Raw genomic sequence first — 72,089 nt, forward strand, 5'->3', positions numbered from 1 at the left:
TAATACATCCTCTGCAGAACATAGTACACATAATATATAACACACCAGTGTCTCACCAGTCAAGCCCCTAAGGCATAACACAAAAACAAACATCTTTGCCATAGGCAACTGAATTTTAAGACACACAGATGTCCCTCTCAACAGGCTGGATAAGGAAAAGGTCACGGCTGGCTGTCTTGTCAGGTGCCAGGATCCACCACATCACACATGCACTCAGGTTTCTCAACAACAGGCACTGTTATAACTCTGTCATAGTCCATGTTGGTGTGAATGAGTGTGAATGACTTGAGGTGTACCTCACTGGACTATATGAAGAGAGATATGACTGAGGTCTCGGATTATGTGTCATAGGCAGGTATGTCCTTAGCCTTAAGCAGTATTTTACCATTGCCTAGGATGATACCGCAATACAAACAAAAATTATTGACTTCAACAGTCGGCTTAGTTTCTGGTGTCATTCAAAGGGGATCCAGTATCTATCAGCCTGGGATGACATGGTCGACATACCTTGAAGCTTTGCCAGAGATGGTCTTCATCTGCCATCCCTGGGATTTCAGTTGCTGGCTAAGGCTCTTGCCATCCCATAGTGCTTTTTTAGGCAATGTCACAAAAAAAAATTCCCCAATTTAAAATTACCCTCTAAAAACAACCTCAAGGTTATGCTGTTAAACGCTAGGAATCTAAACCAGAAACTGCACTCACTAGAAACAGTTCTCCAGTTCTCACCCTGGAAGATGCTGACTTTTATCCAGTCACTGAGACCTGGTTTAAGGCCACGGAAAGCACCCTAGCTATACCAGGTTACATTTCCTTCCACAAGTTCAGACCACATACTGAAGGTGTGAGAACTAAAGGAGGTGGTTTATCAATATTCATTAAAGATAAACACCACTCTTGATTGGTTCCCTTGAATTACTTCAGGTGCAATTGACTGTAAGTAAGACCCCTCTTCAGGTCATTGCCAGCTATAGGACCCCCTCCATGAATCAGGACATCCATTCAGCCTACTTGGATCTACTTGAGTCAATCAGGATACAACCAAACACAAAGAAGAAAACAGCTTGCACTTGCAGCGTAACCAGCAGCAGCAAAACAGTGGAAAATAAAATAGAAACAGCCTCAGTTACTCACAGAAGGATGAAGAAAAAAATAACAAAATGTATTATGTGAGCGCTTTCACGGTATTCACTGCTTCATCAGACATACATTCCCTTAAAAAACAGAAGCATTTAAAACCATACCAATTAATGACATCACAAATCAATTAGCAAATTAAAAGCACATAGTCAAGCACTTAAAATTGTTAAAACACCATCTTAAAATTAACAGTTTAGTGTTTCATCATACTTTAATGCTTCAGAGAGGTTTTAGGGAGACTTTGGCATTCAGTCCCGGAGGTCTGTCTGCCTGAATTTTAATTATCCAATTTTGCTCTGCCACTTCAGTTTTGTTTTTAAAGTCTCCTCCCCTTGTACCTTCAACTAGCACTTCTAACACAAAGAAACTAAGCTGTGATTCATTCCTTCTTTTAGAACATGTTGTGCCAGGGCACTAGTTTCTTTTGTGTTCCGTACATCCCTGTAGTGCTCAAGCATCCAGTCTTTCAGGGTACGATTGTTTTTACCATTGTAGTATGCATAAGATATCTTACAGAAACTGAAATAAACCACATTTTTATCCTACAATCAGCGTAAAAAGTAAAGTCAATGTTAAAGTGCAATGTAGGGTGTTGATAAAATTCACCAGTATACACATATTTACATGCACTACAATTTCTGCATTTATGTGTACCAATTCTTTCTGAAGGAATTCCTTGGTTCTTATTTAGATTATAGCAAAGTTGCCTTCTAAGGGATGTGTTGTTCTTAAACGAAAAGCACGGTGTTTCACCTATCACATTTTCAAATTCATCTACAGTTCTTAAGTCTCACATTTTCAAATTCATCTACAGTTCTTAGAATGTTCCAATTAGCTTTCACAATATCACATATACTGTTAATATCACTGGAGTATGTCAGGGTGACCCTAAAATCACCAGGATTCACTCTATTTGGTTTAGAGTTTATTTCAAGTGGATTCTCTTCTCCATAATATGGCCTGCATCTATTCTGCCTTTCTCTCCAGGCTTCTGTGATGTAGCTGTCTTTCTCTGCAGCTTTGTAGCCCCTACTAAGGAATTCGGCTTTAAGATTTGATAGTGCCCTTACCAGATCAACATCATCATTGAAAAGCCTCATTGTTCTGAAGACCTGCCCTTCAAGACATTTTTCTTTGCATGTCGAGGCTGCATGCTACTATTATGTAGGATGTTGTTTCTCCTAACCGGCTTTCTATAGAGGCCTGTATGTATTGTATGTAGTTCCCTCTATTAATCTTAACATCCAAGAAATCAATGTCACTATAGGAATATTTATGTGTAAATTTTAAGAAACTAGTAGTGGTATGCAGATATGCAATAAAGTAATTCAAATGTTCGATAGTGCCATCCCACAACAAAAAGACATCATCTACAAAGCATGTATACCATTTCAGATCCTCAGTAAATGCATTGTTAGATAAAACATAGTCAATTTCCCATTGAAATAAGCAAAGGTTGATATAGCAGTTCGCAAATTGTGTGCCCATAGCTACACCAACCCTCTGCAGATAGAATTCATTATTAAATGTAAAAACATTTTTATTAAGTATTAATTCTAACAGTGTACAGATAAGAAAAACCTTCCTATCATTCCAATTCTTACTGTCCAGAAACTTCCTGATACTAGATATTCCCCATTCATTTGGAATAACGTTAAATAAAGATTCTATGTCCATGGTCACAGACCAATAATCAGTATGTAAGTTACATGTTTGTATATACAAATTCTGTAGAAATGCCTTAGTGTCCTTCAATTTAGTGACACATTGATCTAGAAAGGGATGTAGATTATTTTCCACATAAATAGATAGAGGTTCAGTCACCCAGCTATAGGACGCATGGGTGGTGTATTCAGATATTTATGTACTTTGGACAGTCCATATATTAAATGATATTGACACATACTTCAATGTATCTGGTTCCACTGTGAAAGGGATTATTGAGATGGACTCTTTTTTTTGATATTTGATCTACTGATTACCAATTTTATTAATGAACCTTTATTTGAATACTTTAAAGTAGAATATCCATTAATTCCAAACCTGTCTAAGCATAACCTAAACCATCACAATGAACAAAACATGCTGGAGGGATAAGTTCCTGACCCAGAGACTCCTGACCTGAAACCTGAAACAGACTGCCCATACATATCAAGCAGACGCCTTGGACCCCTTCAAAAAGAACCTTGATGATTGCTAAGACTTCAATGTTTTTGTACTTCATGGTTAGAAGTTCGAACATATGGTGTTTGAACTTCAGCCATTTCAGTGAACTGATATAGACCCAAAGAAACTAGTGCCTTGGCACAACATGTTCTAAAAGAAGGAATGAATCATAGCTTTAGTTTCTTTGTGTTAGAAGTGTTAGCTGAAGGTATAAGGGGAGGAGACTTTAAAAACAAAACTGAAGTGGCAGAGCAAAATTGGATAATCAAACTTCAGGCCGACAGACCTCCGGGACTGAATGCCAATGTCTCCTTAAAACCTCTTTTGAAAGAGAGACCTTTGAAGCATTAAAGTATGATGAAACACTAAACTGTTATTTTTAAGATAGTGTTTTAACAATTTTAAGTGCTTGACAATGTGCTTTTAATTTGCTAATTGACTTGTGATGTCATTAATTGGTATGGTTTTAAATGCTTCTGTTTTTTAAGGGAATGTATGTCTGATGAAGCAGTGAATACCGTGAAAGCACTCACATAATACATTTTGTTATTTTTTCTTCATTCTGCTGTGAGTAACTGAAGCTGTTTCTATTTTATTTTATACAACCAAATACCTTGGTTTGGGGTAACTTTAATTACCTGTCAATAGATTGGGTAAATTATACTTATTGGGTAAATTATAATTATTCTAACTCACTTGACCAAAGGTTCCTGGACTTCATTAACTGCAATGCCTTGGATCAGTTGGCTGACACACCTACAAGGGGCTCAAACATCCTGGATCTGGGGCTTACCAACATGGGAGACCAGTGCACCACTCCCAGTGCATGACTTTCCCTGGTGAAATCTTACCACAAATCAATCTTGCTAGAAGTAACAAGACACCCCCTTAGCAAAAACTAGATTAAAAAACTTCTAAAGGCCAATTACAACCTCTTACATGACGGCATAAATAGCTTCATAGCCCCTCTGCCCACTGATAGAACAGACACCCATGCTGAGTTAAACACCAATGCTTTATACAAGCACCCGTACAATTGTATTGAGTCTGCCATATCTGATAGAACCAAAGGAAGCTCTTCAAGGAAAAACAAACCTGTCTGGTGGACAACTGATGTTAATAGGCTATACAATAGGAGAAAGAAATTACTGTCTAAGAGCAGGAAGGAATGGTCTCAAAACTGAAAACACGCCTTCCAAAACATAAACAAGCAAATAAGACTCCTAGTGAAGTCCGCCAAAGCTAACTATGAATCCAAGTTAGCTTCTGTAACTAAGGATAACTACAAGGTAATTAATGGTACTAATATATATATATATATATATATATATATATATATATATATATATATATATATATATATATATATATATATATATATATATATATATATATATATATATATTTATATATATATATAATCTGTGGATATAACAAACCTGCTGGCTGATAGGTTTAGTGAAAACTTTACTCCCCTGCCCCTGCCACATATACCCCAAAGCATCCCAAACACCTGTCCCCACTTAGTATTTCCAAAGAGAAGGTCTTAAATGCCCTCTCCAAGGCCAAAAACACAGGCTCTATGGGACCAGACAACATCCCGGGCTGTGTTCTACATGTGTTAAAACAGAAATTAACATCACCATTGAACATGTTTTTCATTCACAGCCTAAGCACTGGCTTCTTCCCAGTGGAATGGAAAACAGCTACCATCATCCCTTTGCACAAAGGGGGTGCAACCATGGATCCCAGGAACTATAGACCCATTAGTCTAACCAGCTTTATCTGAAAGGTCATGGAATGAATCATCATGGACCTTATTAACAAAGATATAGGAAATCTACAAATGCTTGATGCCACCCAGCTTGGCTTTGTCAAGGCAAGATCATGTGTGTTAAACTTGGTGCACTTCTTTGAGATAGTCATCAAAGCCCTAGACAAGGGCAAATCCATGCATATGGCCTACCTAGACTTAGCCAAGGTGTTTGATACAGTCCCCCACTCAGGCATCATTGATAAAGTCACCCAGCTGGGTATCAACAAACATATTGTCAGGTGGGTTGCAAACTGGCTCACTGATACAACTCTTACAGTCAAAATAGGGGACTCGACCTCCTCCAGCAGACCCGTAACCAGTGGTGTTCCCAGGGATCGGTTTTGGGACCCTGACTGTTTGGAATCTACTTCCCTGAAGTACATGCTGAAACTATAGAACTGTAGCTGACAAAGTTTGCTGATGATTGTAAACTGGGCATGATCATTGAATCCCCTAGCAACATCAACATCCTGCAAGAAGGTCTTAGACTAATGACAGGTGCCAAAATCCTGGTCTTAAACTTAATGCAAAAAAATGCATTATCATCCCTTTCAGCAAGGGTTATGTTCCTGCAAACTACCACATCAATAGCAATATCCTAAGTGTAGAGTAGGTGCTGATTTTAGTGTCTGCTTGAACCAGGTTGAACTTGGGTAGGCTTGTAAGGGCCCTGGGGCCATTAGCCTAGTAACCTCATATGATCCTATGATCCTATGGAACTTGTATAGTCATACAGTGTATCTGGACCTGGCCAAGAACTTTTGATACTATTCCCAAATCAAGCATTATTGAAAGGCTTGTAAATCTAAACATAATTTAATATGCTGTATGGTGGTTGTCTGAGAATATTCATGTTTTAAAGTTGCAGGTGCCACAGCTGAAAGCAAGACAATACCAGTGGTGTATCACAGGATCAGTTTGCCCATCTAATCTGGGATATATTTCTTAGACCTTCAAGTCAACACATCTGACCTATGGCTAGATACATTTACAGATGACTGTTATTTATTGCTTCACTGACTGACAGTTGCTCCAACATGGATTAAATCATTTTAACAGTTAGTGCATGGACAATGGTCTCAAACTGCATCTGAAAAAAAAACGTATAGCTCATTTTGGTAAAGAAAACATTTTAGTATCATACCATATAGGTGACATACCCCTCCAACCAGACACTGTTGTATGAAATGTGGGCACTATTGTTGATAATTCCTTAATCTTTTGACACACAGCAACTTGTAAACAGGCCAACTGCACTGAAGGGAACAGTTTTTGTTAAAAAGCTGCATATGTCTTTTGTTCTGGCATTGAAACCACTTAACAAGTTAGTTCTGTTGTCTGACATCAAAAAATTATGTCATTCAGGATGTCAAAAAATTATGCCTTGTTGTGACCAGAAATTATGACAATTATGCTTATTTCCACAGATGTTATTAGGTTTTCACAAATGGAAATAATTGACAAACAAGTGTGAAACAAAACAAAATGGATAAGTGTCTGTATACATGTCCACAGTGTACTATAAACAGAGTTTAAAAAGATACACATCAAAACTAGTGTGCATTCATGGCTCATACTAGGGCATGGGATGGTGTAAATAATTTACAAATACTATATATAATGCAGTATTTCTCATTCTGACAATAAAAATGCACAGTGCTTCTCTATGACTGACATGACATATACTGCAAGTGAAAATGGGAAAAATAAGATGAAAGAGCTCTCCAACATAAAGCACAAAACAGAATATTTATCAGCAAGTCACCTTAGTAAGATAACACAGTTCAGTCCCAGCTCACCTCAATTTCAATACCAAGTCATTCAGATAAATAAAAAAAAATAGATAAGTTGAGGTATTTGCAAGTCCTTCCTGGAACACTTTATTTCTGCAAGTCATTTTGCTTAACAAGAAAATTCAAGATTTCTTAACAGATACCGCATGCATTTTAGACAAGACCGCATGTATGGAAATGAGAGTCTTTCAGTAAAAGATTACTACTGTGTCTTGTCACAAAGGATTCACTTGGTAAACCGCTGTACACATTACCTTGTCAGCATTTGAAATATACTGTACTTTTCTTTCCTTTGTTGCTTTCTTTCATCTTTACACACACACACACACACACACACACACACACACACACACACACACACACACACACACACACAAAGACACAAAGATACAAAAACATTTTAGGTATAAAGTACGTTTGACAATAATGCAAGGCACACATTGTCAAATGCAAGTTAACCAAGAGTTCATTCACATATGTAAGTCTATGTTGCTATACAATATTTTTGTATTATAATACTTGATGCAACAATGTTACCAAAGGGTAAAGTACCACTGAAATTTAATTAGAACTTTCTCACATAGTTGGCAGACATGGCATTAAGTTACAATGACAGACTTCAGTTTTTGCGTGCTGTATGTTTAGAATATTATGTTTTACTACTTAATTGCTGTTAGCAGACATCTAATATGAATGGGCAGAAAGGAACCCATTGATAATTTATTGATTGTTTATGTTGTCACTTTTTTTACACTGTCTTAGATTTAATATGCAATGGAAATGAAAGCTGCTATGTCAGGGCTAGCCAGTCGAAGGTGTAAAGAATGGTCGTAGGTGATTCAGTTGTGTTGACTAATATCACCAAAATATACAAAAATTTGCCAGTGATAAGTGAGTTAAGGATATGGCTTACTCTGACTTACCCCAGGCACCCTGCTAACTGTGGGGGGGGGGTATGTGCCCCTATTGGCTAGTGAGTGCCCACCATAAAGCCAGCAACTATGGCTCAATAAGCTACTAACCACCTGGTGTCCAGTTGCTTAGTTTGGGTTACCTAGGATAGCTCTGCTCAGTGAAAGCTGGACATAAAACCAATCATCCTGCCAAGTATGAACTAAGAATTGTTACGCTCATTGTAGGTTCACTAACTAGCTACATCTTGATACTGGATGACATGATGGTAGGAAGGAGGTCAAACATCCTATGTATTTAGGAGACAAGATGGAAGGGCAGTGCAGCAAAGCCACTTGACTTGGAGAACCAGAGTCTACTATTCAGGAGGAGTACAGCCTAGAAATGGTGTGGAAATTGTGGTGAGGGAGAGGCTTCATATAACAGTGAGAGATGTCACCAGAATTAGTGACAGACCATGGCAATCACACTCCAGTGTAATAATAGGGCACTATTCATAATCTCAGCCTATGCCCCACAAAAGGGTTGAAATCTTGAGGAAAAGAGTGCATGCAGAGAGCAGTTCCAGGACATACTAGATAAAGGATGACAACAGGAACTGATGTTAATAATGGATGACCTGAATGCACACATCAGTAAGATCAGTACAGGATATGAGAACTGCATGGGTCCACATGGGTTGGGGCAACAGGAAAAAAGAAAGAGAGACCATTCTAGACTTCTGCCTGGCAAATGGCTTGATCCTGGCCAACACGTGGTTCAGAAAGAGAGACAGTCACAAGATCACACACAAGAGTGACTAACATGCAACTCAGGCATACTCCCTTTTAATAAGGAAATTATGCTGAGGTAGAATAAGTGATTGCAAAGTCATCTGCAGTGAAACAGTTGGCCCACAGCATAAGCCATTAGTTGCCATAATCAGCTACAAGCAATTGTCAGAGAAGGCTCTACGGTCAACAGAGACCATGCTGAGGACCTGGAAATTGACTGGTGAGAAAGTACAAGACTTCAATGAATTACTCAGGGCTCTAGCACCTTACAAGAGGAAATAGATGGAGTTGAAGAAGAATGGCATCATCTCAGACCAGCATGTGTGAGGACCATAGAACAGATATGCTTCCAAGCCAGGTATGGAAATAAAGTACATAAGAAAAGTTGCAGAAGTCCAAGAAGTCATCAAAAGAAGGAAGGTGTGCAGAAAAAGTGGAACAGAGAAAAGACAGACCAGGTTAGGCTAACAAAGAGGCCAAGAAAGTAGTTGGAAAAGATAGAAAAATGCATCAGAAGTACTTTACCAGCTTCTGGAAAATGCTTCAGTAGAAGGCATAAAGAAACTTTATCAGGTTGCAAGGCAATGACATAAAGATAAAGATAATACTCTGGCACCTTTCATAAGTGATGCCAGCAACAGTCTGCTCACCATGCACAGGACATGAATGGCAGATAAAATGAGTACTCCCAGCCACTTCTGAATGAAGAAAAAAACAAAGAAGCTGTATTGCCCCAGGCACAGCCTACAATGAAAGAAGAGGAGAAGCCCACCACAGAATAAGTCAGAACAGCACTAAGGAAAATAAAGTCTAGGAAAGCAACAGGCTCAGATGAGGACACAGCAGATATGATAAAGATGGTGGGTGAGATAGGGAGAAGTGATTCCTGAGGGTACTCATAACAGTATTGAGAGAAAGGCATATCCCAGCTGACTGGAGATTAAGCATACTAGTGCCATTATTCAAGAACAAAGGAGGCATTTACAACTGTGGGCAGTACAGAGGTGCCAAGTTCCTGTCATATTGCATGAAAGTTCAAGACAGGATGATTGATAAATGAATATGCAAAGTAGTAGAAAGTAAGATGGCAGTTGAAGAGTTTGAATTAAGATCTGGAAACAGGGCAAATGAACCAATGTTTACAGTGAGTCAGATAGTTTAGATGTAGCTAGAGATGAGGAAAGATTCCAACTGAGCATTCCTAGACTTGGAGAAAGCATACAACAAGGTACAAAGAAAGCTAATTTGGGCAGCACTGTGGTGGTTTATAGTCCCAGAAACATTGGTGAAATTAGTGCAGGTTATGTACAAGGACCCAATGACTCAAGTACAAATGGTGTTTTGTCTCACAGAGGAGTTCCCAGTGGGAGTGGGTGCGTATCAGGGTTCAGCTCGGAGCTTACTGCTGTTCATACTGGTGATGGACTACACTATCAAATTGGTCAGAGGGGGGACGTCAACAAAACTGCTGTATGCAGATGATCTGACATTACAGACAGACTCTGAGCAACAACTGCAGCAAATGATAGGGGAATGGAATGCGGAACTGAAGGAACTTGAGATGAAACTGAGTACAGATAAGACAGTTGTAGTGGCAGGATATAGGGGAAATCAGAAGAAGGTGATAACTGAGATAGAAAGGAAACAGTGGAACATTATTATTTATTTTATTATTTTACATTTGTTAACTGGGGTGTCTGACTGAGCCAAAAAGGCCCTTTTTCAGCAGAGGCCCAGGGAGAAAAGCTCCACAAAGAAAAATTACAGCTACATTTAGATAGACATGATCAGTATACACACAAATTACAAAAGACATGTTTTTACAGTGGCATGCGGCACATCAACAGTTACAGTGGAGAGAACAAACAAAAACATATTAATTTAAAAATAAAGGTAATTAATAGATTTGTAGTGTACAGATGAAATTTGTAACATAGGTAGAATACATACATAGTACACAGGTACAGTGCATACATTGTAGATTAGCCAGTGTTTGTGAGTAAGAAAGAAAACTATTATCAAGTACTCTAGTATGTATACCTTATCCACTTTCACTAGCCTGGGGAGCAATCATGGCACTGCCAACTTTGCTTGAGATGTTGCCTAATGAGGTCTTTAAAGGAGGCTTTGGATTATGTGTTTTGAATGCTAGTGGGGGCAGAGTTCCATTTTATAGCCACTGGACTACTATATAGCATATCTCCAAAGCTATTGTAGCTGTCTGTGACTTCTAGTATTAGTTTGCTTGATGATCTAAGAGGCCTTTTGGCTGAGTGATGTTGTACTAGGTTTTTGAGGGCAGGACAGTTATTGGGGAGGTAATAGATAGAATGACAGAGGCAGAGCTGATTGTAAGTTAGGAGGTTGGGCAGTTCAAGCCAGTGGAGCTGTCTCAAAGCAGTACAGTGATGAGTTTTCTATGAGCAATTTGCAGCAAAGTGGGCAATTCTGTTATAGCAGGCTTCCATTTTGCTTAGTTCAGTTTTGTTGAGATTAGTCAGAATGGGAGATGCATAGAGTAGGGTGGATAGAAGTTGGGAGTGAGCAATTGCTGATCTTGTGTTCTTGGTAAGAAATGGTTTGATACGGTAGAGTGATCCCACTTTGGCATGTACTATTTTAATAGTTAAGTTGAGATGACTATGACATTTTAGGTGGGAGTCTATGGTTATTCCCATTAGCTTAGCCTGTGCCACTGGAGTGATTGGAGTAGCAGTTGTGGAGTGGATAGTGAATTGACTGTTATCAGTGTTTTTGTTATAACTGGTTATAATCATAAGCTGAGTTTTCTTTGGATTGAGGATAAGTTGGGCTTTGGTAAGGTAGTTTTCAACATCAGAGAATGCTAGTTGAGTTGTTTGCAGAAGGGTGGGAATCTTTTGTGCAGCACAGATTAAGGTAGTGTCATCTGCATACTGAATGATAGATGCATGCTGTGTGGAGGTATGGAGGTAATTTGTGAAGACTGTGAATAGTAGTGGTCCTAAGATAGAACTCTGTGGGACTCCTATAGTTATGAGCAGCTGAGGAGAGAGAAAATTTTCCCATTTCACAGCTTGGTACCTGTCAGTTAAGTAACTTTGGAACCAGGTAAGAGTGGAATTTGATAGGCGATATTGGTTTAGTTTGTTTAGCAGGATTTGGTGTGAGACTGTGTCAAATGCTTTGGACATATCCAAAAAAAGAGTTGACACCTGTAGGCCTTCATTTATTAGATGGTTTACTGTGTCTGTGAAGCAGAGGAGGGCTGTAGTGGTACTATGGGCAGGTCTGAAACCATGCTGAGTAGGTGACAGGATGTTGCTGTCTAGGAGATAGTTTAGCATCTGGGTATGGATGCATTTTTCTAGGATTTTGGCCAGGGGGGAGAGTAAAGCAATGGGTCTGTGGTTATTAAGTTCAGTGGAGATCCTGCCTTTATGTATGGGTGTAACATAGGAAATTTTCCAGAGTTTGGGCACATAGTTTTCAACAATTGATCTGTTTATGAGAGTGGAGACTGGGATAGCAACAGCATCTGCTGTGAGTTTCAAGAAATAGCTGGGGAGTAGGTTGGCTGCTGTTGATGAGGTTTTTAGTTTGGAGAGCATGCGTTTGATTGAAGTGGTGGTAACTGTTTTGAGGGTAAAGCTTGTATTAGTGTTATTTGTGTTTGGGGGGATAGTGAGGAAGGAACTGTCCTGTGATACTAAGGATAGAATTGACTTCACAAAGTGAGAGTTGAATTGTGTTTCAATGGGAACTTTAGTGTCAGGGGTGGTTGGTTTGGGGGTAGCCTTTAGGGTGGATTTTAGTAAATGGTTTACATTTTTCCAAAATTTATGGGGGTTGTGTTGGTATTTAGTTTGTAATGTTGTGTAGTAGGATTTTTTGTCCAGCCTAATGCATTTTTTTGCACGGTTGCACAGTTCTTGGTACTTAGTTAGGCTTTGTGTTTCTTTGTTTTTTTTTAATAGTAAAGCCAGACAGTGTCTCTGGACTTGAGGATTTGTTTGGTTTCTTTACTGAGCCAGGGGTTTGTAGAGGTTCTAACCTTGATTTTGCGCAATGGAGTGACAGTGTCTAGGTGTTGTAGAAATGTTTTGTTGAAATATGCTACAGCTTGGTCAAGTGACAGGAATTTTATGGGGGTCCAGTCACAGTTACAGAGTAAAGTGTTGAGGACTTCAGGAGAGAATGTTTTTGTGTTTCTAGTGGATATATAGTTAGTGGTTTTGCATATGCTTGTCCTACTATGTATAAAGTATATCATGTTGTAGTCACCTAAGGTGTCTGGGAGACTGCCTGTGTGAGGATACAATGTGGGGTTGTTAGTTAGGACCCAGTCAAGGATGGGTTCCCTTTTAGATTTTTTATTACATCTAGTTGGAATTTGGACTAGCTGCTGGTAGCCATGGAGATTTATTAGATTACTTGGTGGTTCGGGTATACAGGTGAACCAATCTTGGTTGAACTCCCCCAGAATAAGGGTTTCTTGTGAGTATGTGGAAGAACACCAGGATAAGCAGTCTTCAAGGCTAGCAGGTGTATTATCAGGTGGAATATAGATCACGTTTGTGGTGATGACCTTTTTAGGGTGAAGTTGAAGTTGTGAGATAAGTATGTCCCAATTATTGGGGGAGGGGTAGGAGTTTAGTAATTGACAGACAGTTAAGTTGGACTTGTACAGTAAAGTAGTTTCACCCCCTTTATGAAGTGGTCTGTTTTGCCTAATTATATTGTAGCCAGTAGGGAGAACTTCTGAGTTAGCTATGTTTTTATTTAGCCAGGTTTCTGTTAAAGCAACTATGTCTGGGGAGTAGTGTGCCATTATGGCCTGGAATCAGGTATTTTATTGTTGATACTTCTAATATTAATATTTAGCATTAAAAGATGGTTGGTTTTGCTGCTGTTGTTGATTTGCCCAGGGATGAAGAAAGTGGGGTCTTATGTTCTGACATTTGTGTTAGAGCAGTTTGTGTTGGATAGGATGGATTTGGGCATGGGTTGGATATCCCCACTTATGGTGAGCCTGATGTTAAAATTGTGATACAAATTTTGGAGCTTGGTGAGGAGTGTGAGAAAGTATTGTGTTTTTTGGAGTAGGAATGAGAGCATATGTGTTTAGTTATGAATTGGTCCATTATGTAGTTCTTGAACAATTGTGGGCAGATATTATTATAATGTGTGGTGTCTGTATATGAGAGTGCATAATGTAGTGTTGTGCTACTAAGTTTAGGGATATTGCTAGAGTGATAACTTGAGATGTTGTAAAGAATTATGAGAAGACACACTATACTTAGTTGTGTGATAGTCATGGTTATAAAGTTTAAGTTGGTTCTAGGTGGGGAGTCAGAATAGGAATTTTAGGGTTGCACTATATGTGGATGGGGAGGTAGTATGGGTGATGTAAAAAATGCCTAGTGGGAATGAGAGTGATTGGGAGTATTTTGTGTGGAGCAAGTTGGTGTGGTATAATGTGATTTGACTTGAGGAGTTGTGATTGGTGGAGGTGATGTGAGGGTGAGCTGTGGGTGTCACTGTGATTACTATAGATGTAGAGGTAGTGGGGGCGGGAGGGAATAGGGGGCAGGGCAGGGGAGCGGAGAGAGCCCATGCATTAGTGAGGGCGAACAGAGCGGGGCAGAGCCCACCAAGACAAGAGAAAAAAGTAAGTATTACTTTACAAATCTGAACACTTTAAACAAATTTCTGAGGTCTAATGGCTTACCAGCAAGCATAATGTAATTGCTGAAGAGCACTTGTGTCCTGGTGGGAGACTAGAAATTTAAAGATGGCTCCATGCTCAGCAGGAGTCTAATATAGACTTAGTATTGGGGGAGGGTGATAGTACAAGGGGTGTAAACCAGGTGGAATGCAAAAAAACAGAGAGGCAATCAATGGAAATCAGCTAAGGCCTCAGAAGGGGTAAGTAATAATTCAAACTACCTATAAAGTGAAGGAGAGTGTCAGGGGCAGTGCATGGCAGAAGAGTGCCAAAGAAGCTGAAAAGTAACAGATTTACAGCTTCAAGTATCTGGCAATGGTGGTTGAGGAGAAGGAAGTCTGAATGAGGAGGTCAAAGCTAGAGTTAGAGGGGCTGTTGCCAATTGGCACAGAGTGTCAGGGGCAGTGCATGACAGAAGAGTGCCAAAGAAGCTGAAAATAAGGTGTACAAAACAGTGGTGTGACCAGTACTGCAATATTGCACAGAAGTCTGGGCAGTAAAGGTGGAGCAGCTGAGGAAAACATAAATGATGGAGATAAGTGCATGAGGCAAGTGGTAGGATCCACACTGTGGGACAGAAGAAGAAATGAGGACATCAGAGCAGAAGCCAAAACTAGCTCCCATTGCAGAGAAAGTCAAAAAGAACAGACTGCAGCATTTAAACACTTGTGTAGTATAGCAAAAGAGAATCTGATGAAGAAGATTTAGGACAGACAGGAAGAAGGCAAGAAGAAACAAGGGAATACAGCAAAGTGGTGGATGGCTTGTGTGAGTGAAGATCTGAAGCAATCAACTATGACAGTCAAAGAAGGTTGTAGAGTGTCACTAAATCAAAAGAGATGGCAATAGTTGATATGACAACCTGACCCCAATTACAAAATGGGAAAATGTGGGTCAGTCATGATGATGATGATGATGAAAGCTGCCACATCTGGATGTTGACTTCCACAGTCCTCTAAAACAGGAATAACAATATATAGTACAGATTCATTGACTGTATAATACAGTCAGTAAATATATGCATTTATATAAGTGTTGGGGGCTATAGGTTACACACACATAGAAATAAAAGCTTCACATGGGGCTCAGGAAAGTAGGTACCTCAACAGAAAAGGATACCACCCTATAAATTGTCAGGTTGTCTACAATGCCCAAGGGCATCTAGTGAGGGATATTGGTTATTGCACTGGAATCCTTTCTCATAGCACCCATGAAAAACCCACATAACCTCACTGAGCAAGGATACAAGGCCCACACTCAGACTAGTAATATCATAAAACATTTGTCTGGATTGTTCAAATCAAGGTTCCAGCATCCAGATGCATCAGGAGGTGCACTGCATTACAGCCCAGGCACCTCTGCCCAAAAAACTCACAATCTGTGCCATGTTGCACAATGTAATTCTCATAAAACAGCTTCATTAAGCACAGCATAGGGCAGGACAATAGTTTCTAGGACAACAGGCAGGGCCAGTAGTCACAGCAGCAGATACAGAGGGGGATTCTGAGAGAAAGACACCAGCTGCAGATGGTGCTGACAGATGGAAGCTTGCACAATATGCCCTAGCTCTGGCCAAGAGAGAAAGGATAGCACACACACTTATTATCTACTCTAGGTCAAAGTCTAAGTTCCCATGCACATACAAATATGAAAACTATTGCCTGTCAAACTCTACAGCCTTTACTTAACCGTTTAGTGTCTGCATTCTGATAACATCAGACAGGAATGACCCCAAGGACACAATTTGTACCTATAGTAATGACAACATAACTATGGAACCTGTAAGGAAAAAATAAAATTGTTACATAACCGAGTGCTGTCATTTGCAATACACAGCTATGCATTGTGTATTGCTGTCATTTGCAATACACAATGCATAGCTGTGTATTGCAAATGACAGCAATACACAATGCATAGCTGTGTATTGCTGTCATTTGCAATACACAGCCATGCATTCTACTCAATACTATGCATCAAGAATTTCACTTGACCATTGTCTATAACACATGGAGGAGGTCAATTTTACCATCATTTGCACAAGCATAGCAAAAATCAAGAATGAAATGCCTACTGCTTCGACAGTTTTATTGACAATACTGTCTGAAATACAATGAGGTTAAACAGTTATACAAACAATCATACACAAATGATTACAAACAAGAAATCAAACAAAATATTCTGCAATACATATTGATAAATACAAACTTGTGAGTAAACAAGCAGTACCTATCCACTCTGTGCATCAGACATATATGCAACCCTAAGTCACAAAGACATGTGCAAAAGGCAAGGCTCAGTCATCATCATTTGCATAGGCTATTTGGGAGGGGTGGTGGGAGGACAGGGCTGACACCAAAGTAGTGAGTGTGTGGGAGTAAGAAACACATGCATTTATTAAAGTTTACAGTGGTTAGGGACAGTAACAAGAGATGTATAGTCCTCAACAGTACTATTTATATAGCTTCCATGTGTGTGTATGTGTGTGTCTGTGTGAGGTGGTATGGGCAAGTCTTTGTTTTTTCAATGTATATGTGTGTATGCAAGAACACAATAAAGTACTGTGCTAGTACTACATCCTAGCATCTCAGACAGTTGTGAGCCATGCACGGGAGAGTAGTCAGTTCAATGTCATTGCCCCTAACCATGAGAACCTTCTCTGCCTGGAGTTGAACTGCTAGTTCCACTACACTGGCTGGAAGTCAGGGTGCTACATGAATGTGAGTGATGTCTGCTAGACAGGTTATCCTCATGACTATGCCCAGTTTCATGACCACATGGCCCACCACATATGGGCATGGACACAACAATCACTGATGGTGCAGTGGAAGTAGTGTATCTATGAGAGTGGGATTTGGTGCAGCCATATCTGCTAACAACAGAAGATATTGCATGACAAGAAAGCAGTTTAGAAAGTAGATAAATCTCCAAAAGTGTGTATTTAGCAGTATTGAGTTCTCTGGACCCACTCAATCTCCCAACTATGATACGAGTTTATTATATACACAAATACCTTTATATAGTGCAGATTCAACCCTCTGAGCACTATGAGTTTGCAAACGAGGTGTTAAATCTTTAGCATTCCTGAATACCACAATCTGCACCAAGTGTATGGAGTGTAAGTATGGTGTAAGGAGCTACATGGTTGCATATGCATGGCCTGGCACTGCAAAAACAAGCATTGAGAAGTGTTACCTGCTTATGGCATGCAGGTGTCTATGATTAGGCTAACTGAAGGGACAATTTGTGTCTCACAGTCTGCCCTCTTAGATGTACACTTACCAAGGGTGTGTCAGTGGGAAGAGACTTACCAAAATGTCTGAAAGTACATTGACTGGTTTAGAGAGCTACATTCCTAACATTAAAATGTTGTTTTAATGACTGCAGTTACTGTTGTTTACAGAGAAATGTTGTGCATATTCAAGGAAGTACATTAAGCATTAATATAGATACCATATGTAATTAAAGTGAGATATAATTGCTGTTAGGAAAGCATAGATAAGGAAATGAGGCACTATAAAGAAAGAGAGGAATACACATGTAGTGTGTTTGCAGTTTTTGTTTAATATTGTATGAGTACATGGGTATTCTGTTACCAATATTCCAATCATTTAGACATTTACTGGTAAATGAGAAAGGGCAATTTTCATAACTTGTTTCTATTACACTTTCAATGTGACTTGATACAATGTAATATTTTAGGTTTTCATTTTAAGACTTTTACCCCTTTTTAATGTATGCCATTGCCTGTGGCAAATATGAGAAATTAACTAAAATGATTTTCTTAATATCGTGGTTTGATGGCTCAAATCCATAGATGTTTCTGTTGCAAGATAAAGTTAATGAAACATCAGAAATGTACATTTAAAGAACTACTTTCAAGGTGTTTTTTCTTGATCATTTGCACACCATCTGTTACTGAGATAAGTTGATTGGCAGCAGTCAGTAGCAGTGAATGGCAGTTCACTTCCCAAGGTAAAAAACTGACAAATTTAATTTGGAATGTGATCAATAGTGCAACTGAGACTGGCATCAGTGCTCTTTCCACAGCACAATACTAGACAGTACTGAGTGAAGAAATTTAAGCTGTCACATACAGTAAAAATGCATTGAGCTTACAAGAACAGTTAAGTGATGTAGGATTTGAAACCTGTTTACAGATCATTTTACTGAGGGATGTCTTAATAAATATTGAGCCTCATTTTGATGTATGAATGTGTTAAGGTGAGAAACTCCATTAATGTCTGTATTGAGTAAACCAAACAGACAGCTATGTTATTTGAAATAATCTCACTATTAATTGTGTATGCTGTGTGAGAAATAAAGGCATTTCTGCTGTTCCCCATCCCCTTTTCCTTTCCCATGGCATTACCTAAAGCCCTGATATTATGACATATAAATGGTAACACTGATGTGGCGCGGAGACATCAGAAAGCTGAATGTGTCAATGTAATGTGTTAGTAGCTCTGCTCAGTGTGAGGTATTCACTTTCATTTATTTCATGCTCCTTTAAAATGTTTTCCAGAATAATTTTTGTAATTTTTTAGTTAATGTTGTCTTCTGCATTTGCATGCTGCTTGGCAGCATGCAATCAACTTTCACTGTTAGAAAAATTTTATATTGGCTTTTCTTCAGTAGTGCAAATAAGCTTGGTGCCGGTGTACATATGTCAGCACCCTAGATAATTATGATTGCAGAGAATGCGCAGGACATATCTCCCGCTTTGTGACATAAGGTATAAATGAAGTTAATCGATAGAGATAAGACAGATGATAGATTGTTTCAATCCTGTTTAGTTCATATTTCAATTATTCTCAATATTTTAATATTTAATTTGTAATCTGCATGCACATGCTGCTTGGCAGAGTGCAAGCAGGGTTCACTACCAAAGGGAATAAAGTGAAAAAAATTTGTGTAGGCTGCTTATGTAGCAATAGCATGCCTGGCAATGGTACACAGATGTCTGAATTCTGTATAGTACTTAGTGAATAAATTCCATGTCTCAGATAACTATCCCTGTGGCAAATGTGTAAACAAAACGAATTGAGAGAAATAAAATTTGTGATGTGCAGTTTGAATACAGATTATTAACTTTACAGATCACCATGATCAACCCCCTTTTTCCCATTTTCTACATGGGTCAGAATATCATGTTAACTGTCACCATCTCTCTCAACTCAATGGCACACTCCTGCCCTTTTTGACACTCATGCCTAAGTGTCACAGATCTTCTCTCATGCAATCTATCACCTCTTTGCTGGATATCCTAATTTCCTCTTAACTTCTTCCTGTCTGTTGCAAATCTTCTTCACCAGATCATCTTCTGCTTTTTTGCATGTGTCCATACCACCGTAAACTGTTCTCAATTATCTATTCTGCAACCGAAGCTTCTTTGATGTCTGCTCTTCTGTCCTCATTTCTTCATCTGTCCTACAGATTGATTCCTACCATCCTTGTTAAGCACTTTTACCTTCCTCATCTGCTTTGCCTTTACTCCCAGGTTTCTGTACCATACAGTAGTACTGGTCCACCACTGTCTTGTACACCTTACTTTTAAACTTCTTTGGCATTCTTCTGTCATCACTACAGCTGAGACTCTGTACCAGTTTGCTGCAGTCCCTCTGACTCTAGCTTTGACCTCTTCATTCAGACTTCCCTTCTAATCAACAACCCTTCCTAGGTACTTGAAGCTATTAATCTGTTCCACTATCCTCCTTTCTGTTTCAATTCATAGGATCATAGAATCATAGGAAGTTACTAGGCTACTGGTCCTGAGGCCCTTATAAGCCTTGCCAAGAGTTTAGCCCATGAATAGACAAATCAGCACCCAAGGCCCCTGTCCAGCAGAGACATGAGTGGAATCCCAGGGATGTATTTTCTATTTGCCGTCCAGTTATCCAGGTTGTACTTAAAAGGAGTAAAGAGGTACTCTGCTTGACATGGAGAGGGAGTCTATTACACAAATGGCAGAGTCTCTAGGACACAAATCTGTCCTGTCAACAAGTCATATTGATGTAACAGACCAGGCTGAGGCTGTGTGTGGAGCTTGACTTGTGGATATGCAGTAGTCCCATCAAGATAGGGTCCAAGATCACCTTGTATGCCAGACAGAGGTTAACTCTGAGGAGTCAGTACGAAAGAGTAGAGGGATATGACTTTTAGCCTATCTGTGTATGGTAGCTTTTTGAGGCCCTGGATTTTCCTGGTGAGGAACCTCTGTGATCTATCCACCTGCTGCATGTGCTTTTTGAGGTAGATGCCAAATGGGGCATTGTATTCAATAATGGGCCTTATAAGGGAAGAATACATGGATGTTATGACCTCCTTCTCCCTGGATAGGATACCCTTACTTATGAGGTAGGCCATGTAGAAAGCTTTCTGCACAATGGAAGCAATATGGTGGTCAAAAGTCAGGTTGCTATCAATCTGGGTGCCCAAATCCCTCACTACTGACCACATGCTTAGGACGTTATTAATATGATAATTTGTGGGGACATCACTCTCCCCAAAGGGGTTGATGATGCATTTTTTTGTATTCAGCTTGAGACCATGTTTCTGGTACCACTCATTTGCTTGGGAGAGACCATCTTGGAGGATGTCCATGTCACTAGGGGAATTTATAACAGTACCCAGCTTGCAGTCATCTGCAAATTGGTCAACCATAGCCCACTGGTTTTGGCCTGCACCTCAGAAAAGTATATCCCAAATAACAGAGGCCCTAAGACTGAACCCTGGGGTACACCACTTGATATAGGTCTACTGCTAGAGGTGGCTTCCCCTAATTTGACTATGTGGGTTTATCAGTCAGCCAGTTAGCTACCAATATGGTAACATATGGATTGATGCATAGTTGAGAGAGTTTATCTATTATGCCTGAGTGGGGGAATAGTGTCAAAGGCTTTGGTAGGTGGTGTGCACTGTCTTCCACTCATTCATGACTTTGGTGACTGTCTCAAAAAAGTCGATCAAATTTAACAGACATGATTCCCCCCCTTGATGAAGCCAAACTGTGTGAAATTCAGTGTTTGGAGGTTGCCAATGTCCTTATTAATGAGGTCCATGATAATCCATTCCATGGCATTGCAGATAAGGCTAGTTTGGCAGATGGGTCTATAATTTTCTGGGATGGTGGACACTCCACCATTTTGTAAAGGGATGACAGTGGCTGTTCTCCACTCAGTTGGGACAAAACCAGTACGTAGGCTTTGGTTGAACAGAGCACCCAATGGTGCTGCAAGTTCTTGCCTGCGTTCATGTAGGATGCAGCCTGGGATGTTATTGGATGCCATGGAGGCTGTATTTTTTGCCTTTGAGAGAGCAGTCATGACCTGATCCCTAGATATAAGGGGAATGGGGCAGGTACTGGAAATGTCCTGATTTACTGATGGGGGGACAGAGGGGTGACATTTTCATCTGTCAGCCAGAAAGTTTGCTACATCTACTGCATTGGTATATGTGGTGTGCTTGACCACTCATTCTGAAGAGATCTAGGCCATACCTTTGGGATTAAGGACATATGTGAAGAAGGCCTTATGATTGTACTCTAGTAGATGTGGCCAATTTGGACTCTAAGTTTGCTTTGGAGGATTTAACTAGTGCTCTTATTTGCTTGTTTAAGCTAAGGAGAGATTGCTTCCAGTTGGGCACCTGCTCCTTCTTGGTCCTGGACAGCATTTTTTTCTTTTGTTATAGAGTTTATTTATTGCAGATGTCCACCAGACAGGTTTACTCTTCCTTGCGGAAGATAATTTAGTCCTGTCAGTTATTCCTTATTGCATGCATCTACATAAATGTTTGTGTAGTAATTTGGTATAGTTTTGGATACCGGTGCCAGTTTCTAGAGAGGAGGAGGGGGCTGTGAGGTTATTTATACCATCCTCCAGGAGGCTGTAGTTAGCTTTGCAGAAGTTTTTTTGTTTGACCCTAGCTAGAGAGGAGTCGGGGGAGATGGTGATTTTGAACATGACCTCTTTATGGTCAGATCTTACAAGGGAGGATGATACTGCAGGGATGCTGCAGTGGTTATTTATCTTGGTTCATACCAAGTCCAAGATATTATCACCTCTTGTGGGGGCATCGGCTAGCTTTTCCAAAGCATTTGCTTTGACAAAACCGAGAAATCTCTGGGCATTTGTGTTCTGGCATGAGTAGTTCTTCCAGTCTATGTTTGGGTAATTGAAGTCACCCAGGAACAGGGTAAAGGGTTAAATCTTGATAGATTCAAAGAGGTCTAGATAGGCAGTTTTGACATCTTGAGTCAGATTTCGAGCTGGTAGACAGCTATAATTTGTATAGGGGGTCTTTTTAAAGGTTAACTGCACCTGGAGTGTCTCTTGTGTGTCATACTGTTTGACCAGCCTGGAGGCATGTGTGTCTTTAATATATATTGAAAGTCCACCTCCTTTGGCTTTATTACCCACAGTTTGGAATCTGAATGTGTGATAGAATGAGTAACGAGGTATGGCTGGGATGCCCTCTGCAGCTTTGAACCAAGTTTCTGTGACTGCACAGATGTCAGCATTTTCCATGGTTAAGAATGCTTGCAATGAGTGCAGTTTCATGTTTAGAATCCTAGCATTTTGCAGCATGTCCTTTAATTTGGGTTTTGTTGAAATTTTTATGTTGGTAGTTTTAACCTCATCACTTTTTTTCTAAAAAAGGCACTATGGGGGAGGCAAGTGCCTTTGCCAGTAGCCTAAAGCCCAAGGGAGACAGATGCAGGCCATCTCTAGCAAAGCATCGTGGTCTGTCGATCATATCTTTCCAGGCTGTCAGTTACTGGATTCGTCTGTAATGACACTAGAAACTAAGCCAATTGTTAAAGTCAATCATTTTCTGTTTGTATTGAAGAATCATTCTGGGTGATGGTAAAATGCTGCTTAAGGCTAGGAACATACTTGCCTGGGACATGTATTAAGTGAGCTAGATCATGTCTCCCTTCATATAGCCCAGGGATGTACGTCTCAAGTCATTCATGCCAACATGGACTATGACAGAGTTTTAACAGTACTTGTTGAGAGACTTGAGTGAATGGGTGATATGGTGGATTCTGGCACTCGACAAACAACTAACCGTGACTTTCTCCTTATCCAGCCTGGTGAGGGGCACATCTGTGTGTCTCACAATGGAACCTCCTATGACTAATATGTTGGGTTTATGTTTAGGCCCCAGTAACTGTGAGATACAGGTGTGTAGACTATGTGTGGTATGTGGCGTGTTGGACAGTGGAGTTCGAGTGTAGTCTTGCCTTGGAGGACTTGTTTGTTTGGGTATGTTTTGTTGAGGACCTCTGCATATGTGGGGGGTGTTGTGTAAGTGTGGGTGGTGTCTGAGGTGTGATGTTTGTGTTGATAACCTTCTCAGTGCCAGCTATACTGGCTTGTGGGGGCAATAGCAATGACACTAGGTGCTTGATGTAATCGCATCTCTCACAGATTGTGTTCCTAGGTGGTAGTAGTAGAGGGTTGTCCATGTACATATGGCAGTTGATACACTGTCTCAGGATGCCCATATCGACCAGACTGGCAGGAGAAAGCATAGGAAATTGCCCATCCATATTTGTCAGAAACTGAGGGAGAGAGGCCAAAGAGAGGTAAGAGGGTAAAGGGTGGAAGGTCTAAGAGTAGTACTACTAGGTGATCACACAAGTGTGACTAAGGGAACATTTGTAGTTGGAATACCTCCAAAAGGGTTAAAAACCATGCAGCTGAATCTCTGGATGCAGCAAACCTGTATCTAGACTATGCTACTCAATTTAAGGTTAAGAACGCAGTAAAAACTTACAAAGAAGCATAAATTAACCACTTACAGTCAAAAGAGCAGAACTCACAGTATAAGAAAAACAGTTAAACTGCAACGGAATGCAGTAAAATGCAGTTAAACAGTAATGAATTGCAGTAGATAGTAATGAAATATAGTTAATCAGCAAATTGCTTTAAAACAATAACTCACAATCACAACAATAAAAGACAGCTCAAGGAAAGCAGCAATTCAGTAGAATGCTGTCATCAATTTAATAAGGCTACTGACAAGCAGTAATAAATGTGACAAATTAAATGCAGTTGAACTCCTAAGCACAAGCAGCAAAATAAAGTAGAAAGAGGCACAGTTTTTTTATTATTTGTTTAGGTTGCAAATTTGTCTATTTGTATTGAATTTTGACAAGTTATCTTGATTTCAGAGTCATGTTGACTCAGTTAATTCAATTTGTTAATGTATGTCTGCTCTCCAATGGTTACAATTGCAGGTGTGTTACAATTTTGGTAAGTCAGACTTTTCCTGTGGCCCTTATGAATAATATTGTGTTGTTTAGATTTTGTACCTATATAGCTAGGTGGTTCTATGCTCAGTGTGAGAAGTGTGTGTGTGTGTGTGTGTGTGTGTGTGTGTGTGTGTGTGTGTGTGTGTGTGTGTGTAATGCATGGTGCTGTATCCACTTTCCCTGAGTAGAATTCATTTAACTTTAAACACAACTCTTTTATCCCACCATAAACTGAGAAATCCTCTCTGCAATACACTGATGAGGTCAGCCTGTCAAAAGTGCACTCTCTACCCTTAAGAGTCAGACTTCTCCTGTGGTGCTTACAACTAATGCTGTGCTCTCTAGACTGTAGTAACTAAATAGGTGGGGTGGTCGATGCTCAATATGGGAAATGTGTGTGTGTGTGTGTGTGTGTGTGTGTGTGTGTGTGTGTGTGTGTGTGTGTGTGTGTGTGTGTGTGTGTGTAAAACCCTTAGTGCTGTATCCACTTCCACTGAAGGGAATACATTTAATTTAGCCACAGCTTTGTTACCTCACTTTTAACATCAATAGCCTCTCTACAACACACTGATGAGGTCTTCCTGTCAAAAGTATACTCTCTCTCTTTAAGAGTCGGACTTCTATAGTGGCACTTGTGAGTAATGCTGTTTTTTAGATTATGTAACAAGACAGGAAGGAGGTTCAATGTTCAATGTGGAAATCCTGTGTGTGTCTGTGTGATGGGGGGTATACAGAGTGACATAAGCATGTCCTCCTACACAACTACGCTCAATCAACTTACACTCTGAAGAAACATTTTAAACTGCTAGATAACACTAACATCACCTTATCCCACTTTTCACAACAACATCTTTTCTGCAACACACTGATGAGGTCATTTTTCTAAAGTGCACTCTCACACTTTAAAAGTCTGACTTCTCCTGTGGTGCTTTTGTTTCTTACATTGTTCTTTAGAATCTGTAACTAGATAGGTACAAGGTTCAACTATAACAGTGATTACCTTCTAAGCCTGCATGAGTTATTGTAAATAGATAAAGGATTGATCCACACACATTTGCAGTAGCAACATTTATAACCCTAGATGGCTGTAAAAGTCATTTTACCAGACACATTTCCTTTGCAATAGACAGCTGACATCATCCATTCATAGATGCTGCATGCCTCACATACTCAGAATTCTCCTGTGGTACTGGATACTGATACTGTGCTTAAGTCCATCCTTGCTTAACTAATGTGATTGTGATGATTACTGTCATTTACAGTTTGCTACCTTGCAACCAGTGTTATGTCCACTTTCACTTATGTGATGCATTTACAGTGGCACAGTCTTAAACTGCCAAATTCTAGCATCCCAGGGAAATACATTTTTGGCAGCACAATGATTACATAATGATTACATAACTGCAGTATTACACATTTGTAGTGCAACTTCTCCTTTGATGCTTGACTTTGATACTGTGTTTTGTACACTATACACTTACAAAGGTAAGAGGTTTGAGTCCAATAGTGAGTGTGCCATTCACTCTCATACTGTAAAGACTGCTCTTCAAATACATATATGACTTGCAGCTGTATCAACTGTACAGTGTTATTGTGTCCACTGACCACTTTTTAGCACAAATATCCATCTAATAAACAGTGGTGATGTCATTCATCCAACTGTGCACTGTCACAGTTATACAGCAATATGTCATGTTTGGCTTGTGATTCAGGAACTAATCTGTATCTTGTGTTCTTAGGTAGTTAGTTCAAATCCAGCCATTACTGTTCAGATTATATTGTGTCAGTGTTATCATGACTGTATGTGTCACTAACACTGTCAAACACATCTGCTCTGTACATGTATCGATGTTGATTCCTCTTACATAGCAATGCTTTTATACAGGGTAATGATGACACATGATTACAACCTTTCTAGTAAGCATTCTCCTCTGGCATGAGGGAAGGAGACAATATTCTGCATGTTGTTGACTTACTACAGCAAGTACAGGTACAGATATCCCTTGCAGTGACATGATTTAATGCCTTGAAATACTGACATATCTCATAATTGTAGTGACACTTCTACTGTGGCTCTTCATTATCTACAATATCATGCATTTGGTGTAGTCAAATGCACAGGTGTTCAACATCCACATTCAGTGACATTTGGCATTGTGTGGCCTTGCAGTGTAATGCACAAATGACATCTACCACATTTATAATGTATACATTTACTGTGGAGAGGCCACCCTTATCCCTTTAATCAAAAAGAGATTGTTTGCGACACAATCATATGATGCAATAATTTACCATATCTGGGGTGTCAAGCTTATATTAACACTTCCACTGTGGTGCATGTGGTTCATTCAAGTGTCATTAGTCGGTCGACTTAGATAGCTTGCTGTTCAATCCCTGTTAAGGGCAACATTATATGAATGGACTGATGTTACAGAAAAGCCATTGTATCTAGTTATTTATATCCATTTTATGTTGGACAATGATGTATAATCACATGCTGTGATTGTATGGTTGTGAAATGATTATTCAGGGCATGTCATACTGTGAGTGCTCCCATTGCACATGCATCAAGTATTAGCTTATATAGCATACCTACACAGATAAGAATGTAATTCAATTCCAGGACAATATGTTTACTACATGAGGGGAACAGAGTCCTTGGCAAAGGAGCATTGATATTGTACTGCTCACTGTTGTGTGGACAGTAATGTGTAGCTCCTTTTCAGCATTCTGATTAAATCAGATTGTTCAAATTATATTTGTACCACCTTTCTTATTGCACATATAGAGTTCAATTATTTGTGACCACCTCCATTGCTATCTCCTGTAGCATACACAGTTAATGTAGAGGTGTGTATTGAGCTTACTATCATAGGCAGGGGTTTGAATCTGGTAAAATTTGTCTGTCAAACAACTGTATCATACAGCATTGCCTTACATGCAAAAAATATTTATGGCATAATCAGAGGGCCACCTTTTTCAGGCATTATCCCAGAAGGTACAGCATCCACATCCTTTATGATAGGAAAGTGCTGTAAGCCCTTCAAGGATGCATTTTATGGCACAACCATTATGCATATTTCTGTGGCATCCATGATTGATATGCATCTATCTGATATCTGTCCTGGCATGTGTTTGAAATTGACATGATACAAATGTTTATTATGTCATTCATTCCTCGCAGGCATTACTTATTTCTGAAATAATTATGTTCTGTATTGCACATATTCATCCAAACATTTGTTTATAACTGCAGTTCTTTTCATCACACTGTACAGCTTAATGGCAGAGGAGTGCATCCATAAAACATTTCTAACTGTATGGTACACAACCAGATCATCAGAAAGTGTGACTATGCCTCTGTTATATCACTTTCTTGTGTGTTGGTGCTGTTGAATTCCTGTTATGTTACTGTTACTTGTAATTCATTGTGAGCATTCCCAGTATACCGTATGAGATGTGTGCCATTTACAAATGGAATATTTGAAATCATGAAATGTCATGCAATGTGTGTTGTCATTTCTTACTTGCGTGTACTGAGTGTTATTATATTACCATTTAGCATTTACATGGTCATACAATACATGCTTGTCTATTACATGTTTATGTCTGATAAATCTCTTTCCTGTGGGTGCTAGTAACAGTTATTTGCAAAAAAAATGCTCTTTTCTGGTGTACATGACACAACAGTTGTAAGGGTTATTTGCTCTTGTGTGTACATGCTGAAGTGGAGAATACAGCAGTGGTGTCAGATAGCATATATAAATTCCCTGCATATAGAATTCATATCCAATAACTGCAGTCTATATGTTTATCCCATAATGCATCTACCATCCTTACTGTTATCTCAATTCAGCACTTTATTAAAATGTATATCACATGATGCAAATAGAGAAAGGAAGTGTTTTTGAAGATCTGGCAGTATGCAATACAGTAAGAGACATTTTATGGAAGTGCTCATGTTACATTTGAAGAGGGTCAGGAAAGGCTTTTGTTTTATCTGAATGACAAGCATGTTCCAGCATAATTTATTATGCCAAAGGCTATGTAAACATCATTGGCAAGAGTCATCATTGTGTAGTTTGCTTTAATAATGTATAACATTGCCATCAGAGCCAGATTGGAGGGTGGCCTGTAGGCCAGCCGCAGATCAACCTTTAGTAGTCTATTGTAGATATAATACACTGATAGGGTTTTAAATCTTTTTGTATATGACTTCTTGTTTACACCATGTATCTTCATTATGCAAAAACTATGGTGTTGGTCAAGTTGTTACAGATGTGTGGTGAGGTACATCCCAAAGGGTGCACTGTGATGATGGCTGAGTACAATGGTATTATAATGTCCTTTGCTATTGATGGTCTGCCCATACTTAGGACCTGTGCCACATACAAGGGATTTGTCACCACTGTGGACACAGGTCAAAGTTCCAATTATTTTCTAACTGAATAGACAGATTCAATTACCCTTGGGTGTACTCATAGGGATGTGCTGTCTATATTGTAATTATTCAAAATGGAATAATTATGCCTTTGTGTTAATTCAGTGTGTTTCCATGGTTCTGGTGCCAATCTTTTTTTGTGAATTAATAGTTTTTTCAGTATATCAATAGTGGATTCAATGATTGTCCATATTTTGCAGTCATCCACAAAGCTAGTAAGGCAAAGGCTGCCTACATTTGTCTTGATGTCTAGCGAGTAAATACCGATCAGAAAAGGGTGTAGTACAGAACTCTGTGGTATGGCCTTGGTCACTGGCCTCTTGCTAGGGGTCAATTCACACATTTTGACAGTACATGTCCTGATGGTGATCCATTTGGCTACCTACCTGGTGATATATGAGTTTATGGCCAGTTGAGACAGTTTATCTGTAATACCTGAGTGTGGATTTATGTCAAATGCCTTGGCCAGATATAGTTAGGCAGGATGCACAGCCTTTCCCTCATACATGCCTTTGGTGGCCTTTTTGAAGAAGTCAGACAGATTTAACAGACATAATGTATCCTTAACAAATCAAAAACAGGTTGTGTACACAGTCAGGAGATTATCTGTGACCTTTTTGATAAGGTCCATGGTGATCCCTTTGATTGCCTTACAGATGAAGTGAGTCAGGCTTATGGCTTTATAATTGTCTGGGTCAGGTGATGGTCCCCCCTTGTTCAGATGAATGACTGTTGCTGTGCACCATCCTGCAAGAACATAGTCTGCCTGTAGGCTGTGGCTAAGTAGGGATCCAACTGTGTCTGCTAGGTCAGGTTGCAAGTTATTGAAAAGGTAACCTGGGGTGTTGTCAGTGCCCATTGATGCAGGGTTTTCAACCTTAGACAGTGCACAGATGAGCTGCTGTCTTAAGAAAATAAACTGAGGAATGTTTGCTTGTATACTTTGGCTGATGTTCAGTGCAGACAGGGGGATGAAGCTTGACCCAAATCTGTCAGCTGGTAGATTGTCTGTTTCCTATGGATGAGTATAGGTAGTGCCATCCACAATCAGCTCTGTGCTTAGTTTTGTATTCTCCATATCATTATGTAATTATTTAAAAAAAATTATTTGTGACAACTCCTCCAAATACAGCCTTGGGTATGCATCACATGCCACACAGTGAATGTCTTAACACAGCCATACATCTCTACATACACATATGTCATAGGGTCATAGGTTAGTACTAGGCTAACTGCCCTTGTGAGCCATTTTAAGCTTAGCCATTTATCTCTTGCGAGACTCAAAGCCTGCACCTTGTGTCTGTAAGGCAAACACCTTAACCATTAGTCCACCCTCCTAACCCAATATTGTGACTGCCATTTGATTACATGTTCCTTGCATAATAGCTGTAGTAATATGCATCCTAAGAACTGTTGACATGGGATGATGCCATGTATGTTGTTTCCTTGCTAAGGCATGTATCACATAATTACATCAACTGCACATCATATGCACATATGTTTTTCACTGGAAAGCTATATATGAGTGCCCTGATACCATATGATACCATATATGGACACATTGCAAATAAGGTGAATGCGATTCATGCAAAATAGTTACTGACACAAACGCTGTCAGTCACACAGTGCTGCTGGGGACCACCTCAATAATCTATGTGAATAACAACACAATTGTGCATACAATGAATTCACCAAGGTCACTACTGAATCTGGACTACTTATATGTTTGTGTATATAACAACATTATAACATGTGGATGAAACAAGACATTTGTGCCCATGTAATCAGTATGATGTTATATACAGTGCATTTAATGATGGTAGGTATACACATGCACACTTGGGCTACTGTGATGCTTGAATGAGAACTGCGTCAAAAGTTGATAAACTCCACTACAAAAACACATGCCTTAGCAAGGAAACAATATACATAGCATCATCCCATGTCAACAGTTCTCAGGATGCATATTACTACAGCTGTTATGCAAGGAACATGTAATAAAATTGCAGTAGTGGCCATCAATATATTACCTCAAATCACAGCTTAGAATACACTGTTTTAGGGCTACCATACATCCACACCTCAACACAGCACATGTGGATGACAGCAATATTTACATGTGCGATCTTCATGGGGTCAGAGGACATTACTAAGCTAATAGAAAACATCCCATAAAATTTGAGCCATTATAATGTCATTTATATAATTGCTTTATCTACATGATGGAAGATAGTAAGGGTAAGGGCAACTGTGTGCACATGTTTGATTGTATTACATACTGACTTTATCCATATGTCACTTGTTAACCACCCCATGACAGAATTAGCAATCACACACCCAGTGGTCTGGAACTAGTTTGCAGAGAGTCATGGAAGGAGAATGCTTCACAAGGTGTGATGACATCCTCTACTCTTCTGTAAAAAGTATGTTATGTGGATAGTGTCAGAAAGGGGATGTTGGATTTTTGAGCCTATGATAAAGGCTGTCCAGAGTGGTAGTTGAATGAAAAGAGATTCAAAAGATCATACAATGACTGTAATATACCACAAACCACACAAAGCAGTTGACTGAGGTTAGATTTCAACATTAATCCTGTGAAGGTATAAAAGCTGGATTCCATACAATATAAGACTAGCACCACCACATATGTTTGACTTTAACAGTGTTATTGTGCACTTCATAGAAGTTGATAGCATCATTGTATGCTGAGAAGAAATTGTTAGGAGGAGTGTCTGACACAGATGTGAATTCATATCACAGTGTAAAATTGTCTCCAAAAATGAGCACATACATAAGTTGACTGTAGTGAGCTTAGAACCTCTACCTAGCTATTCACAGAACACAGTACTTAACACAAGTGCCACAGCCCAAGTTTGACTTTTAAACTGTTGCAGAACATGTTATAACAGATGACATAATCAATGTATGTTTGGAAGATGTTGGAAGGCCTGTATGAAATACCTGTGTAGGCATGTACAACTGTAAACATTTTTGTTCTCCATGAGACATGGTTGCTAACAGCAGGATATAGATTCATGCTCTTTTGACTATGCAAACACACACTTATACATACAGGCACACACACAATTCAGCTGTTGTGTTAATTGAACCCCTACCTGACTGTTTTGTTCCAACCTGCAGAACATATTAATTAATATTTGCTTCATCACTGAAGTCTGATTTTTCCTTGTCATATTGGTCTTTACAAATGATGACATCATCACTCTGTGATGCAGGTAACATATCCTGTTATGAGAGTGATGTGCAGAGTGTGGACTTTGGATTTTCTGTTTTGGATCCGATGTGCAGATATACTTTAAAAGACAGCTTCTTAAACTATATGCAATAAACTGTCAGGAATGCATGTTGCAGAACTGAGACATACATGCACCTGTTTCTGAATGTATCGTGTACATTACACACTTTCAGTCACACACACATTTTGTGTACATGTGTTCATATTGTGATGAATTGATGTTCACTGTAAAGCATGTATAGGACAATCTCAATGTCTATTGTCAGTATAAGCTTTAAATAATGTACTAGTGCAGTTGTGTGATTTATTTTGGTAGTGTAGTTGACATTTGACCTATTACTGACATATCCATTTTCAAGTGCATGGGTGCAGGGCACACATGAGACTGAGTAAATATGTGTTCAATCACTAACAAGTCCCTTCCTTTTGATTGTGTTTTTACATTGGCTTTGAGAGGATGAAGAATAACTGAGCAATAAACATAGTGATACATACCAAACACCTCTTTACATAGTGCACTGCTGAGCAACTGGATTGTGTGAGCAATGACAAAGTGTTTGTTCATGTGAGATTCACATTTAATGAATACAACTTGAACTTGAGAAGTTGTTATGCATATTCACTATGGGAGAAGTAGCTGAGAGATACTATAGTGTTTATAATGTAGATTGCATTGGAAATGTCATGTCATAACCTTCATGACATTAAGAACTGTTGCTATTGCCTTCTCCGTTTGCCCAAAGTTAAGAGATGAGCAAACACGGGTCTCTGCTTAAATGGGAAAATAGAAATATTTCTATTAACTCGCTTTCCTTTGAACAAAAGGCTAAATGGTGAGGTGTGGCCATCAGCACTTTGGACAGTACTGAATGTAAGAAATGCACCACCTACCTAGTGTTGCCTGTAGTAGAAGATGTAAGAACAATGAATTTATGTTTGGAGCACAGATAACACATGGTTTGAATCCCATTAAGTCTATTTTTTTACACTTGTTGTCAGGATGGCATTACATAAATAAATGTGATAATTCCTGAAAATGTGAGAAGCAATTACTAGGGTCTAAATTACAAAGTCGAACTTGTATAAGTTTGAAAGTTGTAATATCAAACCCAAAAGTCAGAAATCCAAAAATAGTGAAGCCACGGCACATCAATTTTTTTCCCCAGGAAAAAAAAATCGGTGAGCCATTTTTGGGGCTTTGCTATTTCCTCTACTGTGGTGCGATCTCTGAGTTGGTATATTTAAGTAGGAGGTTGGGGGGTTTGGGGGTGAAGCCCCCCACTTTACTTTAAGTTTAAGGTTTAATTTTTTTTTGTCACAGAACAGTGATTTTTTTCCCTTGGGAAAAAAAATCACTGTTCTGTGTTTTTTGTTATTATTGGGTTTTGGACTTTTGGGTTTGATATTACACCATTCTAACTTATTTTAATTTGACATTATGATATAGACCCCAATTACTATACTGTAGTACTATGCAAAATTAAACATCAGTCAAGTGATTTATGTCAACTGTACACATATGGATGTGTATTTTATACATTCAGCTGGCTAAATAACTGCTTGAGTAAATATTTCAAAGTACTGCATTTAGTCTGCTTTAACTGTGTGTTCCTTTAGTGCAGTGAGTTTAAACAGCATTGCACGAGGATAACTGATCTAGTGTGGCTGATGCCATAGGTCATGAAAAGCCATTCACTGTCACTCAGCATTAGTGTGTGATGACAAACTCCATGCAAATGCAGAGGACAAAAAAAGTGAAAGATTTTATTGGGGGGCATTTTTGACATGTGGTTGTGTATGATTCTATTTTTTGACTAGATTAAAGGTGTGAAAATGGGGTAGATAGGAAAGTGGTGAAATGGGGTACAAGCAGGGGGGGTACAAAGGGGAAGCAATAAAGGAATATGCAGGTGGGAATTAGGAAAGAACCATAGCTATCCACTTCTTCAACAATGTAATATGATCATGGATAGAAAATTGGATGAATTTGGACTGCCACCACAATACAGATGGGTGACAACAATGCAAACATATTGTAAGAAGACACATGTGAAGAGGAGAGCAATATATGGGACAACATTTTTTTTTTTTTTTTGTGGGATAGGTGCCCATTTTTTTTTAATTGTATTTAAAAAAAAGAGGAATGTTGGGGAAGGGACATAGGAATGTCAGGGTCAGGTAAGTAGGGTAGGTGAGGAAGCAGGTGCAGACAAACAGGATAGAGACAAGGATGGTGATGGACACAAAAGGTTGGGAGACACCATGATTGAGGATAGGGACAGGACATTGTAAGCACAAGTCCATCAAGCATGGGGACAGTGAGAATCTAATCCTCACCATCAGAACTGTCATCACTTTCCCCATTGTCAGCTTCCAGTTGGATTGCTTGACATTTGGGTTTTGTCTGCATTCCTACAAGCAGATTCTCCAGATAGCTGAGTTGTGCAGCAATGCTATGTTCTAAGACCTCACACACCATGTCTGGCAGGTCCTGGTGGGCGATGAAATTTCCACCTCCACCAATACTCCCAGAGGGTATCACTGCACCAGCTGCTGGGGTTAAGCTACCTGATGTTAAGGGGCCAGGTGCTGCAGAGACAGTACTGTCAGGTTGCATCCCAGATTTGCTGGGCATTGGTGTGGCACCCGTTGGAGGGGTGGCAGGCTGAGCTACACTGGTTGGCCTCCCTTCCTGTGTTGGAAATCATTTTGCTGGTTGTCAGAAAATGATGACATGATATGGTCACTCATATAAGAATAAAAAAGATATATAGTGGGTGATGTAAGTGGAATAAAAACAAAAAAGATAATTAGAACAATTACATGTCACAATAATTTATCACAATAAACATATATTTTTACTTTTACATGAACTATACTTTTTTAAAAATCCAAAATAAGACTGAGAATTGTTCCAAGTAATTTGTGAAATATGCATATATTGCACATAAGCTTTTAAAAATAATACAGATTAAGTTAACATTTATGTCAATTTTGTTCTAATTATTAAATATTTTCTTTAGCATGTATTTGTTAATTGTGGGATTTAAACCCACAACATCTTAATGCACTATTATACTTGGCTTCTACAATTACCTTGAGGTACAGAATAAAACATGCATGCTTCCTTTTACAGTTAAGATATGCATGCTTAATTTGCTAGCGATGTTTTGAAGAGCAATACTTTAATAAAATGATGTTAATTTGTACTGCATACTGGTTGAGTTGTTTCTGCTTGAACCTTTTTTGGTCATTGTAATGATCCCTGCATTGCTGTCCAGTGAGTGGAATGCCAGTCACACTGGAGACAGCCTTGACTAGACTGTTCCAAACTATTGATTTATATTCAGACCTGGTATAGTCCCCATGCACCAGCCTATGGCTGAAGCACTTTGCGAGGAGTGCAGTGAATATTCTGGACTCCTCTACACCCCATCTTTGAGCTCTAAATTGAGCATTATCGTTGCTAGCTCCTGCCATGCTTGTACAGGTCATCCAACGACAGTTAAAGTATTTTCCACCCAATTCATGATACCGTGTTTTATGGCCACTGCGCAAACCCGCACAACTATGCCAACTGCATTTGCATGATGTTAAGCAGAGATTAACATTAGCAAACAGAGAGGAAGGCAGTTTATGAAACAGGAATGATAAGGTGACATTTGGCATTAATTTGTGACATATCTGCTACTATACCTTGTAAATGACTTGACTTTAAGACATAAATTGGGAGGTGTAAATTTTATGACTTGATACATATTTTGTGAGGCCTTACACACTGTTAAAATTAATGTATACACTGTGAAATTTAAACCTATGTAAAATAGAGAATGCATATTCTTCCACAAAAGTGTTTTTTCCTCATTGCCAAAGAAGAAATGTTTGTCAAACATATCCATTAATTATACATGTACATTAAAGAGTGAGGGGTGCTACACTTAGTTAACCATGTATATGTGTGACCTGACAATATCCTGGTTTATCCATTGTGATGTAGGAGTAATGTCTGACAATATACTGGAAATGCATATACTTGTATTACTTTCGGAAAGATTTCTGAGTTCTGGGTCAGATCATACAATACATTCTGTTTTTCAGCTATACTTGAGTTATGAGATTTGTGAAGATGATTATTAGTAAAGCTATTGTTATATATAATTATATTTATTGTCTAAAATTAAGTGTAACAGCATTTATGAAATTGGAGTGTACTGGATTAGAGCCCCAGTTCATTTGTATGATGGTCATAAACTTACACTTGCTGCCACAGGGAAAGCAGAAGAATAGGTGTAATTTTTACACTCATTACCGTCCAGAGTGCTGACTGCCGTGCAACACTGCCTACTGTGTTTGTGTGCATGAAGGTGGAACAAGTAACATTGCATCTTTTAGCAAGTTACAATGTATCCTTTTTTTTGTCTGTAGGTGTTGTGGATCTGCAGGTGTTTTGTATGAGTGCTGACTGCTGCACAACACTGCTTAGGGTATTTGTGTGAAGAAAGACAGAAGGAGTTAAAATGTATCTTTTTGGAAAGTTACAACGTATCTTTTTTGTCTGCAGCTGTAAGGCATGGTTGCTCACAGGTGAACAATGTGCAAACAGGACAGCCAACAGTGAAAATAGATTTTCTTTGTAACAAATTCTTAATATCATTTATGCTTAAAAAATGATTCAGGATTTGAACCATGGTTTAACTACTTTATGTTCTCTGTGTCGCAATGTCTTTACAGGGTCTGCCACACACATAGTTGAGCCACAGATCTAATTTATACTATCCATAGAATCCAAGTTGAGATTATATTTTATTATGACCTATCTCACCATGTATGCACTAATCCACATGCTCAGCAAATATTAATATTAAAAAAAAAAAATAACGTTACATAACTGTACACCACTGTGGATTTGAACTATCATATTAATGATTACTGCAAAACACCGTGGGAATGCCTTATCTGTCCTTGCCACAGACAGCTTTGTAACAAGAAAGCAAATCATGTGCATACAAACAATTCCTATTTCCCCTGCAGTATTAACAGGACATGCAATTGTACATTCATAGTTAGTTGTTCATGTGTCGTTTAGATATTCAAGCCAATGAGGGATGATTGTCACTGCAAAAGTGACACCCAAACCCCATGTGCAAAAATTGGAAGATAGGTTGAGGATGGATGGATGGATGGATGGATGGATGGATGGATGGATGGAGTGATCACACAATCATTTATGAATATCTTTGCACAAACGCAACTCTGTCTTCTCTTTGTGTTGTGTTCACTCTTCCCTTATCTTTGCTGTAATGTCAGACATGCATTCTATAGTGCATTTTGCATTATTCTCATTTAACTTTATGATAAAACGTATGTGACAGTGAAAAACATTTATCAGTACAGGCAAGATAGCTTGTCTACTATTGAACATAAATTATACATGTGTGTTGTTTAGTTCCATTTAAAAGCTTGCTAAAGTTACTTAAGACTTTGTAAATGTATCCAGTGTGGAGCACACACTGCAGGGAAGGTAGTCTGAGTTGCTGTTGTCTTCCTTCTCTCTCCCACTAATCATTCACTGCTGCAGTCCATTAGCAACTAACAGTGTTGTAGAGCTGACACTATGTTTATATCTACTACACAAAGTCAGAAGTTTGGTATTCAGCAGTTCTAATGAGTTCACAACTCACTTGCATCTTCACTGCTCAGAGACCTGAATCTACACTATAAAAAGGTAACCGTGTAGCTATGGAACTTAAAGGTAAGCAGACTTGTATATTTGGACAAAACAGAAGATTACTACTCATTTTGATTTATCTACAGAGAAGGCTTCTAATTTTGAAATGATAAGCTTGAATTTTTTTCAGGTACATTCTTCATTTTGTAACATGTTACAAAGCAATTTATATATCCTGTAGAAAATGGAAGTTTTATCTGTATGCACTTCTTATAGTTCACTTTTGGCATAGACATTTTTGGCAGGCATTAACATTTTTCAGATAGACAGATTATTAACTTTTATCACAAGTGTTATTGTTAAAATTGTTATTTTGCAATTTTCTATGTTATTGCAGAGAAATGTAATGTACATGTCACTGACACGGGTGTTATGATTCTGACATGGCCCTAGACCACCTCAAGGTGTCTGGTGGACAAAGAAGAGGTGACTGGCACTCATAAATTGAAAGTTTTCTGTTACAAGTGCATACACATTCTGATAATTTTGTTGAAAGCATATATACCAATTTAATAATGTGCTATTCCTTGGTTTGTACAAAGCTGCATTTGTTTGTTTGTTTTTTTGGTGTGTGTGTGTGTGTGTGTGTGTGTGTGTGTGTGTGTGTGTGTGTGTGTGTGTGTGTGTGTGTGTGTGTGTGTGTGTTGTTTCTCTTGAAAATGTGTAGGCATCCTGATATTGCAGTGGGAAACCTTACTAAAATACATTACTAAAGTGGTGTTTCTTGGTTTGAACAAACATTGGTTTGTTTGCGAAGGTGAGATGGGACAATGACATAACCTTCAGTTTTAATAACTGAAATGTGTGTTTCCAGTGCTTAATGTTAACAAATGTGCATGTAAGCAAGACTTTAGTTCAGTGATATTTATGTGCTGTATCCTGCTCTGTTTTATGTCACACAGGATTATGGCACCTATGTTTACAAATCCATGTAAACCCCATTTCAGTGACTTAGAAAATGATGTGATCATGTAGGCGTTCAGGCACCATGTCACCTTTCTGCTTGAGAAATTATGTGTGGATATGGTTGCCAGAATGCAGATTTGGAACAAGTTAATAAACGCTGTTAATGCAGTAGGAGGTTGGGTCATACCAGGATTTATGATCAGGTGAATCATCGAGCCAATGATATGATTTCATCAGCCTGGAGAAGAGCAGCTACAGTTGCCCATAAACAGCTGGCTATGGGGCAACATGTGTTTGTTGTCAGTGCTGATATGTCTGGGAGCTTATATATAGCGAGTTCTAGATTTGCTTGTATAGTAAAACATATGAATTTGACTAATACTTTATGGGGGGATTATTTTACTGTACCTATTGCTAACTTAATAGATGTATATGACACAGTTATTGATTACACGTGGGCTGTGGCTGGACATGTCAGCCAAGTTGCAGTTGAAAGTAATCATCCTGGACATGTAAGCAATTGTGTATTCACTGTATCCCTGTGTTATTCCCATTGTGATGTTTAATTTGTGTCCATCCCTTGCTTCATTTCTTTCAGGACCATCCTCCCTATAAAGTGTGTGAGTCATCTGCACATGGTAAGCAAAAAATGTTTTTTGTCTTATTGATGACCATTCAAGAGATATATGCATTTATCTGTATGTGTGAGCTGGTTGTAATGAGTGTCTATATTGCTGCACTATCTCTGATAGTGGAACCAGTGTTAGCTTGTTATTATCACAGGTGATCCTCACAGTGGAAGTGTAGGACTCTTGCCACCTGATGTCTGAGTATCGATAGACTCTAATGATGATGGTGGCCAAACAGAAGCTCAGTCTGGGGGTACTGAGTTTGAATCTGACACTGAGGTTGACATTCAGCCATCCCTTGAATTTCACTCAGCCACAGCCAGTACTAGGCCTAGCACAGCTATTCCATTATGCCCTCATATATTGGACAGGTGGAGGTAGAACACTTCATCAGGTTAGTATGGTTACTGTAACTTCAGTGCTGGTTGACTCTGGTTGTAGTCAAAGTGTGGGCGAGGTGCCATGCATGAAGCTTGGTAGGATGTTCAGAGGATACCTGCTTTCCACCCTCCACCTGATCTTGGTGTGTCATTAAATGCCACTCAACATATATTTAGAGCTGTCATGAGGCATCGGCATGTTCCAGTATGCCCTCTAGGGACATACTTAGAGTTGTAGATGTGGCACAGGCTGATGTGTGTGACTGCCTCCACCATGTGGCTGATTCCATGGATCAAATAAATGACACAATGGAATGGACTGCTGGGAGGGGAACAGCATCCACGTGGATGTAGGTCAGCAGTATCATCTCCATCTAACCATGGGCATGGATGTGCCAGTATATGATAAACTGTTAACTCTACCATGCACCACTCATGAGGTTTGCAGATGATTCTGTCTCATTGGAAATGTGCTAATTATCTAAATTTCTGCTTGCCAGTCTTTCATAGTCACACGCACTCACTACCTTTTGTGACAGCCTTAGCCTCCTGCCCCCCCAACCCCCACCATGTGCAAGTGATGATAACCGTGACAAATCCTTGTTTCTAACTTTTGGATTCAGGGATACAGAAGTCTTTCTTCTGATGCACAGGGTGCTTAGCTGACTGAGTGCTTAGTACATATGTGTTTGTAATGCTCTTATACTGCTTTCCTACAGGTTTTTCTACTGTGTATATCGCTGATGCATGAGGCTTATTAGTTGATAAAGAGCAGACATCTATTGGCATAAGTCAGTCCTGTCATATATTGATGTTTTTGCTGTAAAACTCACCCACCTTCTACTTAGGTACATTACAAGTAACAATATGCAAGGATCTGCCATTCCTTTATGTTGTTAAACCATTTATTTTACTTTTCCAGGTTCACCATTTAGCTTGATAGTCCTGCAGTTCATAGGTTCATAGGTTGATACTGAAGTTACAAATGTTTTAATTTGGGGATAACTTTGTGTGATGCTAGCAGTACACGGCTATAACATGGGTAAGTAATGGTTGTGAGGGTTGCCCTGTATCACTTTTACTGTATGTATGTACATAGGATGAAAGATGTACCCTTTAGGTTTTGAGTGTGTGTGTTATCTGTTGCCTCTTGGTCAGGGGGAGGACATATTCTACATACCCATGTCTACCTACACCTACAGGGGCTTGTGATTCCCTTCTGAGTCCTTACCTATGTGTGGCAACCTTGCCAGTGGTGGTGGTATGATGTTTTACCCTTCCCTTGACATTCCTGTTAAAGCTGTTTCCTCAGGATAATATTGTGAAGGATAGCATAGGCAGTGAAAATTTCAGCACAAATACTAGGATGATATTGCAGGGCCCCTCCATATGTCTGGGCACCAGAACAGTGACTTCAGTAGCCCAAACACATGCTGTATGATATTTCTTGTTTGACCATGTGCCTCATTATAGTGTTCTTCAGTGCATTGGTGGGTGTCTATTTCTGATGGGCATCATCAGCTATGGTTCGACTGCATACCCTGTATCATTCAATAAATTATATTGTGGAATATCTTCCCTAGAAAACCTCTGGTATAGCTGAGAGTTGTGCCAGATATAGCAATAGTGGTAAATGCCAGAGTTGCCAACACACACATTATGGATGATTCTCTTAGCATTCACATGACATGGGAGTTAATGGGGTGGAATCCCTTTCTATTTATGTACACTCTTCCCTTTTCCCCAGGTGGTGCTTTGCTCTCAGTGTGAATGCAGTCTATGGCACCCAAAACTTCAGGGAAGTATGCTACAGGGTAGAAATCCTGCATAGTTGTAGTTCTGTCCTTTTGTGTATGGGGAAAAGATAAGCAAACAGTCATATGCTGTAACATAGCATTGTGGAATTGATGTAGGATCCTGGATGCTGATGCTTATAACACCCCCAGCATATCCCTTGGTGGTCTCTGAAAGGATTCTGTAGCTAATATTCTATGTGCCACATATACCTTAGTCTCCACAGGTATTGTTTCTGTAATGTGTCTCTGTCCACCATGTAGCATTTTAAAATTTCCACTTCATGCAGACCATAAAAAGTTAAATGGAGTATAAACACCCTTCTCCTTCTTGGCCGAGGTCTATTAGCAAAAGCAGCAGCATAGACATAGGCTTGTTACACATACACATGCAAAAGAGCAGCAACAGCCCCTAACATTCTTTCCGTGTAGAGTAGTTTTTGTGGCGACAGGTTTTGGAATTCCAGGCATACACCTATGAACCTATGAATAGTTGCTTTATAGCTTGTTGAATAGCTCCTCCATCTTGGATTGGCTGATTAGCATACTATTCAGCTGCTTATACTACAATCAGCATACAAATAGGGCCAGATTCACGAAGGCTTGCACGGAGTCTAAGAGTAGAGTAAGACTCCATGCAGCCGACATGTCTGCTGAGCGAACCAGGAACAGCTGGCAGGGGGTGTGCAAGAGAGCTCCTAAAACTCCTCTTACATGGACAGGGCTAGGATATGCAAATTACCTCATTTGCTGCAGAAAGTTATGCAAATGAGGTAAATTTGCGATCCAGGAAACCCTAACCTGTCCAAGTAAGAGTAGTGTTATGTGCAGTAATGTACTCGGTTGTCAACTGAGTACCATTCTGCAAATAGCAAAACGGAGCCGTGACAGCTCCATAGGTTCATAGGTTCATAGGTTCATACTAGGCTATCTGCCCAAGGGCATTTATAAGCCTAGCCCATAGTTATTTGGCTTTCGCCACTCCTTTAGTTTGAATAAAACTATGCCTATTATTTTGCTGTGCCTCTGTCAAGCAGTGACACTGAAGTAATCCCTGGGGTATATCTGCGATCTCCCATCCATTGGTCAAGATTCCTCTTGAACAAGGCCAGCGAGGTGCTCTGCCTCACATGTACCTGGATTTTGTTCCACAGCATAAGGAGTCTCTGGGTGATGAATCTGTCCCTCCAGCACATTCTATTAATAACCGTGTCAAGGTTTAAGTCTCCCACCCTTGTGGTTCTGAGGGATCTAGATTTTTTGAGGTGAAGCATATTCATCAAATCTGGGTTTGACATGGCCTTATATGTCAGGCACAGGTCACCTCTGAGCAAGCGGTATGAGACTGAATAGAGCTGGAGTTCTTTCAGTCAGGCAGCATAAGACATATTTTTGAGACCCTTTATCCTTTTGGTGAGGAACTTTTGGGGCCTTTCCAGCTGCTGCAGGTGTCGGGTCAGATACATTCCGAATGTGGCATTGTACTCAATCATAGGTCTAATGAGTGATGAGTACAGGGGACGATGACCTCCCTTGATCTAGATGTGAATCCCTTCATGATCAGGTGGGCAATGTAGAAGGTTTTCCTAACTACTTTAGCAACATGAGTGTCAAGCGAAGGCTACTGTCAACCTGGGTCCCCAGATCCCTGATGACTTCTTCTGTGCTCAGTGGATTGCCACCTATATGGTAGCTAGGGGTAACCTTGTTTTTCCCGAAGGGTATGACTATGCATTTCTTGGCATTTAACTTTAGGCCATGGCTCTGGCACCAGTTATCCGTTTCTGTGAGGCCCTTCTGAAGGATATCTGTGTCAGATGTGTTTCGACTATGGCCCAGTTTGCAGTCATCTGCAAACTTTGTCAGCCATAACCCTCCTGTGTTTGCTTGTACTTCAGAAAAGTAGATGCTGAACAAGAGTGGACCCAGGACTGAGCCCTGTGGGACACCACTTGTGACAGGCTTTGAGTCTGACATGACTCCAGCAACTCTGACCCTGTGGGTTCTGTCACTTAGCCAGTTTGCAACCCATCTTGTGATGTATGGGTTTACATTCAAGCTGATGAGTTTTTCGATGATACCTGAGTGGGGTATTGTGTCAAAGGCCTTTGCCAGGTCAAGGTAGGCTGTATGGACTGCCTTTCCCTCATCAATGGCCTTGGTGACTGTCTCGAAAAAGTCAACCAAGTTTAAAAGGCATGATCTGCCTTTGACAAAGCCAAACTGGGTTGGATCCAAAGTCTGCAAGTTCCCTATGTCTTTATTTATGAGTTCCATTATGATCCTCTCCATGGCTTTGCAGATAAGGCTTGTCAAGCTAATGGGATGGTAATTTCCAGGGTCGGTGGAGGCACCGCCCTTGTGAAGTGGGACCACAGTCGCCGTGCGCCACTCTTTGGGTACGTATCCTGAGGTGAGGCTAAGATTAAACAGCTGTCCTAACTGCGGGTTTAATTCCTCATTGAGTTTGTGGAGCACACAGCCGGGGACACCATCCAGTCCCATGGATGCTGTGTTTTTTGCTTTGGAGAGAGCAGTTCTCCCCTGGGTGTTGGAGATGTTTGGGGGGCTACAATCCTCTGGTATAGATATCTCTCCTTTTGGGAGGGGGAGTTTGCACTGAACCTGTCAGACAGTATGTTGGCAATGTGTGTAGGTTCAGTAATCTTCACATCATTTTGAACTAATTCTGAGCATATCTGGGAGTTTCCTCCTAGGTTTCTAACATAGCTAAAGAAGACCTTATGATTGTCTTTTGAGTCCTTGGCGATTTTTCTCTCAAAATTTGCCTTGGATGATTTTATGAGAGCTCTTAGTTTTTTACTTATAATGATCAAAGGTGTCTTACCTTTCAAGGATTTTGCTCTATCTTGTAGTAGCTTCCTCCTTTTGTTGTAGAGCTTGTTTATGGCTGGGGTCCACCAGACTGGACGCTTGCCTTTGGTACAAAGAGTCTTAGTTTTGTTTGGGATTGCCTGATCCATGCAGTCCTGTAGGTGCTGGTAGAAGGCATTTGTAAGTGATTCAGCGGTTTGAGTAATGTTTACCACTGGCTTAGGGGCCTTAAAGGAGACCACACTAGTTTTAGAAGTGTGAAGTCGGCTTTTGAGAAGTTTTTCACTGTGGTCTTTTTATTTCAGGTGGGGGCGGGATGAGGACCTCCAGCGAGATTAGTTTATGATCTGATCTCACCAGTGAGGGGTATACTTCGGTGTTGAACATTGTGATCCCATGTTCGTGATGATGAGATCAAGTATGTTTTCTCCTCTTGTGGGGATGGTGACTAGTTGTTCCATGGCATTTGAGTTTATGAACTCCAGGAACCTTTGGGCTAGAGTGTTTGGGCTTGAGTAGTGTTCCCAGCCTATATTAGGGTAGTTGAAGTCACCTAGTATGATGGTGTTTGGAGATACATTTATCCCCCCAATGTTTTCAGGAAGGCCATGTGAGGTTCCTGAGTTTGAGAGGGTGGCCTGTAACATGCTACAAATTGCAGAGCAGTCTTGCCAATGGTTAATTGCACCTGGATGGTCTCCGATGCATCGTGCGTTGCCACCAACCTTGAGGTGTGGGTGTCCTTTATGAATATGGACACCCCTCCTTTCTTGGTGTTGTCTGGATTTTGGGGCGGAACGCATGATATGAGGTGAAACCTGATAGTGCTGGGGTGCTCTCAGGAGCCTTGAACCAGGTTTTTGTCACAGCACAGACATTGATGTTCTCCATACTGAGAAGGGCCTCGAGTGCGTGCATCTTGAGATTGAGACTTCTGGCATTGAGCAGCATTACCCTTAGTTTTTCCTTTTTGTGTTCTAGGGTGGTAGGTTTAGAATTTGAGCCTTGCCTAAAAAGGCACTATGGGGTGGCAAGAGCCTTTGCCAATATCCGGAAGCCTAGGGTGACAGGTGCAAGCCGTCCCTTGAAGCAGCGTGGCTTGTCCAGCATGTCATCCCAGGCAGACAGACATTGGATCCCCTTTGAATGACACCAGAATTTAAGCCAATTATTAAAGCTGATCATCTTATCACTGTATTGTGGCATCATTTTAGGTGAAGGTAGGATACTGCTCAAGGTCAGGGTCATACCTGCCTGGGCTACATAATCAGAGAGCTCCTCAATGTCTCTTTTCATGTAGTCCAAGGAGGTACATCTCAGGTCATTGACACCAGTGTGGACAATGACTGAGTCGTACTTGTACCTGCTGTTGAGAGACCTGAGTGCTTGCGTTATGTGGCGGATTCTAGCGCCCGACAGGCAGCTTACTGTGACCTTCTCCTTACTCAGTCTGGTGAGCGGGACGTCAGTGTGTCTGACTATGGAGTACCTATGACAAGTATGTTTGGTGTTGTATTTGGCCTTAAGGGCAGTGACTGCTTTGCACACTGATTTTGCTGTTTATGTGTTGTTTGTGTGGTGTATTGAGTTTGCAGTTGCTTGGGTGTCTGCTTTGGAGGCCCCTGCTGTTTAGGTAAATTTTTACTCAGAGCCTCAGTATGTCTTAGTGTGTTTATGTGTTTGATTCAGTGGTGTGGTTGAGTTATGTGAGACTGGTATTGTGGTGTGTGTAGTTGCCTTCTCCTCCTGCCTGGTCTTGCCAGTCCTGAGTTGAGAGAGCTCAGCCTCCAGTCTGGCTAAATAGCTGCATCTCACAAGTGTTAGTGTTACATGGGAGGAGGAGAGGGTTGTCCGTGTACATGAGGCAATTGTAACATTGTCTCAGAATTCCTAGATTCACCAACTGGGCAGGAGAGGACGCCAGCATCTGACCCTTCGACATGCTAGAAAGAATTATGAGTTGGTATGAGACAGAAAAGTAGTGGGCTTAGCAGGGAAGTGGGCACTTCTGGGGCGTTTTGCTAGTGAGAGATTTGTATAATATAGGAGTGCTTGACCTGCAAAGAGAATGCTTATAAGACAAGGGATATGCTTATAAGACAAGTGCTGAGCTTTTTGAGAAGAAAAAGCTATTTGGAAGAAGTGCTGCACTTTTTAGTGTAGGTGTAAACTGTTTAGGTTCCTAACAGAGCAGTTCTAAGGGAAAAATTGAAGAACAGACTTTCTGGAGCAAAAGAAAGAGTTTAACCTTGTTTAACGGCTGCCGATGCTGCTCTTGTGGCAACTCCGCGCTAAATCGCGCTAAAGCACGTTAAAGCGTGCTTGATAGCAGGGGCTGGAAAGAAGCAGGAATAGACCCAAAAGGGACAATAAAACTACAGCTTCAAGTCAGTAACCACCTCTACGGGGGGCAGGGAAGCTGCTCAATGTTATTCACTGCCACTGATCAACAGACAGACCCTCCTTCAGCCCAAGCAAAAATGGCCTCACAGAAACTTTCAAACAGTTCAGGAACAGCAAGCCTGTAACTGAACTTTTAACTCTCAGAAAAGTGGGAAAAAGCAAGATTTTTTTTTTGTTTTTGTTTTTTACAGAGATAGCAGAGGTTCACAAGTAATATCAAGTTATAACAGTGCAGTAAATGACCCCACAGGTCAAGGACAGAAAATATGCAAGTTTTAAGAAAAAAACGATTTAAAATTAAGTGCAAACAGAAAATTCAGCAAACAGCTTTTGGTTGTGCTCTAAATACAGCTACTAATACAGAAATCAAGTTTAACAAGCCAGAAAATGCTCAAGCTAGGCAGCTATGCAGAAAAACTTAGCAAATAAACAGAGAAAAAATACTTAAAATCTCAAAAGTGGCTCCCAAATAAAGGATGCATCCAGTTGGGGAAGCATGCCAATGGCCAAATATACTGCTATTGGTAATCCTACCCGTTGCAAAAAAAAAACAAAATTTTTTTACCTCGATCTCCAAAGTTTAAGCATAGCACAGCATCACACAAACATGCTGCACTGTAACCCCCCCCCCAAAAAAAAAAAATAAATAAAAGCCAAGAATAGGCATTTTATGATAAATATACATCTGCCATGCAAGTGAATGGCAGGCTGAAGGCAACATGGCTACTGAGTAGAGGTTGCTAAGGGGGGAAGCTAAGTCTAAGAGATCTAACCAAGCATTAGTAGGCAATCTTATACAAATGAGGGTAAGGATAGTGAATCCCAATTTCACATGGCAAATGAGCAAAGTTCGTGGAGTGTAAGAGTAGGATAAGGGGAGTACCAGAGTAGAAGATAGGTGACATCATGAGGGGGGTATGTATGAAAGAATGTAAGCTCATTGGAGCAGAGTGGCATGTGTTTGCTGTCAGTTACCCATCAGTGGAAGAGGTGTGTCAACAGGTACCCCAGTTAAAGGCAAGAAATAGAAGGTGTATGCCGTGGACAACCCTAAGATTCTTGTAGAAGTGCCTGCACCGTGTATGCATGCGTGTGCGTGCCTGTAAAACCAAGTAGCACTGTGTATGTGCATGTGCGCCTGTGTGCTCGCGTTTAAGCTGGAGTAAGCAAGTGTAAGGTTGTTGAAACCTGCGTATGCGCGTTTGTACCTGTGTGCGCACGTTTAAGCCTGAGTCAGCAAGTGTTAGTCTGTGTAAGCATGTGTGCACGCATGTGAGCTTGTATGCGCATGTTTGCACTAGTTTGAGTGGCGCTGCCCCCTGTGGAAACAGAAAGGGAAAAGGAAGCACAACAAATAGTAGGAAGTTAACCAAGGAGAAGTAGCAGAGCTAGCAGGTGAAAACAATCAGAATCAGCCAATTACACAGGCAGTACACTAGCCCAGCCCAGCACTTAAAACTCTGCAAACAACTTTCCACTATGTTTTTCTCAGAGACACTGCAACACTGCAGTAAGCTAATAGAAGTGAAAACTGAAAAAGCTTTTCTGAGAAAATGTTAGGGGCTGCCATTGCTGTTATAAGGAGACATATGCAACATGCTGAGGGTGGTGACAATGCAAATGCTGCTGAGCAACCCACAGTGAGGAGACGGAGAAGAGTGTACAGGCCCAGGGTAACCTACCAGGGGCTACATGAGCTGGAAATAGTGGAGCGCTATAGAGTGGAGAGAGACCTCATGCAGCAAATTGTTGAGCTGTGCAGGCCACGCCTCACACACAGAACCAACAGAGGGGAACCCATCCCAGTGGAAACCAAGGTATGTGTTGGCCTAAGAATACTAGCAACAGGTACCTTCCAGAGACCAACTGGTGATATGATGGGGATTTCACAGGCATCAGCATCTAGGGTACTGCACCAGTTCCTGAATACCATGTCAGCACATGTAGGTGATCATGTATATTTCCCCAATTCCCGGGCAATATGCGTCTTTTCCAGCAAATAGCGGAATACCCTGAGGTAGTGGGTGCAATAGACTGCATGCACATATGCATCAAAGCACCAGCTGGTGAGTGGGGTAGGGTCAACTATAACCGCAAGGGTTTCCCCTTCATCAACTGCCAGGTTGTGTGTGATGCCCAGGGTATAATAATGAATGTGTGTGCTGGCTGTCCTGGAAGCTACCATGATTCCCATATCTGGCATCTGACACAGCTGTACCAGACATTTGCCAATGGGGACATCCCTCATGGTCACCTAGTGGGGGATGCTGGATATGCACTCGAGCCGTGGCTGATGACACCCATCAGAAATGCACATACACCTGAACAGGAACGTCATAATGAGGCACACACACAAACACAAAATGTAATCGAGCATGTGTTTAGGCTGCTCAAGTCATGGTTCCGGTGCCTGGACACATCTGGTGGAGCCTTGCAGTACTCACCAACTACATGTACCCAAATAGTCATGGTATGTACTATTCTACATAATATGATCCTGTGAAAACAGCTGCAGCAGGAGCAGGATAGGGCTGGGCCAAACAGCCCCCCACCATTGCCAAGGCCATCACAGGCAGAGCGTGACTCGGAGGAGGAACAACCTGAGCCTGCCCCAGTAGGCAGAAGGAGGCGTGTCAAGTATGCTTTGGCCTTGGCAAAGAGGCAACAACGCATAGCATATACACTGGCTCAGTAGGAACCCTGGAAATTACACCTCTCACTGACTTGCACATATAGTAAAAGGGATGCCTAACTTGACACTACCTGTTTTCAAACATGTATAGAGAGTGTAATATGTGCATCCGACATAGGCAGCCCTGCAGCACCACCTGAGGCATGATTGCCATGTGTTAAGCCATATAAAGCAGTGCTAAACAGCTTTTACCACTATTTAGTATATGTAAACAAAATTGCACACACTAAGTAGGAAAACTTTGGGCAATGTTGAGCAATATTGGGCAGCGTTCAGCAATGTTGGTTAACATTGAGCAATGTTGTGCAAAGTTGGGCATAGTTGAGCAAAAGCAGGTAAACATGGTCATATTTGCTTTACTGTTTCTTAAGCAGTCTGGTCTGCCCAGTATGAAAATGTGAAGGAGTGACAGTCCTCGAACCCAGGATACTGTGCATTATAGTCACAGTACTGAACCACTAAACCATGACGGTATTTCACTGGTCAGCCTGTAGGAATAAATGTTGATAAGTCTATGCAAAGTGTCTCCTGGAAACCCCGTAGGCACAGCATAATCCTTGTAGAGTTATGACACAAAGGCGAGCCCTGCATTAAAAATACAACTCGATTTACAACACACATATAGTATAAATGTTAATATTGGGCGTGTTCACACACGTCAACAAATGTAGTGGACTTCACATAGCAACATACTGAAAGGTCACACTGGGCATGCTCACACATGAATAAATGAGGCAAATGTCAGGCAATAACATACTGAAAGGCCAAACTGGGCATGCTCACACATGTAGGCATTGTGTGAGTACAGCAGTGGGCCACACATATCAGGCAGTTGCATGTGCTAACCCAGGAACCTCGCACAATTCACCAATCTTGACTTGTGCACACTGTGATATGACAACAGACACATACATAATATATTGGAACCCTGTCATAATCAAATATGTACTACAGATAATTAGGTTGGTCATAGAAATTTGAAAAGCAAAGAAAAAAAGAAACCCAAAATCAGTATCATCAATAAACAATGTGCACTGCAAACACTATCCAATCCAGGTCATGGAAAGATTATCTGCGAAGGAGTCCATACAGAACCATGACACTACCCTCAGCTATGTCATAAATAGCAATGTACACTCATATATGTCCTGAGTCAGGGCCAACTGTAAATAACTGACAATGCCAATATCCTGTCAGACAGGCCCATACATACATACCCACCTCCCACTGACAAAAGTTCTTATCATCATACCATGAGATATCACATGTAGAATGGGTAAACAGCTCCTTCCAAAGCTGAAAACATGGCATCAATTGGATTACATTGTGCCCCTATATGTTTCATAAGTAAACTGCAGAACAAACAGAGCCTGCACCTGAACAGTCTGTTGAGTCTCACTGTCTCTACAGGATATGAAACTGTTGAATGGGTTACAGCAACATATGGCACACTACACAAGTGTTGGTGCACAACAGACCATGGGAACTATAGTCTTATAAGCCGATGAAGTCTGATCTGCAAGGCCATGGAGTCCATCAGGGATGAAGTCAGAAACAGAGCTATTGGAAGCCTATAAACACACAACCCTACCCACTTTGGACTGGTCATGGGCAGATCATGTTTCCCAAACCTGCTAGAATGTTTGCAAGGCAGCCACCCAGGACATACATGAATGAAATGAGGTACACACGTCCCACATACACTCTGAATAGGCCTTTTCCAACATCCCAGACATATGTCGTATCCACAAAATCAAAAACCTGTGCATAAATATGTATTGTCATCAGATGGATTGGCAACTGGGCCACAGATAGATCACACAAGGTAAGATTTGTGGAGTCCTGTTCAAGCTGGTAATACCTGCTGTACCCCATGTCTCAGTCCTGGGATTGCATAAATCTAAGTGCACACACATTACCATGTCTAGTCTAACGATGTCAGCATCCCACAAATATTGCATTGGAAATGAAAACCTCCAGTAAAGCATACAGCATGTTGTGTTAATGCGTATTTCTCTAATATCATAACCTAGTTAGCTAGGGGTTTGAATCTTGCAATTGCTGAGTGTGTGTATGGGGTATGAGTTCCTTTGAGAGTATTGCCCTTTTGGAGACTAGGCAAACACCTTAAAAGTGTTACATTCCTGTTTGGCAAGTCTGATGATATCAGCATCCTACAAATATAGCATTGGAAATGAAAACCCCCAGTAAAGCATAAAGCGCATCGTGTTAATGCATATCTCTCTAGTATCATAACCTAGTTAGGTAGGGGTTTGAATCCTGAAATTTCTGAGTGTGTGAGGGGCTATGTTTCTTTGTGATTTCCTCTGAGAGTATTGCCCTTTTTGGAGAATAGGAAAACACCTTAAAAGTGTTATATTCCTGTTTGGCAAGTCTGATGATGTCAGCATCCTACAAATATAGCATTGCAAATGAACGCTCCCAGTAAAGCATATAGAGAGTCGTGTTAATGCATATCTCTCTAGTATCATAACCTAATAAGGTAGGGGTTTGAATCCTGCAATTGCTCAATGTGTGTGTGTGGGGGTATGTGTCTGTGTGAGTTCCTTTGAGAGTGTTGCCTTTTTGGAGACTAGGCAAACATCTTAAAAGTGTTACATTCCTGTTTGGCAAGTCTAATGATGTCAGCATCCTACAAATATAGCATTGGAAATGAAAACCCCCAATAAAGCATATAGTGTGTCGTGTTAATGCATATCTCTTTAGTATCATAACCAAATTAGGTAGGGGTTTGAATCCTGCAATTGCTGAGTGTGTGTGTGTAAGAGTGTATGTTTCTGTGTGATTCCCTCTAAAAGTATTGCCCTTTTTGTAGACTAGGAAAACACCTAATAAGTGTTATATTCCTGTTTGGCAAGTCTGATGCTGTCAGCATCCTACAAATATAGCATTGGAAATGAAAACTCCCAATAAAGCATATAGCGCGTCGTGTTAATGCGTATCTCTCTGGTATCATAAAATAGTTAGGTAGGTAATTGCATCCTGCAATTGCTGGGTGTGTGTGTGTGTGTGATACTGTTTGTCAATGTGTTGTGTGTTTAGCTTTTACTACTGTATAACAACAGTATGGGCATTGCACACTTCAGGTATCTGTGTGACAAATACATATATGTACATGTGACCTCAATTAGTTCATATGTGTGAAGCCTGCTTTCTACATGAATACATCTGTCACCTATGACAGATTGTGCTGCTGCTTCTCAGATTTTCGGTCACATTTGTATGTTTGTGACAAGGCCAGCCACTGTAGTGATCTGTGGCCTAGGTCATCTGTGTCACACACAGCCATGACAGTTTCTATAGAATAGTGTGAGTGAGGGTTCATGCCTTGGGTATATTTCAGACATGTTCAAACACAACAAAGTCTGTCAATAATGGACGTTCATTATAGGTGTACAACAACTTTGTGGATATGCATACAGACCCCTTATTGGTTATGTGATACACCGAGGGACTGCAGAATACCTATGGAAATGTGAATACCAAAGGACAGATGACATAAAACTTGGTTGTATGTACACATCGGTACCCGTTCTACATGTTTGGGGCTACTACTTATGAGGTACTGTCAGGATACTATGTTTAACAAAGGTGGATGACTATGCTATATTTGGCTTACAGCTTTACAGCATGGGTTGGACAACGGGTATCTGTCTGTATGATACCCTTGTGGAGGATAAGTGTCTCATCCGGAGAATGCATTGTAGGCCACTTTATGCATTTCCAGATGTGGACGGACATATCCCTAGTGTATTTGCTTGTACCTAAGAGGGCTATATGCCAGACAGGAGTGGCCCCAGGAATGGGTGGCGGTCAATACCACTGGCTACTGGTATAGTACAGTATCGGATGGATCCAAATGCTACTGAGTTCCCTACATCTGTGTGTCAGTTGTCAAGACATCATTTGACTCAGCACAACTCCTCGTGGTGTCCTGCAGAGTTCTACAAGCAGCAGCGAGTGGAAGAGTGACTTTCCATTGATTTATAAGTATTTTTTTGGCTACTTATTTCCGACTGCTTTTTCTCACCGAAAAGTGAGTGTCTATAACTAAATAAGCTCTGCAAAGTAGATTTACCGCATTACTGTTTGTTTTCCTGAACTTTTTGCACTTTTAAAGTTTGTATTTGTTTAATTTAACTGGTAGACTACACACTCAAGTGTGCTATCCGATTTAAAGCATTTACTGTTGTTACTGTATCTATTTTCTGCTACTTTGTAAAAAAAAAAAAAAAAAAAAAAAAAAATCCTTGTTTCCCGCCCTTACTGAACTAGAATAGTCCAGTCTTCAGGTATTGCTGATCTCTGGGCTGTGTCGTAGTTCCTGTGTTGCCCATATCCTTGTTTGGATAGGAGGAAGCTTCTTTGTTCACCAGTGGGAGTGGGGAGCTCTGAGCAGCCTATCTGTCCCTAAAGAAGTGTTCCAGCCCAGTAACTTGTAGTTTAGTGGCCGTTTTGGGCCATTTCCTAGCTCTTTCTAACCTCATGCTATAAAGCTCGCTATAGCACGCTTTTGCGCTTGTATTTGACTCAGCACAGCTCCTCGTGGTGTCCTGCAGAGTTCTACAAGCAGCAGTGAGTGAAAGAGTGACTTCCATTGATTTATAAATATTTTTTTGGCTACTTATTTCCAACTGGTTTTTCTTGCCGAAAAGCGAGTTTCTATAACTAAATAAGCTCTGCAAAATTGATTTACTGCATTACTGTTTGTTTTCCTGAACTTTTTGCACTTTTAAAGTTTATATTTGTTTAATTTAACTGGTAGGCTACACACTCAAGTGTGCTAGCCGATTTAAAGCATTTACTGTTGTTACTGTATCTATTTTCTGCTACTTTGTCAAAAAAAAACAAAAAAAAATCCTTGTTTCCCACCTTTACTGAACTAGAATAGTCCAGTCTTCAGGTATTGCTGATCTCTGGGCTGTGTCATAGTTCCTGTGTTGCCCATATCCTTGTTTGGATAGGAGGAAGCTTCTTTGTTCACCAGTGGGAGTGGGGAGCTCTGAGCAGCCTATCTGTCCCTAAAGGAGTGGTTCCAGCCCAGTAACTTGTAGCTTATTGGCCGTTTTGGGCCATTTCCTAGCTCTTTCTAAGCCCCTGCTATAAAGCCCACTTTAGCGCACTTTTGCACTTGTATTTGACTCAGCACAGCTCCTTGTGGTGTCCTGCAGAGTTCTACAAGCAGCAGCGAGTGGAAGAGTGACTTTCCATTGATTTATAAGTATTTTTTGGCTACTTATTTCCGACTGCTTTTTCACATTAAAAGCGAGTGTCTATAACTAAATAAGCTCTGCAAAGTTGATTTACTGCATTATTGTTTGTTTTCCTGAACTTTTTGCACTTTTAAAGTTTGTATTTGTTTAATTTAACTGGTAGGCTACACACTCAAGTGCACTAGCCGATTTAAAGCATTTACTGTTGTTACTGTATCTATTTTCTGCTACTTTGTAAAAAAAACAAAAAAAAAACAAAAAAATATCCTAGTTTCCCACCTTTACTGAAATAGAATAGTCCAGTCTTCAGGTATTGCTGATCTCTGGGCTGTGTCATAGTTCCTGTGTTGCCCATATCCTTGTTTGGATAGGAGGAAGCTTCTTTGTTCACCAGTGGCAGTGGGGAGCTCTGAGCAGCCTATCTGTCCCTAAAGGAGTGGTTCCAGCATAGTAACTTGTAGCTTATTGGCCGTTTTGGGCCATTTCCTAGCTCTTGCTAACCCCCTGCTATAAAGCATGCTTTAGCGCGCTTTTGCGTGAATTTGCACATCAGGTAATCCTGATGCACAGGAATTGTGCTCTAAATTGGAACAATTAATATTTAAAGAGACTGCTGTTTTCTATAATATCGGAAGTCTAGAAAGATATTGTGAATTAGAAATAACTCCATGTGGGCTAAGGTCTATCAAAAAACCTTCCTCCCCTTTTGACCTAAAAGATGAAACCGAAGTGAAATTTCATGAAAGGTGGATTGCAGCAGCCCATCGCTGCAGTCTAGAATGGGTCTCTATTTTGCTTGAACGAGATCATATCAAAAGAGAAAAGTTAATCACTGAAACGAAATCTACTTGTGAACAAATAGTTAATTTAACTTCCAATTCCACACTGGAAATTTTTTTGATTGACATCAATAATAAATTAACTAACTATGAGAAAGAACTCATTGACAGAAAAAAATATAAGCTGAATAGAGACATTCGTGACTATGACCACAAGAGGGCGTTTGTACTCTTCACTAATTCAAGACCTAGAAGAAAAAACGTCACTTTTCAAAAAGGAAATCCGGTTTTGGAGCAGTACAAAAATAAGAGTTTTGTTTTGGGAGAAAGTGGTGCCTCATCTTTTGAAGAAGACGAGAGGGAGATAGAAGAATTCCCCGATTTACCAAGAGCAGCTAATTCTGAGTCCTTTCGGAAGACCTATGCAGAACAACGGGGGCCATATAACAATCCCAGGAAGAGAGAATGGCAGAATTCGGAACGCCAAAGAGACCCGGGCGACAGATACTTTAAAAAAGGTAGATGGGCATAAATCATGCTCAGTGACTTTTTCTAATGAGTATATAATTAATTTATCTAATTATTGTTTTGATGAAATAGAGCTATCAGTCCTTATGAAGGGACTGAAGTTTATACCCACATGTATTCCACGTAAACATGAGTTAAAAATAGAATTTTTAATTTATATCGTAAAATGAATTTGAGGGATTTCTTTTTTTGTAAAGAGGAAAATATGAATGTAGAATGTTTGTCAGATAACTCTATAGTATGGAACAGTAGTGACAATGATAGTGATGATTCTTTTTATTCTTGTACTTCGGATAGTGCAGATTATAATAATGCTTATAGTTTGTTTAACACTAGTAGTTTAAAAACTAATAGTCTTTTTGTGCCTCCTTGTAAAAATGTAAACATTCAAAAATTAGATACTTTCAACACTTTATTAGATAAAGAATTACAAGATTTTTTATGTAAAAAACAATGTTTTAATTTAACTAAAGACCAATGGCATAAATTACAGCAACTAAGTAAGAATGATGATATTGTCTTCAAACCATCAGACAAGGGTGGGAAATTGGTGGTTCTTAACAATTGTGATTATTATGAAATGTGTATGAAACATTTGAGTGAAAAAGAAACTTATTCAGTGACTGACAATGCCTTTTTTTTAAAAGCGGAACAGGACTTTAAAACTTTGCTTTATAAGGGTGTCAGATTACATTATTTCACTAAATCAGATGTGGACAATAAAATTATAGTCAAAAATAGTAAGGTGGCAAAATTTTTTTGCCTACCTAAGGTACATAAAAACCTGGAAAGACCTCCGGGTCGACCAATTGTGTCTGCTTTTGATTTTTTTACATACAATTTATGTGGTTTACTACATGAACATCTTTTAAAAGAAGTTGTTAAGTTGCCTTCATACATTCAGGATTCTTTTGATTTTCTGAATAAAATTAAAAATGTTAGTTGGCTAGAAAATGTGTATTTCATTACCACGGATGTTGTGAGTTTATATACGAGTATAATACACAAATTTGGTTTGGAGGCTGTAGTAGCATTTATGGGTGATAACCCTAAAACACATTTTATGGTGGAACTAATAGAGTTCTGCTTGACCCATAATATTTTTGAATTTAACGGCACCTTATATCGACAACTTAAGGGAACAGCAATGGGGGCTGCTTTTGCCCCAGCTTATGCCAATTTATTCATGGGTCTTTTTGAAAATAAGTATATCTACAATCATTCTTTTTTTAGGAGACATGTCATTGGGTACTATAGATTTATTGACGATTTAATTTTTATATGTGATGGGGGGTATGATTCATCTGCTACATTCATTAATGATTTAAATAGTAATGAATTTGGTATCAAATTTGATGATACTTGCATAGGAAATAAAATTAATTTTTTGGATATTTCATTAACTGGATGTAATGGTAAAAAAATTATTACAAGTATACATAGAAAATTTGATAAGATGAATTGGAAAATGTGTGGTACTAGCTGTCATCTGACACACACATTAAAAGCTATTCCTTATGGAGAATTCACTAGAATAAAAAGATTAAGTAGTGATGCCTCTCTAGCAGCTAATGAAGCTTTGAAAGCAGCTAATCTGTTTATTGATAGAGGCTATAATAAATTAAATGTTATGAATAGTTATAATGAAGTATTTGGTGATAAAAAATTTAAAAATAAATATAATGTTGGGCAGTATAATAATAATGTACAGAATGTAGACAAATTATTTTTTGTAATTAATACACAAATTTTTCTCCTATGATTAATAACATAATAAAAGAATATTGGGATTTTGTTAAAAAAGAAATTATTTCATTGAAGGATGTGGAACTGGTGATATCATATAAGAGAGGTAGAAATATACAGGATTTCCTGGTTCATAGTGTATATAGGGAAAAACAAAACCCTATATTAATTAATATTAATGAAGTAGGTACTTTTTCATGTAATAAGTGCTCTATATGTCCCTTTATAAATAAGGAAATAAGAGAAATTAATGGAAAAAAAAAAAAAAAATTCATAAATAGAGCAAAATACTCCTGTCTTAGTACAGGAGTTATTTATGTTATCTTTTGCTCATGCAAGAAATATTATATTGGTGAAACCAAACGTACTCTATCCCAGAGAATAAAGGAACATGTAAGAGATGTGAGGAATAAAAAGATGAACAGCCCCATTGCAGAACATTTTAATAATGAACATGATGGTAGTTTAGAATGTATGAAAGTTTCTATTTTAGAACATGTACCATTACATTTTAATAATGTTACTCTTCAAAAAAATGTGTTAAGACAAAAGGAGTCTTTATTGATTATGAAATATAATACTCTAAGTCCTTATGGACTAAACAAGGAATGTAATTGGCACAGTTTTATATGACTAGTGTAACTTTAAAAGTTTAAGAAAATTTTTATAATTGAATAATTAATTGATTGTTTATATGTATTAATTGGTTCTTTTACTATATATACTACTTCAAATGTGCTTGCTGTTTTTCTACTCTGTAAAGGCTGTTGGCCGAGGCGCTAAGAGAAGTGAAATATATTTTTTTGTATATTAAATTCATGAAAGTTGAGCTGTTTCTCACTGGTATTTCTTTGTGGTCGTTGTTGCTATATTAATTTCAGTTCGTGGTGTTGTTGTAAAAAAAAAATATCCTAGTTTCCCACCTTTACTGAAATAGAATAGTCCAGTCTTCAGGTATTGCTGATCTCTGGGCTGTGTCATAGTTCCTGTGTTGCCCATATCCTTGTTTGGATAGGAGGAAGCTTCTTTGTTCACCAGTGGCAGTGGGGAGCTCTGAGCAGCCTATCTGTCCCTAAAGGAGTGGTTCCAGCATAGTAACTTGTAGCTTATTGGCCGTTTTGGGCCATTTCCTAGCTCTTGCTAACCCCCTGCTATAAAGCATGCTTTAGCGTGCTTTTGCGTGAATTTGCACATCGCGCAGCATCGGGCAGCGCCGCTTAATCAGGTTTAAACTATTCCCGGCTCCACAAAGTCTGCTATTCATTTTTTTCCCTTGGAACTAGCTGTAACTCTCAATCTAAACATTCGATTCTCAATCTAAAAACCCCGCACTTGCTCCTACAAGCATTTTATATAAGTTAATCACTTTTTAACTAAAAAAGCACTACATCCTCCAAAAATCCCCCTGAGTACCCTATCCCCTATAGGTCCTTTCTGACTCAGTTACATAGCAGTTCCTTATACTATTCTAGCATGTCGAAAGGTCAGTTGCTGTCTTCCTGTCCAGTTCAGCTGGTGAATCTTGGAATCTTTAAGCAATGTTACAACTGACTCATGTACACAGACAACCCTCTCCTCCTCCCAACAAATACAAATATATGTGAGAGATGCAACCATATAGCCAAACTGGAGGCTGAGCTCTCTCGACTTAGTACAGGCATAACCAGTCAGGAGGAGAAGGTAACCACACACACCACAAATCCAGTCTCACATAGACCTACCACAACTGCAAACCAAACACATAAACACACAAAAACATACTCGGAGGCTCTAAATAAAAATCTGCCAAAGCAACAGAGACCTCCAAAGCAGACAGCCAAGCAACCACCACCTCAAAACAAAACACATGCAACACATAGTTCGCAAAGTCAGTGTGCCAAACAGCCACAGCCCCTAAGGCTAAACAACATACCTGATATACTTGTAATAGGTGACTCTATAGTCAGACACACTGATGTCCCGCTCACCAGGCTGAACAAGGAAAAGGTCACAGTAAGATGCCGGTCGGGTGCTAGAATCCGCCACATAAGACAAGCACTCAGGTCACTCCAAAGCAGGTACAAATATGACTCAGTCATTGTACATGCTGGTGTGAATGACCTGAGACGTACCTCCATGGACTACATGAAAAGAGACATAGAGGAGCTCTCTGATTATGTAGCCCAGGCCGGTATGACCCTGACCTTGAGCAGCATCTTACCCTCACCAAGAATGATGCCACAGTACAAAGACAAAATTATCAATTTTAACAATTGGCTTAAGTATTGGTGTCATTCTAAGGGTATGTCTGCTTGGGATGACATGCTCGACAAGCCATGCTGCTTCACAAGGGACAGCTTGAACCTGTCACCCCTGGGCTTTCGCATATTGGCAAAGGCTCTTGCCACCCCCATAGTGCCTTTTTTAGGCAAGGCTCAAAAGACAAACCCACCTCCCTAAAAAACACAAGTAGAAAGAAACTAAGGGTAATGCTGCTCAATGCCAGAAGTCTGAACCTCAAGATGCACGCTCTCGAAGCCCTCCTCAGTATGGAGAACATCAATGTCTGTGCAGTGACAGAAACCTGGTTCAAGGCTCCTGAGAGCACCCCGGCACTACCAGGTTATACCTCATAACATGCTTTTTGGCCCCAAAACTTGGACCGAACCACAAAAGGAGGGGGAGTATCCATATTCATCAAGGATACCCACACCTCCAGGTTAGTTGCAATGCACAAAGCATCAGAGACCATCCATGTGCAACTAACAGTGGGCAAAACTGCCCTCCAGTTTGTAGTATGTTACAGACCACCCTCTCAAACTCAGGAACCCAACTCGGCCTTCCTAAAGACAATGGAGAATATGAATGTCTCTCCAAACACCATCATATTGGGGGACTTCAACTACCCAAACATAGACTGGGAGCGTTACTCAAGCCCCAGCACCCTAGCCCAAAGTTTCCTAGAATTCATAAACTCAAATGCTATGGAACAACTAGTCACCTCTCCCACAAGAGGGGAAAACATATAAGACCTGATCATCACAAACATGGGGACAAAATGTTCCATACCAGAAGTATACCCCTCATTGGTAAGATCGGACCATAAATGAATCTCCCTGGAAATCCACATCCCTCCCCCACCCCCAGCACAGAAGAACACAGTGAAGAACTTCTCAAAAGCTGACTTCACACTTCTTAAGACTGAAGTGGAATCCTTCAAGGCCCACTCTGCTGAAGCCTTTATTAATGCATTCTATGGACACCTACAGGAATGCATGGATCATGCAATCCCAAATCAAGACCCATTCCCCCAAAGGCAGGTGTCCTGTCTGGTGGACCCCAGCCATTAATAAGCTATACAACAGAAAGAGGAAGCTACTACATGATAGAGCAAAATCCCTAAAAGGGAAGGCATCTCTGATCAGTACTAGCAAAAAACTACGAACACTCATAAAATCATCCAAGGCCAACTTTGAGAGAAAAATTGCACTAGACACTAAAGATAATCACAGGGCTTTCTTTAGTTATGTTAGAAACCTGGGTGGAAACTCCCAGATATGCTCAGAAGTTAGTCCAAAATGACAAAAAATGCACTGAACCCACAGACATTGCCAACATACTAGCAGACAGGTTCAGTGCAAGTCCCTCCCTCCCAAATGGGCAAATATCTATCCCAGCAGAGTGTTGCCTCCCTGACATCTCAGATGCCCTGGTAAGAGCTGCCCTCTCCAAAGCTAAAAACACAACATCAATGGCACCAGACGGTGTCCCGGGTTGCATGCTACATGAACTCCAAGAAGAGCTAAACCCACACATAAGGCTGCTGTTTAATCTCAGCCTTACTACAGGATATGTACCCAAAGAATGGCGTACAGCAACAGTGGTCCCACTCCACAAAGCAGGTGCTTCTATGGACCCTGGAAACTACCGCCCCATAAGCTTGACGAGCCTGGTCTGTAAAGCTATGGAGAGGATCATTATGGACCTCATAAACAAAGACATTGGGGACCTACAGACATTGGATCCTACACAATTCGGCTTTGTTAAGGGCAGATCCTGCCTCTTGAACATGGCCGACTTCTTTGAAACAGTCACCAAGGCCATTGACGAGGGTAAGGCAGTTCACACAGCCTACCTTGACCTTGCAAAAGCCTTTGACTCAATACCCCACTCAGGCATCATAGAAAAGCTCTCCAGCTTCAATATAAACCCCTATGTCATAAGATGGGTTGCAAACTGGCTCAAGGACAGAACCCACAAGGTCAGAATTGCTGGAGCCATGTCAGACTCTAAACCAGTCACAAGTGACATCCCACAGGGCTCGGTCCTGGGACCTCTGTTGTTCAGTATTTATTTTTCTGAGGTCCAGGCTAACATGAGAGGATTGTGGCTGACCAAGTTCGCAGATGACTGCAAACTGGGCGCCATAATTGATTCTCCAGCGGACACAAGCATCCTTCAAAAGGGTCTCATAGTAATGGAAAACTGGTGCCAGAGCCATGGCCTTAAACTAAATGCCAAAAAGTGTATAGTCATACCCTTTGGGAAAAACAAAGTGCCCACAAATTACCACATAGGTGGTAATCCATTAAGTATGGAAGAAGTAATTAGGGACCTAGGGACCCAAGTTGACAGTAACCTCTCATTTGATACTCACATTGCCAAAGTGGTTAGAAAGACCTTCTATATTGCCCACCTTATCATGAAGAGATTCACATCTAGATCGGGAGAGGTCATTGTGCCCCTTTACTCTTCCCTCATCAGGTCCATAATTGAGTACAATGCCCCATTTTGGATGTACCTTACCCGGCACCTGCAGCAATTGGAAAGACCCCAAAAGTACCTCACATAGAGGATCAAGGGACTCAAACATAGGCCATATGTTGCCTGGCTAAAGAAACTCCAGCTCTACTCAGTCGCATACCGCCTACTCAGAGGCGATCTATGCCTGACATACAAGGCCATGTCCAACCCGGAATTAATGGACATGCTCCACCTCAGAAAATCCAAATCCACCAGAGCTACACGAGCGAGAGATTTGAACCTTAGCACAGAAATAAATAGGACATGCTGGAGGGACACATTCATAACCCAGAGGCTCCCATCACTCTGGAATAAAATCCCAGTCCATGTTAGGCAGAGCCCCTCACTGACTTTCTTCAAGAGAAATCTTGACGAGTGAATGGGAGATCATAGGTTTACCCCGGGGGTCACTTCTGTGTCACTGCTAGACAGAGGTACAATAAACTAAACCTTAAAATGGGCACAGTATACTCATTCCAAGGGGTGGCAAAAGCCAAACACACTCTGGCTAGGCTTATAAATGCCCTAGGGCAGATAGCCTAGTATGAACCTATGAACCTATAATGATCGGTCATGGTCAGGCTGTTGAGGTTGTGTACACTACCAGAATGCAAACCAATGACAGATAGTAACAGTATCACCCACAGCATAGTGTCAAACCATGTCATACACACATGTGTACCCAAGTTAAAACGTATGTGTATTAAAATGCATACTGGCCACCAATAGAAACAATGAAGTTTTGATACTGTGTAATACAGGGCATGTCACCCTTCCCATGTGTCCACTATGCATGTACATGCAGACAGTGTACCTCCACCATGTTCACAAATGTACACCTGCAAATCTGTACTACACACATCACACACATACTGTCCACTCACCAACACATGCTGCCAAAACTACACACATCAGCCAAGTGGCACATGGGTGGACAATACATTTTTGGAATTAACACTGTTGTAAACAATACTACATTGATTATCATAGCTTTAATGCATCATGCCTGCTCAGATATACCTACAGGGATATCATTACACTGTACTGTTGACAACATGCTAACATTGCTACACTCCTATAAAGTCACCATGTGCATCAGCACCTGTTCCTGCATCAATGTTACAGATGACAGGAGGTGGCACAGTTTCATCCTATGCACAGGGTGTGTTGTTGGTTTGCCAGAGTCTGACATTGACCCATCCTATCGACACATATGTGTGTGTGTGTGTGTGTGTGTGTGTGTGTGTGTGTGTGTGTGTGAGGGACAACAGTACAGCATTGGTCAATGTTGATATGATGTGTGTGTGTATGTGTTAGCCCTAGGTGTTTGGATTATGTGTGTGTGTCTGCATGCACACAGTTCCACCATGTGGCTGCTGTATACGGGAGGTTGTGGGACAGCCACACACTGTACCTGCCAGGTTGTACAGATCACCATCTCTAGCCATGGACAGAGTACCTGTGCCTGGCAGGGGTGCAACGGACAGTATGGGGTACCAAGCCAGACTGGGTACTATAATCAGAGGTAGAGGCATGTCGACTGGACCCATGTCCCTGCTGGGACTGGCCAGAGCCACATGCATGTGGTCTTCTATGATGGTCTATTGACAGCCCTGCTCCAACATTGCTGGGGCTGGTACTGCCACTATGGGAGCGGCTGTGACTCAGGTGTCATCTGCGATAACTGCCAGCCAATGATGTTGCTGACATACATCCACGTCGACGTCTCGGCCATCCTGCACTGTCCTGGCACATGGACATTACATTGCAGAGGACATCTAATGTCTCCCCCCAATGTCTATCAATGACCTCGGTGTAGGGACGCACTCCATCCGCACGGTCACGGATACTGTCATTGGTAGCGGTGTTATGGGCCCTCTGCGCCCTCAGTCCCCATCTGGTGTACCGTTCCATACATGTCTGTGCCTGCATAACAGCCCGGAACATACCTGAGGTTGTAAGACCTGTGGAGGCACGTCTGCCAAGGGCATTACAACCAGTGGTGCTCCCACGAGAACCCCTGGACATCCGCCTATGTGGTACCGTCCCAGGATTCTGGGTATGGCTGCTGTGAGGGGTTGCATGTGCCATAGATACCACACTATACTGGTCAATGCCTACTGTATGCTGTCCCTCAGCTAAGGCCATTGGTGATGAGGGATGTATTGGCAGTATGAATGTGCACATAGATGGTGTGGAAAGCTGTGTACTGTCGAGTGGCAGAACAACAAAAGACCCTGTCAAACCTGCCTGTACTACAACACATTTCATCATCACCACTATTTGTGGCAGTGTCTTCAGCTTCCCTGCTGCACTCAACCAACACAACCTCAGCACCTGTGAGAGGGAGACAGGAAACACACTTTACAATCTGTACCTGAGGTTAGCATACATGTACACATGTACACGTGAACACATGAACACATGCACTCATGCACACATGAACACATGCGCACATGCACACATGAACACATGAATACATGACCACATGCACACATGCACACATGAACACAAATACACTACCCACTAAAGTAGACACACACACCCACACACACACACACACACACACACACACACACACACACACACACACACACACACTTACCAACAGCAATACAGAACATACCCATTAGTGGTTGATGATGGAGTACAGTATCACAAGCCAAAGAGTCCTATCCCACATGTCAGCATGCAAGATGTGTGTTGCTCAACAGCATGCAGTGCAAGTATAGAGAGTCCTTGTTAATAACAGTATACATCTATTTGATGCATGTGTGTTCTTCAATGATTGGCCTCACCCTGGAACACAATGTGTACATGGACACAACATTGCTGTGCAAGTATTACATGCTTTTCAATGTCCTGTGCACCATCACTCACAGGTTTACATACCATGGATGGATGCACACAACTGTCAGGTGTATAGCAATGAATGCTATGTGTTGTACTTTAGTTACTGTAACTGGACATAGTGTAGCACCATGAGCCATCATCAGGCAGCATCATGTGGTCACTCAAGGCTACTAATGTGTGCCACACTGGCAACTATCTTGCTGTACCTGAACTGCTGCACTGTGGCTACATTAACCATTTCACAGGCAGTTGTTACATGGGTATATAAGGTGTTCAATAGGGAGCATTGCCTAACATGAATGTCTTGTTTGTTGAAGAGTTTTGCAATGCCCCATGATAGGCCTCTACCCCTCAGGTATAGTATGTGTGCTGTGTGGATGACATTTGGGATACTGGAGCCAGACCTTACAGCAGGTGTGTACATACACCATGTGTATGATATTGACATGTACTGCGTATGACAAGGTGGTGTATGTTGTGTGCATGTGTATTGACTCTGCCTATACAATGTCCACTACAGTGTACCACAATGGTTTGGGATGCTCTGTGTATATCATGTGTTTGAGGCAGCCACTCATGCTACTGGGATGTGCATAGTCCCACAGGAAACTTGCAGAGCATGCATTATGTGCAGGTTTTGTACATGTGTAAATGGCCTAAAACCCACCTATGACATGCACATGTTATTTGCCATATGAAATGTAGAACACTCACCAGCATGGATCTGCTGTCTTGCTGTCACAGCAGAGAGACCTACAAGGATATGAGACAGTTTGTCAGTGTCAACAACTGTGGCATTGCTGCTGTGACTTTGCAATTTTACAGTAGTACAACGGTTGACAGTCACAGGCATACAGATTATGTTCAAAACTGTCAGTATTGCACAACACCAGGCTCCACATCTTCCAAATACACAGTACACAGCTGACATATGCATGTTCTAACAATCAAGCTAACAGTAGTCTACAGATATGGCATGTTACCTGCACGCTCGCAGTCAACTTGCTGGGTGACTCCGGCCACCATGATGATACATGTTTGTTGTAGTGGTTGGCCAGGAGCCACCATGCTGAGGAGCAGCTCTTCCACTCTGGTGAGGGGCGGGTGTGATGCTGCACCACTACCTGTGGCAAGCTGTTGTCTGAAGACATCAGAGTCATGCTGCCGGACATGTCTGATTAAATCACTGCAGTGATGGCGTACCTGCTTATAAGTCCAGTTATGCATGCCTACGTCATTAACCCGACGGACGACATCCTGACACAGTGCAGTACGCTCATGATGGTCCTGGCTGGTTCTGGAGAACAGCAGGGTGCAATGGTGCACTAGTGTGGAGATGATTACTTCCTCCTCTTCAGGGGAATAGGCAGGGTTGCGATGATGAGGCATGTCCCTGTAAGAAAATAAGACAATTATTGTGAGCAAGTGTTGTGGCACACTTAACATTCTAAAGTACAGATATCAATGAAATGATATATTTAGCAACCTATTGGCTGTCAGTAGATACACACTTTTAATCCCACACATCAGTGCTCAACCCACAACTGCCTGACAGTGCCTGGCACGTTCTATATATTAAACCATGTTCTACACAGCAACAAAGTGAAACCAGTATGTAAGACTATACAACAGCACATAGCACACTGTATGTGACACAATGCACCACCTAGCCACAGGAGGTTTATATGAAGCTAATGCATACAGAAAATTGTCATCCATTGAAATGATTGTAAAGTACAGTTACAGTACTACCAGTACACCACACTACTTGTTGATAGCAAACCCCTAAGTAACATATGTGCACATTCATCAATATAGGTGGCATACTGCTGTACTACACTATACATGTTGCTAGATATGCACTTATATCCTGTAACACACATACGATGCAGGTCATGTTACAGGCATACCCACACACACATCAGACATACCTACAAGACACAAAGGTATGGCAACCCAGATGAGCTTTACCTGTGTATCATACAGTACTGTGTGTCAGCACTTACAAAACCTTCTGCCCAAGGTATGTAATGTGTGTGGACTACAGGTAGCAAACAAAACAGTGTTTCAAAGCAATGTGGATATACACAATACTGTGCTGTTTATGCCTACAGCTTCAGGTAGTACTACCATACATACAGGATTTGTATTCACTAGTGTCAACAATCAATGTGCATACATGTACTGCTTTAGCCTACAATGGCACACTCCAGTCAACACCGTGGGACTATGTCACACCGTATACCATACTGCTTTTGCTGCCTAGCAGTAGCATACATATCTTTTGTGGGGATCACAGCTAGAAGACTACATACCATGATATAAACATTTACCCACTAGGCTATCACACACATACACAACGTTGACACATTCACCTACACATTCACCATCACACTCAGTCAACCTCACATAGCAATTACTGCAACATGTACATGCGTGTGTGTATCAGGTCATAGGTAGCTCATAGGCTATTAGGCATAGGGCCTATATAAGCCTAGACATATGTTACCCTGCCCTTCAACACCCATGTAATTTAAGTTCATGTGCCCCTGTCATGCAGAGCCACAGAGGTAATTCCCGGGTTGTATTTCCTATGTCACATCCATTCATCATGATTATTCATGATGACTGCTAATGAGGACCATTCTTTGCTATTGATAGGTAGTTAGTTCCAGGGTGTGGTATGTGTCTGAGATGAGCATGTACCACTCCAGCATGTTATGCTTTTTGATGTTACAAGGTTTAGATCAGTACAGTGTGCAGCTTGTAGGGATTTGGATCTGTTGACATGGAGCATGTCCAACAGCTGTGGGTTTGGCATAGCTTTGTATGTTAGGCAGAGGTTGGCTCTGGGTGTGCGGTATGCGACACAGTGTAACTGTGGTTTTGTAAGACAGTCTGCTTAGGGCATCTGTTTGATTCTGGTAATACTCTTTGTGGTGTTTGTGCCTGGTGTCTACAGTTGCTGTAGATGCCTTCTGAGGTGTATTCCAAAATGCCCATTGTACTCTATGATGGGTGTTATGACTGATGAGTAGAGTGGAACACTGACCTCTCATTCCAAGTATGACACACCTTTTGTGATGACGTGGACCGTACATGGTTTACATGACCAGTGTGGCACTGTGATTGTCAAAAGGGACACTACTGTCCACCTGTGTCCCATGGTCTCTTATCACAGTTTTGGTGTGGAGTAGACTACCACCTATGTGGTAGTTAATGGGTACAGGGTTTTTAACAAAAGGGATGGCAATACATTTACAACATTGAGCTTGAGTGTACATATAAACATCCATTGGTGTACATAGAGATTTACATGTAGGCACATATACAGTCCACCTTTCATGGTGGGAATATCAATTATGCAAGGGTTGAGAGATACAGTTATGTAACAATTTTGCACAGTCTTGTGCAGAATGCATTGAGGGTATTCTCAGGCCATGTATCTTTAGCAGGACTCCCTGTCTGGAAGACTATAAACTTAGCAAATCATACCCACAGTATTTAAACACCACATGTCATATACCAGCACTGTATGCTGTCTTGTTTGCCACACACTACAACCTACATGAAAATATGCACATAACAACCTTCACCAACATATAGATGTCCACCCTTCACAGACAGTTGCAGTATGTACCTTGCTCTATGCACATGTTAAGATGCTAATATATATAACACATAACTATCTCTACATATGTGTGTGCCATACACTCACAAGGTGCACACTGTTGTACGTCTGTAGACCTCACAGATAACCTGTTGGGCCTTGTTACAACATGAACAGTTGTCACATGTGTGCATGGCAGTAGTATTACAGGGATTATTTATAGCTGCCAATGCTGCATTACTATACTAGCCTGGTATAGCAGTTGCCAATGTTAAGCTACACATTATATGACTATCATGCATGTGTTACTCTGTCACATCCATGTTTATATAGCTGTTTGCAATACTTCTCCAGACAGCCATTATACACAGTACTGTACAGAACATAGATGACATGATTGGATGTTTGACATTAAATGCTGAGCTACATATGTCACAGTTATGTCCCACTACACACAGCTACGCACTAATTTGTCCATGGCAGTAGTCATGCATGGCATCAGTACATACATACCTACTGCTGCCACATATGCATGTTTCAAAGTATTTACAGTACTCTTCATAAACATCTACTACTTGCTGGTGATCACATTTCTATCACATACCTGTTTGTCACTTTCAGGTCCGTCCGTCTGTTTTTTTTTTTTTTTTTTTTTTTTTGGACATTTTTTTTTTTTTTTGGTGTTGCCTAAGTAGAGTTAGCTTCTACTTAATTCCCTTTCTGTTTTAATTAAGTTTTCTTTTTACTTAATCTTTTTGCTGGATGATTCACTAGAGTATCCTTACTCAAGTAAACTTTTGCGTTATTCAGTAATAACTCCTGGAAAACTCAGACACAAGCTCTGTGTAGCTGTATCAGTTGCAATGTAATGATTGCATGTGGGGATAGCAAGTACAGTCTGCTTTTATAGGTATCGGCACATGTGCATGTGATGACCTCTGCACCAATTGGTGCACAGCATTTGGTAAATGCATACAGCCTGCTGTGTGGTAACTGCAGTACTCACTGTCATAGCAACCCAATTCTATAAAATGCTAGGTTTTGTAGGTGTAGTCCTTTCAGATTTCCAGAGTGGAGCCCATGCTTGTTTGCTGTGTACACTGTTGTTTCAATCAGAAGGTTGGTATACTTCTTATATCTGAAGCTAGAGGTGTAGACAGTGATGTACATGTTGTACTCAGACCTGACTGTTGCCACTTCCAGTACAGAGCTATCAGTGTAGTGTTTAAGTCACCACTACAAATGCTTACACAAGATATATGTGAGTATGTAGTTTCAGTTCTACTTATGTAATTGACTGCCATACAAAAGTAGTTATCGAGAAGTATTCGTTTGACACATGAACTGTTTGTGGACTGTTATACTGTGCATATTGATGTACTCACTTCTGCAGGGTTTGTGTACTTTTTATTGGTGACATTAGCACAGAAGTCTCAGGTAAACTGGACATTTCCACTACTGAGTATGCCTACCTACATCCTTGGTTGACCCTAAACACACATATATTTAAAATACAGGGGGGGATGCAGACATACAGAGAGCATTACATCTTATTGTGTGAGTGTTATCGTACTGGACTTAATGGATTGGTGTGTACCTGTTGGTTTATCAAGGCAGGTGGTCTGTCTGCATAGGTCCCAACTGTGAACCTATCCAGATGGTGCACAGATGTTAGCCTGTTATTCTTTGTGCAACCCACAGGTGTTTTCAGCACTGGTACAATGGCATTGTTACAATCAGTTGCTACCAGTACATGGCTAGATCCTTTGGTATTTCTGTGTTGTACTCCTGCATAAGGGTATGCTTGTGGTAGTCCACACAAATCTGTTTGCAGAGTGTGTAACAGCAGATGAGCTGATATGCCTGTGTGTTTGTGCCTCTGACAGGCCTATGAAACACTCAGATACATATTTGTTTGGAGTCAGGGATAGGAAGTTAAATGTGAGGTACACCTTCCAACTAATAGAGACAGTAAGTGTAGACTTGAGTGAAGCAGTGCATGTGACTTTGTATTGCTTTTATGAAGTACAAGCGGTGTCTACTGTTATTATTGTGATTAGTCATTGTGTAATACAACACCTCTCTGACTGACGTCAGTACTTTTCAGAGGGATTCCGAGGGACACAGCTAAGATATGTTTCACAATCAGGAAGTATGGCCTCTGCCCTAATCAGATATGCCAGTGTTTGCCCTGCTATGATACTGTGTAGGGGTTGTAAAGTGCCTCAATAACATTATTTGCTGATAGTATGGCTGCTTTTCTTATCACAGTCATGTAATGCAATTCCACAACAATTGCTGGTAAAGATCCACAGAACAAGCTTTGTGTTACGGCCTTCCTATTTTTCCATTACATTCACTCATTGTTTTGCATGATTTATTTCAGCACCAAGTTATTGTATATCTGCTGTTGCTTAGCTGTACTTCATGAAGTCAAGTGTGTCCAAGGTCTGGGGTCGAGACTGACAGAGGTGTTTTATTTTGCTGCTGAACAGAACAAGAGCCCTGACATACAGAGTGATTAAGGCACTTTAAGTAGTTGTAAGTGTGTTTGCGCAGGTTTGCGCGATGCTTAGCAATCCTTAGCTAAGCGCACACATGCGCACACTTGCTCAAACCTGCTAGCTACTGCTTAAAAGTGCTTACTCCCACTAACCCCGCGCTAATTTCTTTTAAAGAAAAGAAAATGGGGAGATAGGAAAGTGGCGAAAAAGGGGGCACAAAGAGGGAAAGACAGTAGGGAAACCAGCTCGGGATGTGCAGGACGGGTGTAGGGAAGGTCCATAGCTGCCCATTTCTTTACCAGCAACAGCTGTACATATGTTGCAAATTTGGAGTGAAATTTGAAACCTTCCACTCCTGAGAGAGGGGTGAGGACAACAAAGTATGTTGTACTGCCAATTCTAATTATCAGTTTACATGTCCAGCAGAC

Source organism: Protopterus annectens, chromosome 5.part1 (genome assembly GCF_019279795.1).
Source record: "Protopterus annectens isolate FY-2018-M chromosome 5.part1, PAN1.0, whole genome shotgun sequence".
Classification (NCBI taxonomy): Eukaryota; Metazoa; Chordata; order Ceratodontiformes; family Protopteridae; genus Protopterus; species Protopterus annectens.